The 69,049-nt window shown below is 35.8% G+C and overlaps 9 protein-coding genes and 1 long non-coding RNA gene across 19 annotated transcripts; 6 read left to right on the top strand and 4 right to left on the bottom strand.

Moving 5' to 3' along the window:
• Nucleotides 1-7,076: 7,076 nt before the first annotated feature.
• On the top strand, nucleotides 7,077-10,228 carry LOC122288974 (pentatricopeptide repeat-containing protein At1g71420). Its single transcript, XM_043095818.1, has one exon. It carries the CDS (start codon nucleotides 7,367-7,369, stop codon nucleotides 9,629-9,631), a length of 2,265 nt encoding a protein of 754 aa, XP_042951752.1. The 5' UTR covers nucleotides 7,077-7,366; the 3' UTR covers nucleotides 9,632-10,228.
• Nucleotides 10,229-10,668: 440 nt separating this feature from the next.
• Nucleotides 10,669-13,710, top strand: LOC122288821. Its single transcript, XR_006236029.1, has 2 exons — nucleotides 10,669-11,138; nucleotides 13,258-13,710. It is a non-coding gene; the product is annotated as an uncharacterized LOC122288821 (long non-coding RNA).
• Nucleotides 13,711-17,234: 3,524 nt separating this feature from the next.
• Nucleotides 17,235-18,968, top strand: LOC122290225 (F-box/kelch-repeat protein SKIP25-like). The gene has a single exon (XM_043097819.1). The coding sequence runs from the start codon at nucleotides 17,666-17,668 to the stop codon at nucleotides 18,863-18,865; it is 1,200 nt and encodes a 399-aa protein (XP_042953753.1). The 5' UTR covers nucleotides 17,235-17,665; the 3' UTR covers nucleotides 18,866-18,968.
• A 1,489-nt stretch (nucleotides 18,969-20,457) lies between these two features.
• LOC122290224 (phytochrome-interacting ankyrin-repeat protein 2-like) lies at nucleotides 20,458-23,961 on the bottom strand. Its single transcript, XM_043097818.1, has 3 exons — nucleotides 23,235-23,961; nucleotides 21,057-21,228; nucleotides 20,458-20,922 (listed from the first exon to the last, which is right to left on the bottom strand). The coding sequence occupies exons 1-3, from the start codon at nucleotides 23,364-23,366 to the stop codon at nucleotides 20,708-20,710; spliced, it is 519 nt and encodes a 172-aa protein (XP_042953752.1). The 5' UTR covers nucleotides 23,367-23,961; the 3' UTR covers nucleotides 20,458-20,707.
• Nucleotides 23,962-27,673: 3,712 nt separating this feature from the next.
• On the bottom strand, nucleotides 27,674-35,412 carry LOC122290222 (pentatricopeptide repeat-containing protein At5g65560-like). 7 transcript variants are annotated; one of them, XM_043097811.1, is made up of 8 exons: nucleotides 35,109-35,412; nucleotides 34,572-34,808; nucleotides 34,265-34,351; nucleotides 33,971-34,063; nucleotides 31,052-33,881; nucleotides 30,833-30,948; nucleotides 28,877-28,955; nucleotides 27,674-28,098 (listed from the first exon to the last, which is right to left on the bottom strand). In XM_043097811.1, the coding sequence occupies exons 1-5, from the start codon at nucleotides 35,217-35,219 to the stop codon at nucleotides 31,119-31,121; spliced, it is 3,291 nt and encodes a 1,096-aa protein (XP_042953745.1). In that variant the 5' UTR covers nucleotides 35,220-35,412; the 3' UTR covers nucleotides 27,674-28,098; nucleotides 28,877-28,955; nucleotides 30,833-30,948; nucleotides 31,052-31,118. The 7 variants fall into 7 exon arrangements, with proteins under 7 accessions (XP_042953745.1, XP_042953746.1, XP_042953748.1 ...); XM_043097812.1 differs by having other exon boundaries at nucleotides 30,833-30,925; XM_043097814.1 differs by having other exon boundaries at nucleotides 30,833-30,918.
• A 7,082-nt stretch (nucleotides 35,413-42,494) lies between these two features.
• LOC122288971 lies at nucleotides 42,495-45,640 on the top strand. 2 transcript variants are annotated; one of them, XM_043095814.1, is made up of 4 exons: nucleotides 42,495-43,662; nucleotides 44,319-44,374; nucleotides 44,478-44,667; nucleotides 45,190-45,640. In XM_043095814.1, the coding sequence occupies exons 1-4, from the start codon at nucleotides 43,009-43,011 to the stop codon at nucleotides 45,541-45,543; spliced, it is 1,254 nt and encodes a 417-aa protein (XP_042951748.1). In that variant the 5' UTR covers nucleotides 42,495-43,008; the 3' UTR covers nucleotides 45,544-45,640. The 2 variants fall into 2 exon arrangements, with proteins under 2 accessions (XP_042951748.1, XP_042951747.1); XM_043095813.1 differs by having other exon boundaries at nucleotides 42,497-43,662; nucleotides 44,475-44,667.
• A 1,479-nt stretch (nucleotides 45,641-47,119) lies between these two features.
• LOC122290155 (acyl-CoA-binding domain-containing protein 1-like) lies at nucleotides 47,120-48,631 on the bottom strand. Its single transcript, XM_043097721.1, has 4 exons — nucleotides 48,481-48,631; nucleotides 47,609-47,726; nucleotides 47,458-47,520; nucleotides 47,120-47,373 (listed from the first exon to the last, which is right to left on the bottom strand). The coding sequence occupies exons 1-4, from the start codon at nucleotides 48,628-48,630 to the stop codon at nucleotides 47,294-47,296; spliced, it is 411 nt and encodes a 136-aa protein (XP_042953655.1). The 5' UTR covers nucleotide 48,631; the 3' UTR covers nucleotides 47,120-47,293.
• A 1,188-nt stretch (nucleotides 48,632-49,819) lies between these two features.
• On the bottom strand, nucleotides 49,820-52,743 carry LOC122290026 (26S proteasome non-ATPase regulatory subunit 11 homolog). Of its 2 annotated transcripts, none has more exons than XM_043097538.1 (2): nucleotides 52,589-52,743; nucleotides 49,820-51,278 (listed from the first exon to the last, which is right to left on the bottom strand). In XM_043097538.1, the coding sequence occupies exon 2, from the start codon at nucleotides 51,252-51,254 to the stop codon at nucleotides 49,986-49,988; it is 1,269 nt and encodes a 422-aa protein (XP_042953472.1). In that variant the 5' UTR covers nucleotides 51,255-51,278; nucleotides 52,589-52,743; the 3' UTR covers nucleotides 49,820-49,985. The 2 variants fall into 2 exon arrangements, with proteins under 2 accessions (XP_042953472.1, XP_042953471.1); XM_043097537.1 differs by lacking the exon at nucleotides 52,589-52,743 and adding an exon at nucleotides 51,638-52,483.
• A 1,044-nt stretch (nucleotides 52,744-53,787) lies between these two features.
• Nucleotides 53,788-56,393, top strand: LOC122290130 (ankyrin-1). The gene is made up of 2 exons (XM_043097682.1): nucleotides 53,788-53,987; nucleotides 55,483-56,393. The coding sequence occupies exons 1-2, from the start codon at nucleotides 53,851-53,853 to the stop codon at nucleotides 56,099-56,101; spliced, it is 756 nt and encodes a 251-aa protein (XP_042953616.1). The 5' UTR covers nucleotides 53,788-53,850; the 3' UTR covers nucleotides 56,102-56,393.
• A 1,854-nt stretch (nucleotides 56,394-58,247) lies between these two features.
• Nucleotides 58,248-61,818, top strand: LOC122290275 (ATP-dependent Clp protease proteolytic subunit 4, chloroplastic-like). Of its 2 annotated transcripts, XR_006236343.1 has the most exons (3): nucleotides 58,248-58,782; nucleotides 60,152-60,720; nucleotides 61,661-61,818. XR_006236343.1 is itself a non-coding variant. In XM_043097903.1 (2 exons), exons 1-2 carry the CDS (start codon nucleotides 58,325-58,327, stop codon nucleotides 60,633-60,635), a joined length of 942 nt encoding a protein of 313 aa, XP_042953837.1. In that variant the 5' UTR covers nucleotides 58,248-58,324; the 3' UTR covers nucleotides 60,636-60,889. The 2 variants fall into 2 exon arrangements, 1 of the variants encoding a protein (XP_042953837.1); XM_043097903.1 differs by lacking the exon at nucleotides 61,661-61,818 and having other exon boundaries at nucleotides 60,152-60,889.
• The last annotated feature ends 7,231 nt before the right edge of the window (nucleotides 61,819-69,049 follow it).

Genomic DNA, 69,049 nt, shown 5'->3' with positions numbered 1-69,049 from the left:
CCAAACAAATTCAACCTGACATCTTTCACGTTATTAATGTCAATACAAATAATGAAGCCTGCTAACTAGTCAAAGAAAGAAAACTATAGCAGGTTCATAATTCATAGATCCATATTATTATTTTTGTCTTCACATGTTTAGTAGGTGTCCATTAGGTTGATAAGATGAGCCGACCAACTATTTTTACAATAAAATAAAATAAATATAATAGGTTGGTGGGTGAATTTTTTGGCCCTATGATGGTTGCTGCCCGTCTACACTCCTGCAGCCTGCTACTACTGATCAACAAGGAAGAGGGGCTGTGAGGAATCATTCAGTACGCTGCGTGTGTATGGTTCTAATGATTATAAAGTTATTGATCTTCAACTTTAAGTAAGTTTTTAATATATTATTTACAATTGCTGAGGTGAATATTAATAATTATATGCATTATTATTACTTGATAAATTCTATATTTATTCACATAATTTATATACAAGTTTTATTTATTCTTTTTGTACTTGTTATGAATTATTGATGATATAATTTATCTTAGAATGGAAATGGAGCATCCCTGAAGGATCGCTCTAAATCAATAATTTTATTGAGTACCTCATAGTTTAAATGAGTGATACGTGTACCAAAAACTCATTATGATTTATGCACCTGAAGTTGCATAATTGAAATTGTGGAAAGAATATATATTTAAATGAACGTCTCGAATATGCTCCTGAAGTAGCAATATCGAGTATGCTCCTGCAATATGAAATGCAAACGTTCACAATATATTCTAAATTAAAATCTGATCTTTCAGTGACTGAGCAAAATAATGAGTTTTTTGATAAAAATCATTAGTCACGTCTTACTAGATTTACATCATTCCCTGAAGTGAATGATAATGAATTTATATCATTCTATTCCCTAAAATGAAAAGAATGATGCGTTTCATTCAAAGAAACTAAGAGATTGGACGTGATAATGAATATGTTTTCGGGCTAGAAACTCGTATTGGAAAAGTTATAAGCTTTCTCTTTGAGATTAAATTATACAATTATTGAATCAAATATTATGATGCATCAAAAGATGATATGATTCAAAATATTTGTATCTTTTCATAGTTATCTTGATCATCCAAAATTAATTACGATAAGTCGAATGATTTTCATATGGACGTCCATAAAAGAACTAGAAGATTCTTTTACTATAAAGTCTTACCACCAGAAGTGGAAAGAAAAATTTGCTTGAAGCAAATAAGATGAAATTATTCGACGTTATCTTGATTATCATATGTGAACCAGAAGTTCAGATGATAATTAAATTTTGGATGTAATAAGATAAAAATGTCTCATATTCTAGCTGCTAAAATCCCAGCGAGGATTGAAGTCCCTGTAGGACAATTAAGAAATTCAGCAGTCTAAAGACATGTCTAAAGGCATGTGAGATGTATTGATACAAAAGATAGAGCATCTCAAAAAAGAAAGGCACAAATAATTTGGTGCTCCTGAAGAGGCCATACCCACAAAACAAGCAATAAAGTTCATCCAAATTCTCTGTATAAAATTCTCCTATATAAACTCTTGAAGAGTGCCTCCTGAAGAGATTTTTCATGAAAATGTCTTCCCTTGAAAAGGGACAGGTACCTGAAAATAACGAGATCTCGATACATTTCATGAATAATGGAAAAATTATGGATAGAAATAAAATTTTTGTCGACAACGTATTTCCATATGAGATGGCAATTGACATTACCAGAAATAATGATGAAAGTAAATCAAGAATCGTCGAAAAATACGACGTAAAATATTGGCCCAATTTGAAAGAAACAATTCCTGCTGAATTGATTCACTAGTAAAATATGATGCATCGGGACTTATAGTCCAAACACCTAAAGAGGTGATGCTTGTTGAATGTCAGTAGGTATTTATAAAAAGGAAATAAAAATGTGATATATAAATCACGAGTCAGTTTCTCAATTCCTGCAGAATTGATATCACAAAATAAAATGTGATAAATATGGACTTGAAGTCCAAATACCTAAAGAGGTGATTTTTGTTAAATATCAGTGGACATTTATATACATGATATAAAAATGCTAAAACTTTTAATATGAAAATGTGATATAGAAATCAGAAGTTAGTTTCTCGAAAAAACAATATTGATATGATTTTAAAGTGGTTGAAATCATATTGAGATTTTTATTAGCTTGAAAGTTATCGAGAGTTTGGATATGCATGATTAACTGCATATTTATATGGATCATTGGATCATGATATATATATATATGAAAATCCCTGAAGGATAGAAAATGTCTGAAACTTATAAAATGAATACATCTGGAAATATGTATTCTATCAAGTTTCAGAGATCCTTATATGATCTAAAAGCAATCCAAACGCAAATGGAAACAAGCTATTATTGCAGTTTATATATATGATTTAAATGTCATTTAGGCTCCAGAAGAGCTCATGAAAACTGCACATATTTGAAATATAAATCTGAAACCCTTGCGGCTTTAAAGGGAAGATGGATGATGTTATTAGTCATGAAATGTCATCTTTTAATACAATTAGTATTTCAGATTCATATTATGGGTTTGATATGAAGTGTGCATTATTAAAGAAGAAATAAAAGGGAGCACACAGAACATCTACCAAAAGATAGAAACACAAATATGAATATTTGTGAAATATTATTTTATTATCTTGAAGTAAAAATTACAGAAATTTGAGGCACTTTGCCTCATTCTTCAAATGCTCTTGTTCTTCAAGAATCTGCATGGCATCCCTATCTAAAGGGGTGGGCAATCGAAAAGAAGATTTAAGCAAGGATTTTAAATTCCTATTCTCTTTCTTTATTGATTCTATCTTCATGTTGGACTCCAGAAGAAGTCGCTGAAGTATAGCAATATTCTCGTGGAGATTGTCAACTCCACAAGTTCTGGATTACAGTCGCTGAGAAAATGCGACAATGGATGATGAGTATTGGGTACGGAGACTCACAAGCTCATAGATAGCTTCATTATCTGACCTACGAGTCAGATCATTATATTGCATGATAGCACCTGTGGTAGAAGCAGGAACAGCTGATGAACGAGGTGCAGAATACCTCATATATTGACCTTGAGAAGATTGCTGAGCCATTGCAGAGAGAGATTGCAGGATAAGAATGCAGAAAGAGATTGCAGAGTAAAAATGTAGTATGATTATAGAAAAGTAAAGAAAATGAGATGCGAATGAAGATGAGCTGAATATCTCTTTTATAGAGAAAATTATGATACAGCATCTCTCGTGAAGCAAGAGAAAAGAGATGGAATATAGCTTCATAGCTCTGCGGCGTCTGACAGCACGCTTGACAGCTGCGGTGCCTGACAGCACGCCTGACACCTACATAAGAGTTGAAAATCCGTGGTGCTTGTCTGATCTTAAAAGGCTGGCCACCGTTTTTTTTTAATGAGGTTAGCGGTTTAATGTTGATGAATTCTCCACTAACTGTGTTATTTATAAGAACTCCAGAAGAGTACAACTACAGAAGAGTAGTGATGAGCAGAAAGATCCGGTTGTGATTATTTTATCAACATGGATCAAGTTCACAGTTAGTTGGATGTACAGATGCAAGTTATCTTTCAGATACACACAAGAAGATCATTGCAATTCATGAGAAGAAAATTGAAATTGATATCAAGAAAGTACGGTCAAGTGAAAATCTGGCAGATTTATTCACTAAAGCATTACCAATTGCAACATTTAAGAAGATTATGCAGAACATTGGAATGCGGAGGTTTGAAGACCTGTTATCATACACTTTTCAGGGGAAGTAATGTCTTGAAGACTTGTGCTGATTGTATTCTTTTTCCTTCGCTAAGGTTTTATCCCACTGGGTTTTCCTTTACAAGGTTTTAATGAGGCAATCCTAAAGCACTCGGCGATACATATGAATACTGTACTTTTTTTCCTTCGCCATTGGTTTTTTTTTTCCCACAGAGTTTTTTCTTGGCAAGGTTTTAACGAGGCATATTCTTTAAATATGGTCATCCAAAGGGGAAGTGTTATAAACTATCTTGAATTGTATGACCACATTTATCTAGTCGTCAAATGCATAGTACATAGTACTAGCATAGTGAGTTGGCCGACATATGCATAGTGCATAGTGCTAGCATAGTGAGCTAGCATAGTCCCCTTTGTACGCCTATATATATAGTTGAATTCTTTAAGAAATATATAAGTTTGATAACAGATAAATAAGAGAATCTCTTCTCTCGTTCTCTCTCAATCTCTTGAAACTCTCTCTCTCTCATTTTTCATTGAGTTTATAACACTTTAGCTTTTACAAGGTACTAATGAAGATGGCCAAATTTCTGAGGACGTCAAGCTTTTACCAAATTTCTGAGGACGTCAAGCTTTTAGCAATTTGCTTGCAGGTCTCATCCATTTCACATTGCAAGCTAATCCTGCCAAAATGCATTAACTGGCATTGACATGTTACACGATTACATGGAAGAGGAATTGACGTTGGAACAATTCTTATTTTTATGTTTTTAAGCCATAAATAAATTTCACAAAATTAAATTTATAAATAGATATTGTTTGATAAGTTACGTCATAATATAAAATTATTTTTATTATAAAATATATATAAAATATTACAAAATTACATCAATTTATAAAAATATTTTTGTGACTGACAATTTTCATTTTTAAAATAATATTACAGGAGTATAGGCTCCCGAACTTTTTTTTTTTCTCTCTACTTAAGACCTAGCTATCATAGCTTCTCCTCCATTCCTCCCTCCCTCTGTTAGGCCAACTCTAGAAATGTACATCAATTTTTTCTTTTTTGGTTATTTCTTAATTTTTCGTCTATAGCACCAAGATGTGTTAATCTGTTGCTTACCAGCCTCCTACAACCGCCACACACCCCACCATCAAATTTTCCAATTGTCAATCTATTGAACGGTAGAATAAAACTGACTAAATGAGCGGCGTGTGCATCTCAAGTGTGCGTGAGCCTTACACGTCGCCGTGTCACAAAGAGCCTACGAAATTGACAGCCTTTGACTCGCTCATTGGAGTAAGCAGCTTCAAATATCTTAGATCCAACTTTTATCCTTTTGTCTAAAAGTGGCGCGTGTAGCACACGCACCTCCACCGCTAATAACAGTCCTATGTTGGCGTATCGACGTCCTATATTTCAATTGCTATTTCTCTATGTTTTTGTTTTATCTAACTAAATATCAAGATTAAATAGTTGTGAAAATCTCATTCAATCAGTCTAAACTATCAAAATGCAGCACACAACAATCCATTACGACTTTTAGTCGTAACTTTATAATCTATTTATAAAGTTATAAATCACTTCTAGTGACTTCTCCTTAGTAAAAAATGGGTGTGAGTCAAATTTTTTACTCTAGATCCTTCTTTTTTACTTCTCTTGTGTTGCATTTGCTTGTTTTATAATAATTATTTGGGACTTTTACTCCTTTAAATTTAGTATCTTGTAACCGCTTAGTTTATTTATGAAATGAAAGAAAAATAATAATAATATGGCTGGAAAACTTGTCAACCGGCGCTAAGTACTCAAAATGTTGTTGCACTGAAATCGGATAGCCATCCAAAGAAAATAACATTGGTTCTAACATCTTCCTATCAGCAATGCTTTCCCAACGCAGGAGCCAAGAATTACATGACAGCAGATGCCCAAAGTCTTGGCAGCCGAACTGAACCGCTTGCAATGATACACCAAAGATGCGGACTTTAATCAAAAGTCTTCTCTTTGAAGAACACTTTCTGATTTTTTTGGCATCTATTTTTAGAAAGAATAACTTGGTTTGATGTACGTAGCTCCATTGATAGCTCCTCTCTCGAGTTCTCTAGCCTGCTCAAATGGACGTGCTGTCATGTAAAGAAAAGTGAGGTGCATGCATGACAGAGCAGCCTCGGAATGATGGGGTCAAAAGCAACAACTTTGGCTTCAAAATATTATTAATTTCTCTAGGACTCATTTGTAGGACAAAATGATAAGTACAAGCTGCTCCTACTCTCCATGCGAGCTTTTTCACGCACCGTAACTCATTTATTCATCCTCCTAAATGAGCTCTGGAATCTTGATAAATCATAAATTATATTTATCATATTCACGTATCACACATTACATTTATTTTTATTTTTTTATTTTATTAAATATATGATAGATAAATAATAAGTAAAAAAATCTGATTAATTTAACAAAAATAAAATTAAAAATAATAAAAATAAGTATAATGTGTAGAAATAATGAGTAACAAAACTCATCATCCAATTCATATCACCTTTCACGCAATCAACAAGATAAACAATAGTCAATCTATTTTATACATGTGAAATTATCACTTGTTCCAAAAGCTTAAATCGATAGAAATATATAAAATTTTATTATTTAATTTATATTTTAACATTCTTGTGTGATTCAGACTTATTCTCAATGAGTGGATCCAAGTTATCCAACGTGAAACATTTAATTAAATGAGATAGAGTATTGAGTTAAGATTTGAATTCAAAACCTCTGCTTTGATATCATGTAAAATTATCACTTGTCTTAAAAGATTAAACTAATGAAAAGAGATAAATTTTATTATTTAATTAATATCTTAACAATATAGATTAGCACCACCATTTTTTTTTTTGGTAATGCTAGTGTATAAAATCCATGAATTTCATTTGATAAAAAAATTGAGACCAACTAATAAGAATATCATTTTTTTTTTACGTAGATCTCATATTTATTTTTATTTTTAAAAATATATATACAAAATTTTTACCCTTAAAATCTTAAAATCGCAACTGCAAGTATCATTTATTTAATTTTTTGTTGGGTGACCTAATTTAAATATTTAAATCTAAACTATCTTATCTCATATAATCATTATAATTTTTATAAATTTATATATAAAATATAATAAATAATTTAACTTTTTAAATCTTAAAATAAAATTAATATTAAAAAATTATAATATAATAATATTTTATTTAACTTCTAATAAAAAATCTATATTATCTCATCTTTAACTGTTTGCCAAATTAAATCGTTTACCTTTTTGAGTTTTTATAAGCGGTATTAGCTCCATGACTTCAGCGAAATTTATAAGCTCTCATTAAACGTGGAAAATCCATGGCACTTGACAGCCTTTGACTCGCTCGACCTTTGTCGACACTCCATGATCTGTTCCATGGCAACTCCATAATCCATTCAGATTCTCATATAATCTACAGCAACTCTCAACTTAGTGCCGGTAATGCAGAAGTAAATTTCGAATTCATTTTTTCCCGAGGTTTCTAAGCAACCAAGCAAAGCGATATGCCAATTAACAAGTGCTCTGCAATCGAAGACAGAATCGTTGTAGTGAGATTCCGTGATGCCACGTCCGACCATTCGCGGTTGGTATGTTTCCTTCCGACACTTCGGATCGGCCCATATTACCCCAATGCATGGTCTTGAGGCAGGAGCCAACAATCTGCTCGAGAAGGTGCGTGTGCTCGACACACGAAGCCACCTCTTAGAAGCTCTCTCACTGTTCTACACCCTAGCACCGCCCCACTCCCACCAAGTCTATGCCACTCTCTTCCACGCATGTTCTCGCTACCAATGCCTCGAAGAAGGAATATCTTTGCACCGCCACTTGCTATTCTACAGTCCCGTCAACCCGCCTGATCTCTTCGTCACCAACCATCTCATCAACATGTATTCTAAATGTGGCTACTTGAATTATGCTCACTGTCTATTTGATGAAATGCCCAGGAGAAACCTTATTTCTTGGACTGCTCTCATTTCTGGGTACGCGCAATATGGGCGAACCGACGAGTGTTTTCGTCTATTTGCAGGAATGTTGGGGGACTGCCGCCCGAATGAGTTTGCGGTGGCAAGTGTACTTAGTTCCTGTGGGGAGCGGGATAAAGGCCGTGGTGGGCAGGTACATGCACTTGCGTTGAAAATGTCTTTGGATGCTTGTGTTTACGTTTCGAATGCTCTTGTTACCATGTATTGCAAGAGTTGTGGTCGCAGTGGTGTTTATATTTATGATAGGGACGAGGCTTGGAATGTGTTCCAGACCATAGAGTTCCGGAATCTTATTTCTTGGAATTCAATGATTGCAGGATTTCAGTTTCGCGGGCTTGGAGCCCAAGCTATCTGTCTTTTTATGCGAATGCGCAGTGAGGGAATGGGGTTTGATCGTGCCACGCTTCTCAGTGTCTTTTCTTCCTTGTGTGGTAGCACTGGGAATGACGTTGATACGAGTCTCATATTTTGTTTTCAGTTGCATTCTCTCGTGATCAAGACTGGGTTTATCTTAGAAATTGAAGTAAAAACTGCATTGGTTAAATCTTACACGGATCTCCAAGGAGATATTATCGACAGTTATAGGCTGTTCATGGAGACTAGTTGTAGTCGAGATATTGTTTCATGGACTGGTATTATAACGGCATTTGCAGAACGGAACCCAGAAGAAGCTCTGTTCCTGTTCTGTCAGTTGCGACGAGAGGACTTAGCTCCAGATCGGTATACTTTCTCAATTGTCTTGAAAGCTTGTGCGGGCCTTGTGACTGAGCGACATGCCTTAACAGTTCATTCACAATTCATTAAAGCTGGGTTTGAAGGTGACACTATACTTGCAAATGCCTTGATCCATGCGTATGCTAGGTGTGGCTCCATTGCTTTGTCTGAGAAAGCTTTCAGTGAAATTGGGTCTCGTGATTTGGTTTCTTGGAACTCAATGCTAAAGGCATATGCCTTGCATGGGAAAGCTAGAGAAGCATTGCAACTCTTTTCACAAATGAATGTCAAACCTGATCCTACTACCTTTGTTACTCTGCTCTCAGCTTGCAGCCATGCTGAACTCATAGACGAAGGAATCAAAATATTTGACACTATGTTTGAGAATTTTGGCATTGTTCCTCAACTTGATCACTATGCTTGCATGGTAGACATTTTTGGACGAGCTGGGAGAGTTCTTGAGGCTCAAAGACTTATAAATAGAATGCCGATGGAGCCTGATTCTGTAGTTTGGAGTGCACTTCTTGGATCATGTAGGAAACATGGCGAGACAAGGTTAGCCAAGTTAGCAGCAGATAAACTGAAGGAATTGGAGCCTGGAAATTCAATAAGCTATGTGCAAATGTCGAACATACATTCCTCTGGCAGCAATTTCGATAAGGCCGGCCAAATTAGAAATGAAATGAAAGGCTTTGGTGTGAGAAAGGAGCCCGGATTAAGCTGGGTTGAGATTGGGAATCGGGTGCACGAATTTGCCTCTGGAGGCCGATCTCATCCAGAAAGGGAGGTGATATTCAGGCAGCTTGAAGGATTGATTGGGCAGTTAAAGGCAATGGGTTATGTGCCAGAGACAAGCTTGGCACTGCATGACATAGAAGAGGAGCACAAAGAGGAGCAATTGTACCATCACAGTGAGAAGCTAGCTTTGGCCTTTGCCATAATGAATGAAGGCAGTTTGTGTTGTGGTGGAAAAGTAATAAGAATAAACAAGAACATCAGAATTTGTGTTGATTGCCATAATTTCATGAAGTTAGCGTCAGATCTACTCCAAAAGGAGATTGTTCTCAGAGACTCAAACCGCTTTCATCATTTTAAACATGGATTGTGCTCATGCCGCGACTACTGGTAGCCGCGACTAGCCTTGCAGACCCAAATCTATGTGGTTTTCACTTGTTTATGCCTGCATGGTTCATCGATTCCATAGGCATTAATGGAAAATAGTCATGTTGTGACTTCATCGATGATAAACTTTGGTTCTTCGAGTGATTAGTCCAAACTAGGACATGATTGCCGTATCAGTTCCATTCTCAGTCCATGAAGTAGCAGAAATCATGACTGACCATGAGTTCTTGCTGAAGGTTGTTTGTGAAGCATGGTCCTGCTCTCATCCAGATTGCACAACTGTTAGCAATGATCTTGAGTCTAAAAGTAGCTAATTCTTTGGAGGTGATTTTGGGGAACATTCTTCGCTATGACAGAATTACTTATACAAGACGACATGCTGCTGCAACATTATATTTGGTACTTCATCTTGATTATTGTTATTTTTAAACAATGTGACATAGTTTAAGTGATGTCACGTGCCATTCAAACATCACATAATAGATGTGATTAGTGATGATTAAATTTATTAGGAAGAACATCATCTTACAAGCCCACCTTTATAACATTGCATACAAAAGCATAAAATAAAAAGGTCGCACAAGACTTGATTGCCCATGGGCCAGAGTTTGGAGTGCCATTTGTTCCCGGGCCCTTGAGATTTTCATATGATAGGAATCCAGTGATCACCGTAGAAAAGGTGAGATACCAAAAAAGGAATTTAATAGAGAATTAATACTTAAACGTATTTTCTTCTCTCATGATTTGCTATAGTGAATGATTGTTAAAGGAAATAATTTATATCGTTTTAGAGCATGTAAGCTTTTTGTTCTCTCTTTAAAAAAAGTAAGAGAAATTTTAAAAATGATGGATTCTATCATTTTCAAATAGAGCGTGAAGAATTTGGATACTTTAAAATTATATATAATATAATGTTATATATAATTATGAAATGTACAAGTAAAAGAACGATATCTATTATTAAAAAGTATTTTTTTATATAAATTTTATATTTATTTATTTTTTTAAAAATAATTATATAACGTTTAAATATTTATTACTGTAACTGTCATTTCTCATTTATATAACACTCTAAATCTTTTATTAAAATTTTTAGAATCTTTCTTCAAATATCTATTGATAAATTCCACCTCAAAATTACGGTATGTTTTTCTGCCGCCAAAGAGAAAACGATGAACTTGTGGTCATCAAGATTCCAAAGTACACACCACAAAAAATTCCATATAAACAAAAGCACAGCGTGTAAAAGCGGTGCACGTGGCAAAACTGCGTAGGACTGTGGGTCCCAACGCCATACGGAAAAACATGTCTTTTTTCCGGTCATCTAATTCTCGATCAGAGTGATTGATAGATAGAGAGAGACGAAGGAGGGGGAGGAGGACGAGAAGGAGATGACGAGGGGAAAGCAGAAAATCGAAGCGCAGAAACGAAATGCGGAGAAGAATCAGAAGGCAAAGGGATCTCAGCTTGAAGCCAGAGCCGTTGCCCTTAAAGTCACCTGCCCAATCTGTAAGGTATCTTTGGTTCATTCTTATATGTGGAAGTAGAACTTGGTGGATTCGGGAAGAAAATCTGATTTGATTGTTATGGGTTGGCTTACATTAATTTCATTCAGAGATTGATTTTTTTTTTTTTTTAATTACGAAAAAAGGGATTTCTCCATTTGGCTTTCTAGACAAGGAGAAGATTTTGCTGAAAAGAAAAAAAATTAATGTTTGACCTTGTGATTTCGCTTGTACTCTTGTCACCATGTCTTGGGGCCTGCCTCAAATGTTTGTACGGGCATGAAATATGTAAGCTTGAATGGTGAAGTAATGGACCATAAAAGGCGGTAATTAAGACGAAAATTATGTTCGGGCAGTCAAACTTGCAATATTTTGCAGTTCATTTTATCAATGTCTTCGTAGAAGTATTCCATTATTATTATTGATTTGCGATACGACCAAGTCAGATCGATGAAATTCCTTACGAAGAAACAGCTCTTTTTAAAAGCTTTTATCCTGGAAATAAGAAAATGTAAAGTTTTTTCTTTTTTGATCTATCAATTTTTTTTTTTTTTTTCATTTTCTTATGATTCCAGGATAAAAGCTACTGGAGCAACTGTAGCCCTTTTTCATATGTAAATGAAGTTTTATTGAATCATGTAACCAGGCGTAGCCCAAGTACACAGGAAATATACAAAAGATAACACCTAATTACAAGTTAGGAACAATAAATGGATATAAGAAAGTCATGAAAACTAGTTAAACTGTGGCCTTACCAACTTGATTTAGGAAAATGAGATTTTCAGATGACAGGAAAATGGAACTCATTGATTCTTGATGATGGAATATTGTGGGTCATTAGGTTAGGGCAGGATATCTATTTTTGATGTACAGCTTTTCATTATTAGTCTTTTTTCTTTTTTTATTGTTTCCTGCCCTGTCTAAAAATCTAAATGGGCACTGGGGATTATTGTGCTCTTCCTTCTGGAAAGTTGTTTAATATGGCATTATCAAAACTGGGCATCTTTCTTACTCATCATAACATATATGGGATAAGGAGTTCACTTGTTTCTCATTTTATTAATTTCGTCTCAGATGTCCTGGACTCAATTCTACACTAGGAGTTCCCCTGGATTATCTTATTCATGGTTTAGGCGGGTGGGGTCGTAAATCTGGGGTTTGCTCCCTAGGTTTGGGTCCGAAGGGCCCTATCTTGATGAGATTCCACTTCATTCAAAAAATAAGTGCATATTTCATTAATTTCATTGACATTTATACATATCTGTTATAAGCAAGAAAGTCCTACACAGCACACAAAGTTGAAAAATGAAAATGTATCTCTAAAGTTTTCAGAAGTTCCTAAATGTTCTTATTAAAGACAAGCATTTTCTAGAAAGTTTTCGTATGATACATTTCTAACTGATGAAGCAACTTGCGATGTGGAGACTGAAAGTGAGTGGAAACTAACAAGTGTGACTCACTTTGAAAGAAAATGGAACATTAACAAGTGCCATATCATCTTCTTACCATGGTGATTTATCTCAGGAATAAGATAGATTTATAAGAAATTGGTCAAACTCGCTACTCTCACGAAACCAGGCCTACAATATCTGTACCTTGGATCACACTGTCATTGTCATTGCCCTGCAAAAATGCATCGTTGATCTTGGCTACTAGCAGAAAGTTTAAGCTTGTTTTCTTTTCTGAAGCTTTTTTTCCTAAATATTTTGGGTTCTTCTCAATTTAAGGCTGTTGGTGTTTGATCACTGGGAAGATTAGGCATACCATTAAATTTTTGCCACTTGTACTTAAGGAGTACGATATGTAATGTCCTTAATTTCACTTTAACCATAGTTTTGATTTTTAGTGAAAAGCCACCTTTGCATCAAACCAGATATTCTTTTCTTGATGAAACAGGAAATGTTGGTATTTTCTTAGAAATGGTGATTTGTTTATGGAATGGTAGGTGTTGCTACAGTATTAGGGAAATGTGATCTTATGGTGTAATCATATGCATCCACTCCCTCAGTGCTTGTGGGAGTAGCATTATGCTTATAATATATTTATGCAAGTAACATGCACGTATATTTGGAGTTCTTGTTAGTGCTGTTATGATAAGCTATGCTTTTGTGGTGAATTGTGTTTTCAGGTGCAACTAGCAAATCAGAACCAACTTGGTGACCACTATGCCTCCAAACATCCAAAGGAAAAGCCTCCAAGTGATTCAAGTTGATTGTATCTTTTGTTGCAGAAAATAGGGCAAAGGTACAAAACTGAAAGAACAAATCAATAAAAGATGCTCTCCATGTGTGCTTCCAGAACTTGTGTGTTAAATGAACCAAAAGCATGAAAGTATTTTAGCATATGTTTTCGTAGTGTGGATGTTGACTACGAAATGCCTGAAGTATGATTAGTGCATGTTTCCAGTATCCAGTAGATGCTATTGAATAATATAGACTATAAGCTTGTTCAATCTAGTTAACTCCACACTGAATATTAATAAGCAACTCTACAGCACTGTAGTCTAATATTATTTTCAGCGGAATGTTGTATCTACACTAAAGCATCCATGTAACTCTGATCAATGCATTGAAATTGGATCCGCACAGTCCATCTATGTTATTATAAGAGACTGACAATAGGCGGTAATTCTATACATTTAGGTGAAGAGCAAAGGAAACCATGTTGTCTTGATTGAAAAGCTTTGGCAATATTTTGAGTTGCAGTTACTCAAAGATTTATAGGTTGAAGTAAGAATGTGGTGTTAGTTCATGAGAAATAAGTTTCAACATAAAATGAAAAAGGGCAAAGTAGGGGAAGTCCATTTATGTCATACAACAATGGAGACTAGCTCATGAAGTCCACCAATGGTTGTTATCGCTTGCTATGACTCAAGGAAATTTAGAGAACGTCAACTCCACACTTTCATGGTAGCAATGATCAGATTCCTAGGATCTTCCTGCATTTGGTGGAATCAAACATTGGCATGAATGATAAAATAGGTATTTAACGAGTATTGCATCTAGAGTAGATGGCACTCGTATACATATTAATTCCCTGTCTTATCAACTGCGAGTTGCTGAAACATATTCTTGACACAACTAGAACATCCCTCTTTCTTTTCTTTTCTTTTCTTTTCTTTTTTTTTTTCCTTTTTTTGGCACCGAGTGTCCAGGAACAATGTCCAGATCAATCTCGGGGGTGCACAGGCTCTCGACAAAGAATTTCCTACAAGTGCACCTTAGGTAATTTAAGGCGGGGGTGCACAGGCTCTCGGCAAAGAATTTCCTACAAGTGCATCTTAGGTAATTTAAGGAGAAAATTTCTCAGTCCGATGGTCCATAGAAATTGTTTAAACTCATAAGGGATTTGAACCTTAGACATGGGGGAGCATATCTCCAAGTTCAAGACCTTTACCACTTGAGCCAATTCCTAGGAATTGACATCACTCTTACGAATGCTCTCTTGTTACTTAAGAGTGAAATTCTAGAAAGAGCTAGCGTCTCTCTCCTCTCTGCCTACTTTCGAACCCTCACCATTGGAGCAACACTATGATACAAGGGATGTTAGTTTGAAAGGGCTAGCCTAGTAAATATAAAATGTCTTTCTACGTCTACGAGTATTGTGTGTATTTAGTCGGGAATTTGTTCTGAAAACTCAGTTGTCAATAAAAAAAAAACAAATAATAAAGGGGAAAATGGTATGTATATATTATATACTTATCTTACTCTTATCTTACTACTGTTGACATGAAATTTTCTATCAACCCTTGGGCCTTGATTAAAAAAAATTATAACGAGAGTGAATCCAAATTGATAGGCAGTTATATAGCATTGGAGTTAAATCTAACCATATACAAAAAAAAGTAATGTTATATATAATTGTAGAGTGTGCGATTTTTTTTTTTAAAAGTAGAGTTTATTATTAAAAAATTAATTTTTTTTAATGATTTACAGTGATAAGGTTAACAAAAGGACAACTGTCGACATCCCTTTGCCCTCCCACTTTAATATTTTCCGACAAGGGTAGAGGTTCAAAACAAAAATAAGGAGCAAGTTGGAACAATCCAAAATTGAAAAGAGGGATCTACTAGTCGGGACTAAAGCTAAGATAAAAACAGTGTGCTCCATCATTTTCCGTTTGGGAATCAATCCCACTTCCAGTAATAAAAATTTTATATATAGTTATTTTTATGTATTTTTTTAATCTATTTTATTAATGTGAGTAGTTATATATTAAAAAAATTAATATAACTAATCATATCAATAAAATGTATAAAAAATACATAAAAATAATTATATATTACATTACTCTCATCTAAGCCCAGGTAGCAGAAAGAGAACTTGTAATTCGAAGAGGCTCAATTCGGAGAGGCCCAATTTGATAGAAGAAAGCAATTAAATGAAAGAAAGTATAAAGCATCTTTAATTGATAAATAAAATAAAAAAGGGATGATTATAAGGGCATGGAAATCTAGCGCTGTGTGCACCGATCATGAGGGTATCTACGAAAATTTGAGAAAATGGAGGACTCAAGAGGTGAAGGGATCATAAAGCACCATGCATGCAATTACTGAATTACTTATAAGAAGACTCCGTACGTTGGGGCTCTTTTAACTTAGGTCGGTTTGGATATAAAATATCGTCTCATTTTATTATTATAATTTTTTAAAATTTTTATATAAAATATAATAAACAATTCACTAATTTTAAATTTTAAAATAATAATAATGTTAAAAAATAAATATAAGTATATTTTATTTAATTTTTAACTTTTATCTCAACTCACTATCCAAACAGCACCTTAATTGACATCACTATCAGCTATATGTATATAGAAAAATTATATTCTCAATTCGATATATAAAACACATTTATTAAAATAGATAAATTTTATAAATCAAATTTTAGTATTTAAATAATATGGATGTTCTACTTTGTCTTAATAATATAATAACTCTCTCCTAATTATTGGCATCTGGGGATGGGTTTTTCAATCTCACATTTTTTAAAACTTTTTTGTATTTTTTTCTTATTAATTATATAATAAATAGAACTCAGTTCGTGGTGACTCAAAAAAAAAAAAAGTAGGATCATTGGATGAAGATCTGACAGAAATGTTGAAAGAAAATACTTATAAACAGATGGGTGGGCTTAAAATTCATTAATTTGACCTTTACTTATTTATTTTTCTCTTATAATAATGTGACTCTTGGGATGGTTGGGGGAACATAAGAACATCCTGCATAAAGTAAAGTAAAATACAGACCAAGAGGCAACTTTTGAATGACCTATTTAAAAGCTCTTTATTGTCAACTGCCAAAGTACCCAACAACGCACCAGCTACCACCTGTTCCAACTTTTCTCATTTATTCTTCTTCTCTCTCTCTCTCTCTCTCTCTCTCTCTCACATTCATTGCCAAAGTCCAACCCAAGCTTTGTCTTGTGATATTTTAATGTCAGTGCCTTAGCCACAGTATTTTTGTGATCCTGAACATGCACCTTCCCTGCAGCACACGTATGCCACAAAAAGCTCGAGCCTGTCCGTTTCCTATCGGTATTAACTATTAAGAATCTAAGACAGACAGCTTTTTGAAGTAGAGTAAAAAGCAGTGGTCACCGACTCAAGCATGCATGCATCCTCTAGAGTTGTAATAACTCAAAAAAGTTCTATTTCTTTCACTCTGCAACGTACTGGGATCGAAGGTCGCAATATTCTGCAATCAATAAGGCAAACAAACACTAATAATTCTAAGAATTTCTTGCATGCAGGAAAGATGAAGAGAACAGGGTAGTGATCAAGAATATAGTGACAAGAAAACAGACATGAACAAAAGATTGATTTGTTGCAAATTATATGTGATTTTATATGGGAAAGCAAGAAAACAATATGTCATAACCTATGAACAACTGGACAATTTAAGCACATGAGTGTGCTAAGCATTTCTTAGTGCAAAGATTGTCAGAAGTTTCTTTGCAATAAATATTATTATCAAAAATTTTATGTGCAGTCATTTTTGTGCACTCTTTTGTGCACTCCAGTAATATGATTGGTTGGATATTAAAAAAAAATTAATCCAGCCAATTATATCATTGAAGTGTACAGAAAATACGCAAAAGTGACTGTACGTAGTATTGCTCTATTATTATAGATATGTCTTGTATTATTCTTATTTTATATTAATCCTATAAAGTATAAACAAACAAGGAAGCACGTGAATCTAAATTACCTTATTTTCCTGATAATTTGGTTAGGTTACAATAAATGTTTCCATCAATGGAAATAAAAGGCAAACGCTTATCTGGTTGTACTATGTGTAGTGTATGGCGTGATGATGATGAATAGAAATTCCTATTTACCATCCTGACATTGTAACAAATTCCTATTCTCCTCCAAAAACCAGAGATTTCCATTTTTCACGGCTACCTGCAAGTTTAAAGCTTGCCTCTTTTAAAAGGTAAAGGGCTCCAGTACTAGTAATGTTCCAATTTCCAAAAGCCCTCCTCTAACACAAAACCCCTGCAGCCACCTCACCCAGCCCGGCTTGTTTAGCATCCATGGCCGACGCCATCACCAGTACTACTCCAAGCACTGACACTGAGACGACCCTCGCATTGGATCGCAGCCACCGCCATGATCTGCCTCATCATGATCAGCCGCTGCTACCGGGACTTCCCGATCATATTTCACAACTCTGCCTCTCCCTCGTCCACCCTTCTTCGCTCTACTCTGTCTGCCGCTCATGGCGCAGCCTAATCTATTCCCCTTCCTTCCCTCCTTTCCTCTCTTTGTATGCGCTTCTATCTTCTTCATCAACAGCGTCTCAAAATCATTTGAATGCCATTGATTTCTTCACCTTCGACCCGATCTCATCGTGTTGGCATCTTCTCCCTCCTCCACCTCCTGACCCACCCCTCCGTGTCCTCCTTCACCACCCATCTTTCATATCCCGAAACTTTCCCATTCAATCCGTAGCCGTCTCCGGTAACCTTATCCTGCTCGCTGCCACCACCCATAATTTTTTCCCAGCACTTTCTCACCCTCTCGTCTTCAATCCACTGTCTAAAGCATGGACCTTTGGCCCTCCACTTGCCGCACCGCGCCGCTGGTGTGCAGCGGGTTCAGTTCGCGGCGCGGTGTATGTGGCCAGTGGGATGGGATTCCACTACTCCACGGATACCGCTCGGTCGGTGGAGAAGTGGGATTTGCACATACAAGATAAGAGCGACAGATACCACCTCGGATATTTCGGATGGGAGTGGAAAAGAAAGAGCTGGCTTAAAGACGGGCGATTTTGCAGAGAAGCAATCGATGCGGTCGGATGGAGAGGGAAGCTTTGTATGGTGAACGTGAGAAGCGATGCCGCAAAAGGAGTGGTTTACGACGTGGAGAAGGACACATGGGAGGAGATGCCGGAAGGCATGCTTGCCGGGTGGAGAGGGCCGGTGGCAGCCATGAACGAGGAGGTCATGTACGCGTTGGATGAGGGTAAAGGAGCTCTCAGAAAGTATGTGCCGGAGAGGGATGTGTGGGAGAAGATATTGGAGTCAGAGAGGCTCAGAGGTGCCCAGCAGATTGCCGCCGGAGGTGGGCGAGTGTGCGTCGTTTGCCGTGGGGGTCTTGGGATCATTGTGGTGGACGTGGTTTCACCACTTGGAAGATTTTGGGTGTTGGATGCGCCGGCGGGATTCGAAGCGGTGGCCGTTCATATCCTGCCGAGGATGAACCGGCTGGATACATCCATGGAAATAAGATGATTTTTCAATATTTATTTATTAAAGTCATTTTCTTTGGAGAATTTTGGACGAGACTGGTCCACATGATGTTTTATTATTATTATTTAATTATTCTCTGAGATTTTCGTGGCTTTCTGGAAACTTTAAAAGTGAAAATTTGTCCGTTTCCTCGACAGTATATCGTACGTTCGTGGAGGTTTTTTAATTAATTTATATGAAAATAATAATTAATTTTTTAATAATAAATCTTATTCCTTTTTAACATTTTATCACTATGCATAACATTAAAAGTCGAAAATAATACATTGAACAATAATATATATGAAGTTTAAAGAGGAAACCTACCTCACTTTTCTACCCCATTTTTTCACCAAAATTTTTTTTCCTAATAATTAAGAAAATATTTTATAATAATTTTATTATTATTTTTAAATATTTATAATGATTAAAAGAATGTGTAAAAAAGAATGAAAAATGTAAAAAAATGATTTACACTATTCGGTACCATTTGGTACCGAATTTTCAGTGGGAGTAATACCGCTCAAGTTTTAAATATACAATTTTTGTATAGATATTTTATAGAAAGTAGATCACACTTACTCAAAATTCTAGAACTACAGACAAGTTTGCCTACATTTCACCACTATTGACATGGCAGGACAATTATATATATATATATATATATATATATATAAAATAAAAGGAAAATGGGTAAACACGTATAAACTAGAAGAAGCTTTCATCTCCCTCCCCCTCATCATCCACGAAAAAGCTATCGTCTTTGTTGACACCATCTCCACACAAGCATGTCTCTGCACGCACCGTCGCACCCACTGCCTGCACATCTTCGTTGGACTCTCCCGCCACCGCCACTACATCGGAAAAACTTTCGCACTCACGTCTCTCAAATAGAAAAATCGTTGGTTTCCTCCGCCGCCATTCCTCGTTGTCCGTATTTGGTTGGTTCTAAATTTTCTACTTTCGAGTCTTCAATTTTATTATAATTCTATGGTTTTTGTGCACATACGATTATTGTTAAAAATGATGTATTTTTTCCTATTTTTCATGATTTTCTGATGAAAATATGAGAATAGGGATGAATGAATACATTTCTCAAAGAATCTGAAAAAAGTGAAAATTAATTTAAAGAGATGAACCACCACCACTTAGATTATTCACTCTTTATAATTGGGGTTCAGACAAATCCCAAAAAGGGAACTTGAAATAGTTCTCTCTCTAGCTAACCAGATTGTCGAGATATGCTCTCTTCCTTTTTTGAGGTGGAAATTGTTTGTTTTATAGATAATGCATCTCATCTTTGCTGCCATTGTTTTTATTCATAGTTTGCGCAATGGTTATCATCGAAATGGTCTATCACTTAAAGGGTTATTCAGCTGGGATATGAAACGCGGGTCAGGGTTGGGGAAGGGGGTATTCAGCGGGGAGGTTACAGAAGACAACAAAAGAAATGATCAAATCGCCCCATTTCTGATAAGTGGCGGGTATGCCAGGTCATAAGGTGTGCGCAAGGGATGCGCAAGATGAACTTCATTTAGATTTTTCCCTAAAAATTTATGTGTCTAGTATAATAATGCGGAACAGAGACTCGAATGTTATCCAAAGCAGTTATTTTATGTTAAAAAAAAGTGACATAACCAATCACACATTACAACTTATTTTACATTCAAGGAAGTCTGTGTAGTGAGCATCATAACATTTCAAACGTCAAAAGTTGGCAACCAACAAATAAAGCACGTTAACACCAGGGGCAAACCTAACACAAAGCAGGAATTTCAAGTAAATGCGATAAACACCAAGTCAAAACAAAAGTAACAGTACGAGGCCATGGCAATGAGGGCATTTTCAGCTCTCTGAGCTGGAGGAAGTCTCACCAGCTGATGAGTTCTCTTGCCTAAAGCGCACCATCTCATCATAAGCCCACTCAAGACCAGTGCAGTAATGGAGGGGTGGATTAAATCTGCCGTCATTGATGTCAGCGGCCAAGAATGCACCATTCTCTATCAGGAATTTCACTGCTTCCTTCCTCCTTTCTTTAGCTGCATTGTGAAGTGGTGTCCCTGGGTTTAACCAAAAACAAAGAAAAATAAATATCGTCCATCTGAATTCAAAATCATTTATTCATTTGGAGAAAATGGAAGAAAAGACAGGAGGGGTACTGAAACCGCTTTATCTATGAGATGAATTGACTTACAACCACAAGCACCCAAAGTTCTAGCATCAATGTTAGCACCACGTTCTAGCAATTCATCCATAACCTCAAGGTGACCACCCTCGGCAGCAAGGTGGAGGGGGGTCACTCCTTTTGATTTGGAGCCCCAGGCAGCCAAATTCGCATCCATCCCTTCATCAAGAAGTCGTTTCACCTGTTTCAAATAAAATTAACTCAACTACTCAGAAAAATATAAATTAACTTAAATTAAATCGACTTCTCTTTAGCCAGATTAAAATTGCAAATTTATTAGGATAGCAACACAGTTTAACTGTTACTAGCTTTCAGGTTAAAAACACCAATCAGTAATGTGTGCACAAATGTTCCAAAGTTCCTCCAAAGTGCGCTCCTTATCATTGAAATACCAATCATTCCTTTCCATCCAGATACACCACATAAGACACAAGGGAACCATCTTCCAAGCTGCATCCACTTGAGAGCAACCATGAAGCCCGTTCCAACACACAAGAAGATCTACCACTCTCCCAAGCCAAACCAATTCTACAAAAAATTCCATCCCATAACGCCCTTACCACCTCACAATGCAAAAGTAACTGATCCATTGATTCCCCATGCTTCTTACACATGAAATACCAGTCCATAACAATAAACCACACTTCCTCAAATTGTCCGTCGTCAAAATTTTCCCAAGAGAAGCAGTCCATGTGAAAAAAGCAACTTTGGAAGGTATGTGAGACCTCCAAATACAGTTCAAAGGAAACGGAGAACTATTATGAAATGTCTACAGCTTATAATATCATCAAACTGTGAACTTTTTGCTCCCCTTGGAGCTCCACAGCATACCATCCCATCAGTACCACTAAGCCTCAAAGAGTATAAAAAACTGAAAAAAGCTGAAACTTTATCAATTTCCCAATCCTGTACAGCTCTAGCAAAACAAACATCCCACTGAAAAGAACCATTAGAACGAACTAACACAGATCTGAAACAGAGGCATGCCGATCAGAAACCAGGCGAAAGATGACTGGAAACACCCCATTGAGAGCTTGTTCACCACACCAAATATCAAACCAAAAACAGATCCTAGATCCCTCTCCAATCGCATAACTAACATGGCTTACACCATATGAACTTCCTCAAGCCATCTATTTTCTCTCTATTCTTATTCAATAATGTTTCCACCCACCAAATTGATAACCCATTCTCAAAGCTTCACACTTACAGAAAGATTGGCATTATCTGTGTCCTTTTGTTGTTGTAGATTCCATTGTCTTGTCAACAATCAAAGATGAAATGGGTTTGGATTACGGTTTAGGAAATATAAATAATAAAATGAAGATGTTCAGCTGGCTGATTACCGTGAAAAAGAAACTCAAGTTTTATAATAATGTTTTATGGAAGACTTTCTACACAAATTTGTCTTTATATATATATATATATATATAAGTAGAGTAAAAAGAAGAGTTATTGATATAATTACATATCCTGAGTTATTGTACGATAGTAATGAAATTCCTAACACAAGCACCCGGTAGTTCTAATACCAATGGCCTCTCCATCCTCCCTGATCTAAAGCTCATTTGCCCGGAATATAGATTCCTGCTATTGATGATACCTTTGTCTCTCACTAAAACCATCATATTCTACGCAGGTTTTCAGAATATTCTTCAGCACATAAAAAAGTTTCTAAAAATGAGTTTTTGCTCCCCTCATTGTTGTTGATAAGTAGAAACTAAATTATCCGAACAAAGGAAGGGATTTTATTTTGGATAAGTACAAGAAAAAAAAATAAAGGACATAAAGCACAGTCCATTAGCGGTAACAGTTCACAAAGCATCATTAAGTCTTCTATGTACAATATTCTTATCTCTTAAGCGTTATAACAGTGAACATCATAATCGGAAGTCTCTCACCACATGCTCCCAAAAAAAAAAAAAAACTTCAAAACCTTATAGCTAAAGCTCTCGTAAGATGAGTGTATTATATAACTTGAAAACGTGCAAAAGGAGTTCACAAGGATTGAGTTACCCTCATATCAGGTCCTGTATTAAATCCAAACAAGTTACGTATCAATAGAAAAAGCAAACATACAAAACCTTTAATATGCATTTAAAAAAAAAAAATCAATCCCAAAGGCTCAATTCAGGTCACAGAATTATCCTAGAGTTTAAGAAAGTGAAGCAAAGAAAGAAATCTTACCTCCTTGACATCACCTTTACGAGCACCAATATGGAGCAGAGTCCATCCTCTATCATCCCTATTTACACCAGATCTCAACGACCTCCTCCTCGAAAAGCTCCGACGAGCAGAACCCACCTGCTCCTGTGGCATACTTCCCAGGAAAAAAGCACCAAAGTAATCTCCTCAAAGCCAATATGTACGTATATATGGGAACAATCGTAAGATTTTCAAACAGTACAAGGCCCGCGATCAAGAAACTCCCAGATCAATTTTTTGCAATTTTCAGTTCGGTAATATCCTCAAGACCGAGAAGACAGCAAATTCCATACGCTTTTTGGGAAAACTTAGTTGCAAAAACAAGAAAAGTAGGTGGGGAGAGCAGACTTAGCGAGAGGCGGAGAGGAAGGAATGATTGGCGATGCAGTAAGGTGTGATAGGATTCAAACCAGGACCCAATACGCGAAGATTCTGAAGGACAACGATGGAGGTCACGCAGGGCGAAGAAATTTTAATCATTATATAGGTGATGCGAGGGGGACGGGAAATCTGGGAACAGAGCAGTAGAGGAAGAGAAGGATATACAAAAAAATACAGTCGATGAATCCTGGTTTGATTCGGAGAATCGGAACAAATCCTAGGGGTGATACGCAGAAGGAGGGCGACGGAGAGGCGACTGAAAGTCTGAAAGAGAGGGTCGAAACTTCGCAAGGCCTGGCTTCGAATAACAAAGGTTATTCTGAGTCCTGACGATCTCTTTGGTCTTTTTAAGTTTTAAGTGAGCCTGTGAACAGTGAAAGGGTCGGGTAATCGGACTCTCTCAGGCCCAAGGTATGAGTCTTCACATTTTTTTTTTTAAAAAAAAAAAAATATATATATATATATATATTTCAAACGTTGAATGTGTAACTTCTCAGCATTGCATAATTTATTTTTAAAAAATAAATAAATAAAGTACCCGTATTAGGGTTGTACAAGAATCGTCGAAATCGACTAACAATCGATCTGACCAGCCACTGGAGCACAGAACCAATAAGGAACCGATCGGCAGGCGAGAGAATAATTGAGAAAACCGATATCGGCAATCGGTGCTGGTTTGAACTCTTGGAAAATCACTGAACCGGTCAATCCTATTTAATTTATTTATTTTGGAATATATGTATATAGAACGGCACCGTTTCATTTAAATAAATAAAATTTAAGTGAAACGACATTGTTTTGGAATCTGGAGGTTAAAAAAAGAAACACATATAGTACGTCGTCTTGAAATAGTTTTAATAAACTATTTCATAGAAACGCCGACAACAAACCAAAGATCGTGCAAATGCACGTAGAGATCGATTTCCCTCCCACAGTCAATCGATTTCGACCAGTTCTAAACAGCTTTCTCCCATATCGGATCTCATTTTTGCACCGAAACCAATGCTAATACGTTAGTGTACAATCCTAACCTGTATGAATGATAATAATAAATCTCATTTTTTTTCAAAATTATTATAAAATGTTTGCGCATTTTATGATTATAGTATTATTCTTCTTTAAAATGTCTTGGGATTAAAAAAATAACACACATTCTGCTTTATCTAAAGAAAACTAATATTTTTAATTATTTTAGTCATCATTATTTTATTATCTCTTATTGAAAAATTTATTTTCTAATTCTCACTTATCCATCAAATTTTTAATGTCAACTTCAAATATGAATTGAATATGATTAGAAGAATAAATAATAATAATATTATTATTTTTTAATTAATACTCGAAGTAGGTTCCTTATTATGTACTGATGCTCTAATGGCATGATTGAGCTCGTTTGGACATTTGTAATATCTTAAAATATTTATAAATAATAATGAAATAATTTATGAATAATAGTAAAATTGTTTGATTTGAGTTAAAATATTTTATTGAATTTTTTTAGAAAAAAAAAAAGTTGAATAAAAATATTATAAAATTTTAAAATAATTGTTATGTTGAAATTTAAAAAAATTATATTATTTTTTGTGTTTTATTTAAAATATAGGTGGGCGGTAGGGCACTAGCAGTGGGGGTGGAAGGTGGTTTGGCCCAAGCCTAACCCCCTCCTCATCTCGAGTTGGACTTTAAGCCTAGCTCAATTATGTAAATATATATATATATATATATATATATATTTAAATTTGCTACCAATACTATGTCGTTTTGCTAACAAATTTAGTTTTTTATTTTATCTTATTTAAACAGAGGATGAAACATTATTATTTTGGGGTGAGGTTAAACCTAAGGAAAATTCTTCTTATCATTCTCACACTTCACACACCACACTTATTTTAATTTTTTTTTATTTTTTCTATAATAAATATGTAGTGTGTAGATGATAAATAGAATAATTTAATTAGTTTAATAAGAATAAAATGAAATAAAAAATAAAAATAAAAATAAAAAATATTATTTTAATATATAAAATGTGTGGTGTGAGATGATGTGTAGCATTTCCCTAAACCTAAATCCCCCGCCCCGCCGCAATCTTCTCTCTCTCCCTGATGGATTGTTTTATTGTTTGGTAAGGATTTTAAATAGTAGTTTAAGATAGTTTTTGTTGTGAAATGTAAATTTGTATTTCAGTTAGGATTTTTTTTGGGTTTTAAATGGTAGTCTAAGATAGTTTTTGTTATAAAATGTAAATTTGTATTTCGGTTTGGATTTTTTTTTTTGGATCTTGACTTTTTATTGTGAATTTGTATTTTTTTTCTCTCCCCACAATCATCAGTGGGTGGTGCCGTGATGGACGGGGGGCCTGCCCTTGATGTGGGCATATCTCGGGGGCAAACACAACCCTCCACACATGCGGGAGTGGGGTGCGGGAAGGGGGTAATCCCGTCATCCTACATAATATCCTTAGTTTGGAAGTTTGAAAAAGTTGATTTTGTGTTTGGATAAATAATAAAGTAATGATTAAAAGAAAAAATTGAAAATTATATTGTGAATGAGTGATGTTTGACAAAAAAATATTTGAAAATACCTTGTTATACAAACAAGACCTCATTTTCTAGAGAGAGATGTGAGCAAACCTCGTTTTCTAGGCCTGCCGTAAATGGGACTTGCATTTGAGTATTTAACAATTACATTTAAATTATGTCCTAATTAGGTACTATTTGATTTGTCCCTAATGTAGGAAGAAGCTGTTCCCGACTTTGACCACAAAACCATAAATTTTGTGATCATTTAGGCTCGGTTTTTCTACTTTTTTCTAGTGCTGCATGCAGCTGCTAACTTTTACGTCGATTGAGTCACCAGAGCTCTGCCAAAGAATCGAATTTAGCCACCCATCATTCATCATCACCGTTGGGATTGTGGGCATCGAGGGAGGTCGGGGGTTCAAGCTCGAATGATGGGGCGTGAAAGCCGGCAGATTGGGCAGTGATAGGAAGGTCGAGGTTCTTCATTCTGCTAAAGAAGACCCATATAACATCGAAGAGAATAACACCTTCCATTTTGAGGTAAAAATTCACAAATAATATTTCTTTTCCAACTATTTTGTTGGTAGCCAATGCCATCCCAACCTACCTTCTCTTTTCGGAGATAAAGAAAGAAGGGAAGGGAAGGGAAATAATGAATAAAGAATAAATAAATAAAGAACAGAGAAAAAACCCCCTGGGGGGAATGAAACTCAACTGTGGGAGCAATCAAGATCACCTGTCCTAACTTAATATTTACCAGGTTAGAAACATACGTGAGAGTGTAATCCCCACTTTGATTTACTCATCCACGTATGAGACCGATAGCCTTCTTGGTAGCTCTATGTTGACTTCCCCGTTCTTCATTCACTTGATTGGTCAGAACGGAATTGGAGTACTTCTCAACTTGTTCAAAGAATTCTGCTTCTTTACTTCTTCGCCTTCAATTTCCCAATGATTTTCTCCAACTGCAAAAAATATAGTTCAGGTTGATGGGTTGTTCAGGAATGACAAGCAATTGCAGCAACGGAATGAGCAATTGAGTTGCTAAGCTCTAGAGATTAAAATTGCTACAGGTTCCTAGTAGTAAGTATAATTCTCATTTTAATTCGTTCGTTTCAGAAATATTACCCAAACCTTAATTCCCGCCTTTCTCACATCACCATCATCATATTTGAACTTAATTTTCACATTCAAGGGTGGACAATGGACATCAAAGTTTAAAATCAGAACAAAAATTCATGAAAATAGCATTATTTTTCGTATACAAAAGATTTACCCTTGGCATTGCTTATTAAAATCCCCTTCCACCCCACCCCTTGTCTCTATCCTCTACCCCTTTTGGCCTTTTCTTTAGTTTAGGGTCGGCAAATGAATATGTTATCTGTGGTTTTCCTTACTTTGAGACAACTATTTTAGATGCAAGAGCTACAAGCTCAACAGATCAAAACATTATTGAAACAAATAGAGGATTGGTACAAAAAGTTAACTCAACTACTGAGTACTTATGATAAAACTTGCCTGTTTTATTGAATTTGGCTTCTGAGCACTTGTGATGCTGATTTGTTGAGTATAGAAGACAATTCAACCCCTAGGTGTTGGCTCAAGTGGTAAAGGACTTAGGCTTGAGGGTATGCTCCCCCCAGGTCTAAGGTTCAAATCTCCTTGGGTGCAAACAATTTCTAGGAACCATTGGACTGAGAGATTTTCCCCTTGAATTACCCGAGGTGCACTTGCGGGAAACTCCTCGCCGAGGGCCTGTGCACTCCCGAGATTAGTCGGGACACTGTTCTTGAACACCCAGTGCCAATAAAAATAAATAAAATTCTTTTCGCAGCTCATCCAAAGCTCAAATGCGAAAACAGAGGACGATAGGCTGCATTTGGCTGATTTTAAACCAGCCATATTCTTCTCTCCACTAGAAATTTAAAGCTTCACACTTTTCCTTCCTGCATGCAATATGCAAAAAGAACAGTAGGAATAATTTCCATTATAGCATAACTAGCGAGTAAAAAATGCCTAATTGGGGCCTCAGAAGGATTAACTTTTCTTTTTAAAGTTTTTTATAGAAGTTTCTGGGACAAGTTTTGAATGGTGGATGAACAGAGAAAAGTTAGTAATGCACAACAGTGGGGGTCCAATTGAGCTCACTAGGACTCTAGTAACAAACGGCAAGATAAATAACCAGGTTAAATGTGTTTCATTTTAAGGGAATATGAACATGATCAGGTGAGATAGTTAGCACACCTGTCTAACATGGGTAATTATTCAATCAAGTGTCTATCCTTATAAAAAAAAAAAAAAAAACATGTACAAGGAATCATGTTAAGAACGTAAATATCTCAATCTGGCACTCTTATGACTTGAAGCATTAGAAATCCAGCTTTCTTTGTTGAACATCATACATAGGTAGTTTGGAAAGTCCAGCCGATTTCAAATATTGAGAGAGAGAGAGAGAGAGAGAGAGAGAGAGAGAGAGAGTAGCAGTAGCACATGGGCTACACAATGAAAACAGATTCTAACAGAAAAATGGCTAAAACCCAAGGTTTCACAAAGTCAGCAGCCTTGCCTTATGTATACAGTGTGTTGAGCTTCGACCTACCGTTTGCAAATAATTCCAGTAAACGTCAAGAAAAGGAGTGGAAGTAACAGCAGCCAATGACACAAGCAATTCTAACAATTTTAAGTGTCTATAAGCTGGCATGTTCTCTGAAAGAGCACCCTTACCTTGTAATAATTGCTTGGAAATGGCCCTACTGTTACATAAGCATTTGTTTGCCCAAGCTGTGTGCTAAAACTCTTCTCTCTGCATCAAGAAGAGATTGGTTGGAAGTGTTAAAAGAGAGTATTTACAACATTGCAGCATCATGAACAAGGTCATGGCAAAACATTTGTTTTTCTGAACATGTTTTAGGAACATATTTCAAATTAGAGATATAAACCATAAAAAACAAGCAATTTTTTTTTCTTCACAATTAATAAGAGAATTTCATTACTAAGAATAGGCAAAACCCAAGTACACAAGAAGTATACAAGAGGAAATACCTACATTCACACTAGAAACATAAAAAGACTAAAGCAAAACAAGAAAATTATCTCCATTCAATACAAGAGCCTTAGCCCAACAACTCAAGGTACTAAAGAAAAACTCCCTAAGTTCTCCCATTTGAGCGTTCTTTATCTTTCTTTCTTTTTTTTATAAGTAGTAATACCCGTCCTACCAAAAATCTCATTCCACAAAGTCTTGGCCACCTCACAATGAAGAAAAAGATGGTTAATAGATTCACCATCTCTCTTGCACATGAAGCACCAATCTACTACACACATTCCATGCTTTCTTAAGTTATCCGTGGTTAGAATTTTACCAAGAGACACCAACAAACAGAAAAACACCACCTTACCAGGTACCTTAACTCTCCAAATGCTTTTCCAGGGGTAATCATAGACACAACGACAAGTTAGTGCCTTACAAAAGGAGCTAACCAAAAATCTACAGAACCATTTTTTTAAAATCAAATCATGCTGAAAAGAGTCTGACTTCTTACCAAGTTGTTCCCTTTCCCCTTTTCAGTTCAGACCCTATTCCATTGGCTCCAAGAAGTACATTAAAGAGTGAAAAGGAATTTTTAAAAATATATTTCCTCCTAAAGAGAGAAAAGGACAAAATGCAAGGATCAAGAAGAAGTGACATGAATTTTTAAAACAGTATAAGAAGAAGCAGTGAGAGAATCAGACGCATGCTTATGATGAACAATAACAAGCATTTTAATCAACTGTTTCCTCTAATTTCCCTTCATTTAACCAGAATACTAGCGTCCTAATAGTATAATGTTATATGGGGGGAAGCATGTGGAGGAGAGTGGGAAGAGAGATCCTTCAGGCTAGAAAGATGTGATTCCCAATGACAGGAAACTTATTGGTCTGGGGTGGCACCTAAGTCTTAGAAGAGCATAAGCAAGTGGGCCTCTCCTCTTCAGCTTTTTACTTGCCTCTCAAATTATCTCCACCTAGAGAGTGAATGTACAATCTTGCATCAGAGGATTGTAGCATCAAAAAGGTGAAATGTAATTGCACAACTAGAAACAATGAAAGAAATTCCCAGTATATTTATGGTTTCTCAATTTCGAATTCAAGTTCAAATGTGGAAGCTTTAATAAATCATGGTGTAATTACAACTTGAATTCCCAAAGGCTGTTTGTGGGGAAATGCCCCTTAGGAAGCTTTATAGGTCTGTGACTTTGTCAGAAACCACATAAGGAGCTGTGATATCAATAATATGAACTGCAGTAATTTAGTCAAGCATATCTTCAAAAGCTCTCATTAAATAATCCATAAAATTTCATGATCGTGGGTAACAGTTTATGGTATGGCCTAATTGGCTTTCAAAAGGACCAAAACTTTTCTTTTGACCTCAGATTGCCTAGCTAGGTTGTATGTGGAATGTGACCAGCAAGCAGTAATATACACATGCCAATATGTCTTAGCAAACAGTCCAAGAAGGCTATAATCAATAACAAAAGGACCAAAACTTTGCTTTCCTGGCAAGACAAATGAACCAAAACAATAATGATAAGACGATCCTAAGAAAACTAGAACAGAACAAGAAAATTACTTGAAAGACATGGTGAAAGCAATAATAAATCTCTGAATGTGAACTTTAGCTAAACGTGACTGTAAGGCTACCTTTAGAACCATATTTGTCTACGCTAAGCCTTCTGAGTTAATCTGAGTCAGAAATTCTTTAAATAGTATGCCAGACGCACGATCATCTGTCATCTTCTTGCAATTAAGAAATCATACTTGAAAATCAAAAGATCAGAAAATCAAATTATTGACATATTAAAAAAAAAAAAAATGAAGGAAACAGAAAAAGTAAGAAGACTTAGAAGCACGTCTGCTTACCCACTGTATGATGGCAAAGATTGAAAGGCATTACTGGTCCCATTTAACAGACATTCATACTTCATCGTCAATCTATGTCCTTTTTAACTTGGTCAGATATTTCATATGTTTCAATGGATTTGTCTAATTTAGACAGCTCTCTGGCCAAGATTAAATATGTATGAGAATTGAGAATGCAATTTCTGGCCTCCATAATGTGCAGAAGCGACATGCATGGATCTACTTGCCCTTGCTTCAGCAATCCATCAACCAATACTGTCCAAACAATCTCATCATTATTCCATTCTTTCTCAAGCATGCTCTTGAAGAAATTTTGAGCCTCTTCTACCCGACTTGCACTGCAGAGAGCACAAATAAGTGCTTTGTAGATTGATAAGCGAGGCTCCAAGACTCTAATTGTCATTTTGTTGAAGATATTCAGAGCATGGTCCAGTTCTAAGTTCTTGCAATGAGAAACCAGCATAGAGTCGTAAATTTCTTGATTAGGACACAAGCCTCTCTCCTTCATGTTTTCCATCAATTGACTTGCCTCCCAAGATCTGCCTTCTCTACACAAGCCTGTCACCAGAGTACTGTAGGTATCAACAGTAGGGTCACATCCATTCTCTGACAATCTAGTTAAGAAATTACATAAAACTTCAAAATTGGTACATCTCTCATCTGAGCTGCAATTGTACACAGCTTCATGTTGTGCTGCAGCCTTTTCTGTGAGCAACTTACTCTCCCTTTGCAACCCTTTCAACAACACACACAATGTTCTGTAGTTGGGTTTGCAGCCCATGTTAATCATTCGCCGAAGAAGTAAGAACGCATGATCTAGCCTATCGTGCATAACAAAACCGTCAATAAGTGATGTATATGTCACCTCATCCGGAACCAATCCTTTCCCCTCCATTTCTTCAAGTAACCCCTCCGCATCATCAGCTTTTCCCTCTAGACATAACCCATAAATAAGTAAACTATATGTGTACAGATTTGGTGAGCAATTTCTTTTTTCCATTTCATGAAATATCTTGAATGCAAGCTCGGTCCTACCATTTCTACATAGTCCATCAATCAAAGATGTGTAGGTAATGACATTTGGCTGTAAGCCTTGCTCTGCCATCTTGATACAAGTCTTTTCAGCTTCAGAAAAGCGATTATCTTTGGACAACCCACTTAAAATGGCATTGTAGGTTTCAACACTTGGATGGCAACCACTTTCCTCCATCTTCTCAAACAATGTTAGGGCAATATCTAACTTACCCGCTGTACAGTATCCACTTATCATAGCAGTGTAACAGACCTGATTTGGACTAATACCTCTTTTCTCCATTTCATAGAAAAGACTAGATGCAAGATCCAACTTGCCACCCTCACAACACCCCGAGATAAGTTTGCTGTAGGTCCACTCATCTGGTTCACAACCACTCTCCTTCATCAACTCCAATAGTCTAATAGAATTGTTCTTGTTTCCCAATTTAAGGTACCCATTGATGAGTGTGTTGTATGTAACCACAGTTGGAGGGGGACCAGCTTTGAGCATTTTGTTGAAAAGGACCATTGCCTTCTCAACATCACCCAGCAGGCAAAATCCTTTTATAATCTCATTGTATGTTTGAACATTCAATGACATACCACGGCCTTCCATCCAATAAAAAATCTTCAAAGCAACACCAAATCTTCCTCCAGCACAAAACTCATTTATCAAAGCATTAAATGTTACTGTGCTTGGAACCAAACCATTCCTCAACATCTTGTGGTATATCCCAATTGCAATCTCAAGTTTCCCAGCTCGAGACAACCCACTAATCAATGCTGTATGTGTGTGAACATTGAGAATACATCCCCTCTTCCTCATACTCCCCACCAGCTCAATCGCCTCATTCACACGCCCAGCTTCACATAAGGAAGTAATTGGAACCGTGTAAGTATACACGGTTGGCTCAATCCCTTTCTCAATCATTGCTTCAATCATGTCCAACGCCTCGTCCACCCGCCCATCATTGCATAGGCCATTAATAAGGGTTGAGTATGTAACAGAATTTGGGTCACACCCCTCCATCACCATTCTATCAAAAACCTTAAAAGCTGCACTTAAATTACCATTCCTACAATGTCCAAGAATCAAAGATGTATGTGTAAACACATCTGGGCACATATCATACTGAAAAACCTTACTCAAAACCAACTCTGCCTCTTGCACCCTACCCTTCTTACATAATATATTAATCATAGTGTTGAATGTCAGCAAACTTGGCCTAATCCTGCTGTTCAACATCTTATAATATACATCTTGTGCTACAAAAACCATATCAAATTTTCCCAACTGAATTAAAAGCGTATTGAAGCTATACAGAGTAAATTCAAAACCAGTTCCACTTATCTCGTTGAAATATGACATAGCCTGCTTGAGCTCGTCCTCATTCCGACAAGCTTTGATCATAAGGATCCTCACGTGGTCTGCTTTCGCAAATTGGTGGTCCTGCACAAGCCTATTGAGCATCGATATAAAACAGCCCATATCACGTACGTAGAAATGTCGGTTAGAGACCCAATAGAAGAAGCGCAAGGCTGAGTCCGTGTTGTTATGGATTTCAAGAATCTTGGATACATGGTAGGGTTTGAGTTTGGGGCTCAAGGTTTTGAGTTGCGGGTTCTTTTCCCATTGGGGACCAGAGAGGATGCTACAAATTTTGGAGACTAGATTAGGGGGAGGGTCTTCAAAGGGTGTGAATGAAAAGTTGGGTTTGGATGAGAATCCGCGAAAATGGTGGGAACCCGATTGAGAGAGGAGGCTTCGAAGGTGAATAGAAGATGAGGTTTTGATGGGTTTTCTCATAATTTGTACCTTCAGGAAGGCATAGAAACAAAAATTAGTATGATATAACTAACAATTTTTCAACCCCGTAAAAAGGTTAAAAAGATAATGCTGCTTACAATTTGACTCTCCGCAAGAATATCACGCGGGACATTAAGTGGAAGGTTCGTTGAGGCCACAGCACCTTTCACAAAGCTTAGATATTGCTGGAACTATTCAAGAAAAAATGAAAACAATTATTTCACCACAAGTTTTTTGACAAGTGAAAAACAATTAGCACCACAACTTGACATTAAATTTTTACTTATGTTATTAAATTGCATTCCTCTTTTGTCCAAACTTTAGCAATATTTTTTTTATCACTTTCCTTCTAAGTTACCAGAAACGAGCTGCTGTTTTTCATAAAGCCTTACATGTTTGGTCTTGGGATTGATTATGTCCTCCTTTCTTGTGGAAGCGATGGCTGGCGCATAGAGTACAGATTGAAACACTACTTCACCCTGCAATTCAGCTCAGAAAGAGAGGCACCATGATGAAATAATAGATGCTAAAAAAATCGCATACATCAGGAGTAAAGCCTACACTTAGCTGTAGTTTCCTCATTTAACTATAGCTAATTGGGCGCCCATTTTAGAAGGAACTAATATTTTGAAAAACACGTCAATAGAGAACAACAAACATTTCCAAATCATTACCATACAAAGGTATAATGCTTATTACCTCTGTTATAAAGCATGAAGATGGTAATGAATCCAAGTATTCATCAAAGTTTCTCTTATAGAATTCAAATTTCTCAGCTGGTAAGGCAGACACACAGGGTGCTGCAGCAGTGGACTCATATTGATTGCCCGGAAACGAGGTGCCCTTCAAGTTTACGTGAGTTGAATATTTGATGAAATGACTCCTTCCAGCACTTAACACAGAGTACCAACGACTCCTGGACTCACTCTCTCCCACCTACTACGCATCAGAAACATCAAGATATCATGCCCAAAGAACATGGCAATCGACTCACAAATAGAAACACGCAAAAGGGCATTACCACGCATAAAAAGAGAAACCGCAAATCTACATTTCGACAATATTTCACTCAAAACGTCTTAAAACTGGAATTCCCGACCAAAATTTAAATGTGTATATATATATATATATATATATATATTCGTTTCTTTTAAACAGTTTTTAAGAACTTTTTTGTAAGAAAATCCAATGGCTAATGATTACAAAGTTTATCGATCAGAGAACTGAAAAGCATACGGAATCAAAAAGTCGTGAGGAGCAGGAAATCGGAGCGGCGGCGTTCCCGTAACGTGCGCCATCGCCGGTCCGCATGATACCGGAGAGAGAGCTTCGTGAGAGCCCGTGCATATGGAAGAAGCTATTGAAACAACCAGAGAGAAAGAGACGGCCCCGGGAGGGTTTTGGGAAGATCCTGAAGATTGGGCTAATAGCCTAATACTCCCAGCTCCAGCCTTCTTCACGTTTTCAGAACTCGCCTCTTATTCCTGGCGTTTTGGTTTTGGGTCCCAAATGAAAGGAAAAAAATGGTGTACATTTGGTAGACGTGTCACTTTTAGGTCTCCATGTACCTCTTAACTCTGAAGTGTAATTTGTTTGATGAGACAATTACTCGATTACAGTTTTATCCTTACGATTTGTTTTGGACGGTATATTTATGTTGTGATTGTTTGTCTTCTGTCTGGTTTTTTGGTCTTTTGGTCAGTTAAGTTAGGATGCGCCTAGCTGCCTTTAGAAGAGCATCCACATTAGTTTGGCCAAACGAGGTGTTTGGCTAAATTTTACATAAGAAAAAATATGGTTGTAAGTATAATTGTGTACTAATCTGTATACCAATATAATGTGATTGGTCAAAAAGTAGATTTTATTGAAAACAATGTTAATTTAAATTTTAAGTATGAATAAATCAGTATTGGTACACAGATTAGTACATGACTATGCTTGTATATAGCAAAACTCTTTACATAATTTGGCTAAAAAATCCTTCACATTGGATTGGACAAATTTAAAATAATTTAGACTTTTGCTACAGTGGTTGGCTAAAGATAGAAGACTATTATTCATTCATCAAACATTAAAATATTAATTTCTCATTCCAAACAAATAAATTAAATTAATTAGAATATAATTAACATTTAACATTTAGAATATAATTATTATTAAAATTTAATAATATTTTTTAATATTAATTTAATATAATATAATTATTATTAACATTTAACAATACTTTTTTTAATATTAATTTAATTAGAATATAATTACTATTAGCATTTAATAATACTTTTTTAATATTAATTTAATTATAATATAATTATTATTAACATTTAATAATACTTTTTTAAATATTAATTTAATTAGAATATAATTATTATTAACATTTAATAATAATTTTTTAATATTAATTTAATTGTAATATAATAATATTAATGTAATATAATATAATTATTATTATTATTATTAACATTTAATAATACTTTTTTTAATATTAATCTAATTAAAATATAATTATTATTAACATTTAATTGGTAGAATTACAAAATGTGGGAAAATAAATTAAATAAAAAATTTATTAATTTAATAATATTTTATTATTATATAGAGAATGAATGGCTAATCCAATGTGAAAATTAAATTTTGATAGAATAAACAAATGTAAAAATGTGTTGATATTGATTAAATTTAAAGATGAATTTAACCAAACCAATGCCAATACTCTAAAAGCAATAGCATTGGAATACGTAACACAAATTTAAAATTTGGCTAATATCATATATTACGGTATTACCTTTTGTCTATTTCATTTAAAACCTATTCTAATTTTAAATTATTTATTTATTAGTTAAAATAATAATAAATATTATTTAATTAATATTTTTATTGATTTTTATCTAATTTATTTTTTTCATATTTTACAATTATATCGATCAAATTATAATTAAATTATTATTCAAACAATCATAAATGGTCATATTTAATACTAATAACTACAAAATTTGTATAATAGTATTTCATTTGGGGATGCGGTAGTAAATGCTAGGGTTTGGGGTGAAAAATACTTCTCAGTAATTTGATAGGTTGCTAAGCGGTGAAATCGGTTTGGTCTGGTTGGGATAATTTCAGTCTATCAATTTTTTCAAATTGAACCGGACCGAACATCCAGTCAGTCTGCTATCGGTCGGTTCGTTCGGTCCGGTCTAATTATTATTTTTTTCTTATTTTCTTCCCTAAATAAGTTAATAAAAAAATTACTTAAATTACTAAATTAGAATTAAATGAGTTATTAATATAGATTATGTAATTAATTCATTAAAAAAATATTTTATATAGTCAATTATAATAATTTAGATGAAAATTACATCATTATTTTATATAATTACTATATAAAAATAATATTATAAATTATTAAATGGTGAGTTGGTGATATGTTAGTTAATTGATATCATATATTAGTTAATTAAAATTTACATTAATAATCATTGCTTTATATTTACTTACAAGTTACAACTTAGGTATAAAAAAATCATCTAATAACTTTAATTAGATCATAGATGTAGACATCAGTAATTACTAATTATTTAATGGTGAATTGATAATATACATTAGTTAATTAATTGAATATTAATTTGTAATTAAATATATTGTTAATGTATTAATAGTTTAGATGAAAATTAAATAATTAATTATACAATTATTATATAAAATAATGTTTTTAATATATTTAAAATTTGAAAAAATACATTTTCCTATTTAGTCGGTCCAATCCGGGAAAACCTCACCCTATGATCGGACCTAAACTTGAAAATACATAGAATCTTGGACCAAGACAAACCGGTCTCATGGTCGATGCAGTCCGATCTTAACCGAAACAGTTTGTCCAATCGATTTCTCTGGTCCAGACCGACCATTCTTCACCTGTAGTCAAAACAATTATTGATGCTAACAATGTCTTCAGCAATCAGCAAGGTATTCCTCCAATATCTCAGTTCGGTTTCAAAGCTGAAAAAAACTCGAGGGAAAGAGAGGTTTTATGCGTTGGCAGTAGTGGAACTAACAATAATATTGAGATGGATCAACTTTTTTACTGTGTGACATATTTATATAAAGAGTAATGCTAGATATAGTTTTAGGATATGTAAGATCCATGCACTTCATTTGAAAAAAAAAAAGGAGTCCACTATTAAAAAATAATTTTTTTTTCATATAAGTCATAAATTTATTTATTTTTTCAAAGAAAGTGGGCGAGACTTGCATATCTTAAGATTGCAAACATTATTTCTCTTATGTAAATTAAAAAGAAATTGAAAAATCATAAAAATATAACTACAAACTATTTTTCTTATAGATCATCAATCTTAAATAATCTTTCTTATATTTTTAGTTTAGATTCTATATTAAGAAACACAATATTATATAATAAAAAACTTTAAAATTAATATTAATAAGTTTATTATTTATCCTAAACTTAGTTTTAATTTTAATTTTTGAGAAGCCACATCCTTAAAAATAGATAATATATAGAAATAAAACAAAACTTTGGGACTATATAAAAAATTGAAGAAAAATATTTCTAAGTATATTAAAAAATTTTAGGAGGACTATTTTCTAAATTTATAGAATTATATATAAAATATAAGAGAGTAATTTCTATTTTCATATAGTTTTGGAGGGGCCATGGCCCTATCTAAGGACAATGTGTTTCTGCCACTGTGGCCCTATGAAAAATAAGAATAAAATAACTTTTGATGGAGCTTCTATCCCAAGAAAGAACAAAGGGCCTCTGTGGAGAGAGAGAGAGAGAATATGAGTGGGAGGAGAGATAAGTTACTTATAAATTATTCAATAGATAGGAAATATTAACCGTACAAATATGTAGAATTTTTGTAGCTTGTAAGTAAAAAATTTACATTTGTCTATTTCAATATAGACAATTTAGTGGAGTTGTTAGCCTAATTTTGTTTTGCATTTAAATTTGGCAACACCAATATTAATGCTCTAGAGACTGCATTGTCATGCTAAACACTAAAGTTCTTTTACTTGAAAGTCGATGTGTAAATTACACACTCCATTTTATTGACATGGGAAGACTTGATTAGTGAGAGATTTTAATTTTAAAATTTTCTAATAAATAAATTTTTGTCATGTCAATTAAATAGAATGTGTGCTTTATATATTGGCACAGCCTTTTAAATATAAATTTTCAATACTAAAATCATGTCATATTAAGATGGCATTCGTCATTGATTTTTTTTTTTTTTTTATTATCCTGAGCTTGCTAAATAGATTAATATCACTGTTATTCTTTAGTCTTATTTTTTATATAATCCTCTTGAGAAGATGTCGAATTTCTAAAATATTGCCAAGAAACCAAAAGCAAGATCTTCAACATTTGTTATTAGGATGACAGGGTTTAAAATGAGAAGAAGAAATATTTGTATATTTTAGGAATGAGCAATGGTACTCTTCATGTAATCCTACTTGTTCTAAAGCGTGCTTCCGTTTCTGGATTGTTGAGTTCAACCAGTGATGCTTCTTTCTCAATTGTGTGATTTCTAGATTGGAAGATGTGGATGAGTATTGTATCACTTCAAATATATCATGTTAATGCTTAAAACTAACACGTTAGGCTGAAAGGGGAGAAAAAGTCATTACTAGTCCGCTGAGACTATTTGGGCCTTGATTGGTGTGGTTTAGAGTCCCCAATAGTGGTTCGATATGACTATATAGTGTCTGTGCATACATCTATGGTAGTGAACAATAAATAAATATAGAAAAAATAAAAGAGGCGAAGATATATAAATTTATGTAATTCAGCATAATGTCTACATTTGTAGGGGCTTGAGGAGGAGAAAATATACTATAATATGGTTTTTTTATAGTCTTTTATAATCTTTTATCATCACTATATAATTGAGATCAAATGTCAATCTTCTCAAAAAAATGCTGTTGTTAGAATCCTTATCATGAAGTTAAAAAAACTCCAAAAGCCGTAGTCTAGTCAAAAAGTCATCTGGAAGGTTCCCTTTCATTTTTAGTCTCTCATTCTTTCATGTCACATTAACTCTCATTTATGTCATTTATCTTATTTTTCTATGAGACTCTATCCTTCCTCAACCTTTGTTCCATCTTTATCTCTTTTTCTCTGTCCTTATGTTATCTTCTAGTGGAGCCCTCCATCTTAGGTTGGGCTAGAAACCCATTATGGACCTGAGACATTTTATTGCCTCCATATCGCATCACCAAATTTAATTAGAAATAATAAGAATTAGGATTAAAAAGGTATTTATCTTTTAGGGAAACGTGGTCCTCTAGGACAGATTGATGTGGTCTTCGCATGTTTATGGTGTAATCAAAAGAGCTGTTTTGGTTCATCATCGAATGGTTAGTACCCTAATCTAGTTGAAGTACTGATGTTGATCCCACCAAATTTCTCACAAATTAGAACAAAAATGTATATGAATCAGGCACAATTTGAGCAATATAGTGCTGAACCGACTCCATCTTTGAAGGAAAAATGCAGATAAAAAGTTATGAATCCCAACTGTTATTTAATAAAATACTGTATTAATCTCTCTTCAATTACACCATTTAATTTGAGCAGGCAGACGGAGAAGGTATCAATGTCTAGCTCTGTAAGATGGTCGGCTAAATAGGATAGATGTTTGATATTTTGCAGGCGTCGACAAGTATTTTAAGCCAAACAATTATACAGTCGATCGCATTCTCAACTATGCTGTATTCTCTCTCTATCTGAAAAAAAATGTAAGAACTTGATTCAAGCAGACCTTTTTCATCTTTGACAATCGCAGCCAAGATCAACCTGAACTGCAGACCATAATGGGTAACCTGAAACAATTACTCGCCATTTTGCTTTTTCAAATAAAAACTCAGAAAACAGAGACGATGCTCTGAATGATGGAGGAGATTTAAAAATCACAAATAAGCCCAGGGCTGAGCAGCGCTTGGTAAAATGATTTGACGAATCATATTCTGGGATGAACTTCTTAAGGTTGAGTTTTTTAAAGGCAGGAGAGCTTAGTCAATTCCGGCGGAATCCTAATGCAGAAATGCAACAATGGAATAGGATCATTGCGGATTTCTGCATCATAATTGACATGCATATAGCCATGCGATGGGGCCGATAATTTCTGCCGTGGGAGCCTCTGTTGGGAGTCTTTTGAGTCCTGCATAGTGTTGGCGACCGAGTTTGGAAACAATTTGTATGGGGTTTGGGATTGGGTCCCAATGGACATCTATGTTTTGGGTTAAATCCATATAACATCAAAGATTAGAACTGCAATGACACGAAAAAGCATGTGGTTGTGCAGAAAGCATCCAAGATTACAAGGGCCATAGGCAGCTGAACTTTGATGACAGATCCAAGCAATCCTATCTGAGCCCAAGCCATCTTGGTCGTGAAGACAATACTAAATCCAAGCAATTCAGTAGCTGGTACGAGAGGGAGACAAGATGGAAAAGGTGGATGGTCATTTCACTCTCAAAAAGAGCCGAAATTTGAACAATCTTTTTCCGGGTGTCCTTTACTATTGAGTTTTTCCAGACAAGCAGTTACAAAACATAAATTTGCCGGGTCAGCTCCACGACATCACAGAATCATAGTTCCGTGGGACACGTGTTTTTTTAGGTAATCCGGTAGATCCAACCTTTTATCAAGTTCCCCAAGTTGATTCATTGATTGTCGTGCCTTCTGCACACTGCACATGCTCTCTCTCTCTCTCTCTGTGTCTCTCTGTGGCAGTGATTGTTCTGGTAATGGTTTGATCTACTCGTTTATCTAGCTCAAAATATATAAAATAAAAGAAGAAAAACATTTGATTAAAACATTGATTCAGTAGATCCAACCTTTTATCAAGTTCCCCAAGTTGATTCATCGACGATTCATCGATTGTTGCACCTTCTGCACAGTGCACATGCTCTCTCTCAATCTTCTTTCTCTGGCAGAGATTGTTCTGGTATGATTTACTCGTTTCACTAGCTCAAAATATATAAAATAAAAGAGAGAAAAATAAACATTTGATTCCAAACATTGACTAAAAACTTCGAATTTTTATTTATCTCCTTTTCATAATCTGGAAATTGAAATGCAGCCAAACGATCAAAGGATGTTAAGAACAATAAAGTCCCAACCAGCTTGGTAACTAATAAATGAATCTTCTTTTTCTTTACAATAGTTATGGAGAGAACTGTCAAAGGTATCAAATCCTAAGCATCATATCCATTGAGATTCACATTCATAATCTACATTAATCAAACCCCACCAATATAAATCTCTTATTATTATTAAGGCAAACACCCTCAATTTTAAATGAATCAAAGCAGAGATATGCTTTCATATCAAAAGGTTTGTATACTGTCCAACAAAATCTTGACAGTCCAATGAAGGGTTTTTTGGGTAGAAGAGAGAGACAGATATGGGTGTTCCAAGGCTCCCACTTTAACTTGCTATTGCCCATTGGACAATAAAAGTCAACCAAAGTGGAGAAATAGACAAAACAAAAAGCTGTTAAAGAACCTCTTCGTTAATACAGCTTAAAGGAAAAAGAAAAAAAGAAAAAGAAAGAAAGAAAAGGAGAAAGCCTTGCTTACCCTTCCTCATTTTTAAAGTCTGCAACCACACGCTCAGACTGGGACAAACGGTGAGAAATATGAAGATGGAAGGAAGGCTTGGCAATGCCATTGATATTTTTTTCTTATGATGTTTAGAAACAAACTATACCAGAAATCATAGCAGAGAATTGAATCTGAAGTTCTGAACAGCTAAATATGGACAGCATGAGTTTAATTGTCCTAAACGGCGTCGTGAATATATAAAGGCAGAATCTTTAAGGTTGATATACAGCTGATCTGCTGATATTTTGATGGTATGAATCAAGGTCTGAAATGAAAATATATTCCTTGAGATTGCAGTGATATTTTATGAGGGATTGGTTAAACACAACCTTCGTTAATTCCATCCCTGCAAGACCCATTTTCGTAAATTCATAATCGGAAAGCAACCTTCGACTCAGAGGGAGATATTCCCCATAAAAAGCAAAGAAAGCCGCTTTCTTGTGGACTCAAAGGTCTTTTTTTTTCTCGGCTTCGGAGTCGAAGGTCTTGCAACTCGGAGTCGAAGGAAGTAATGGCAGAAAAAGGAGGAGGAGAACTGGGTACCGTACTAGAGGAGGACGCGGGAGAAGACAGAGATGAAGAACAAGAAGAGGAAGTGAAAAAGCTTGTGCGAACTTACCTGGGGCTCAGCTTCTCAGTGTCGCTGGCATTGATTCCCAATAAGGCAATGTCCCTGGTACCGGCCCTAGAAAACCAAGTCCGGGAACTCTCTTTGAGACTCCTGCAAGCGGAGGAGCAGCTGAGGCAGATGAAGTCCCGGAGAAAGGAGGACTCCAAGGCCAATGCCCGGGTGGTGGAGATCTTTGCGAGCCACCGGAACGCGTGGCAGGCGGAGGAGAGGCGGCTTCTTCAGGGGATCGAGGAGCTGAGGGAGAGGGTGGCGGAGCTGGAGAAGAGGGAGGCAGAGTACAAGGCGCGGGTGGAGGAGCTGGAGAAGGAGGTGGGCGAGAGGGATGAAATAATTAGCTTCATGTCCAGGACTAGCAGGGTTGATCATCACGAGTTTGGGGAGGAAGAGGAAGACAGTTCGGTTGAAGTGAACTTTGTTTATGAGCGTCCGGAACCACATCCGCAGCTTAATCATCATCAGAAGAATGTATTTGATTCTGAGTTGTTGGCGTCCTCTGCTTCCAAGTTTTGGGCGGAAAGAGCTGGCCTCTGTCAGGTATTAACTTTCTTTTCCAATGCCTTTGAATCCCCTAGTTTTCTAATTGAATATAATTGAACAACGAACAAAAAAAGATTAGCCTTTGGAAGAGGCCTATATGTTGAAAAAATATTTGAATCTACTGCATGAGTGGACAACATGATGGAGAATAATTCAGATTCAGCACACTTGCAAGAAAGTAGCCACGATCTTTATTGAGTAGTAGATGAGAGAAAGCTGTATAAGATAGTTAGGGTTTGTTTGATGAAAACTGATGGATGGGATTGGATGAAGAATTAGCTTGTTCAAGAGAAGAGCACCCAATAGATAAAGAGAAGACCTAACATAAGTTCCAATTGTCTGATGGAGGATGCATCTGTAGATAGCGCTAAATGGCCAAAAAGGGCAAAAAGAGTTTACTTTATATTAACTATATGGCACATGCATACACATCTGAAAAAGAAAAAAAGAGTTTGCTGGATATATGTCAACTAATTATCATTAGCAGCATAATACTACTTTAATCTCTCATTGGGATTTCAGGTCTAATATTGATAGTGTAGAATTCTTAAGTTATTTTGATATTCTAATAGCAATGATGCTTAAATTCTATATTTGTGAAGAGAATGAAGGCATTTCTTATGGACCTGAAGTTTGAGTGTCTCATCTTGCAGGACCTACCGTATGAATCTCACGAATCATTGTATCATATGAAGCATTTTGTACCAAGGTATATGGAAACTGTCTATCACTGATAATTTCTGAAGAATGTATTGGTATTGCTAACACCCTACAACTAACAAAAGGGAAAACATTTTTTGCTTGCCTAGAAGGGAATCCCCTTGGAAGGTAGACGGTGAATCAACTGGAGTTGCCTCTAAACTAAAGTTACTTGAACGGGAACTCATGAATTTGGTAAGCGTGGGTAACAGTGATCTATCAAAAGTACCAACACTAATCAGGAAGCAAGCAAAGAGATGTCAAGCTCTTGCAGGGAAGATTGATGATCTTTGCAGAAGCATGGTAATGCTCAACTGCTTCCGGTTTATTGCTTCTTTGCTCGTACACATCATGACTAGTCTCGATCATCATTTGATGCTTTTAGACACATCATCACTTGAATGAATCAGCTACATGTTAAATCTATGCATGAGAGAGGTCCCGCTTGTAATGGTGACCAACTGGAACTAAAAGGCTGTTCCCTTTGCCCTTGTGAAGTAATTAAACGAAAAATCCTACATGATGCATCTACAAAGCTATTTTAAGACTATCTTGCTGTGGAAGAGTATGTCAAACATTTGTTGTTGAGACCCAAAAAGATGATAAATGTAACACAGATGTCCCCTGCCCACAATTCTCCTTTCTCTTTTCCCTATTTTAGCACTTCCTGGTTTACCCTGATTATTGGTGAAAGATTAATGTTAGGATACAAGTCACCCCTCTGCCTGCTGCTACAAATTGTTGTGATTTTTATTTCCATTGTTGGTATTTGCTAATGTCACATCAAAAAAATTGTTACTAAAGTTGCTTTCCTCGTTTCTACAGCAGGCTAGTGATCCCAGTGAACCGACCCTTACTCCAGAGTTTCGAACGCAAAGGCAAACAGAGTTTTTACTCGAGGCATTTAGACTTCAGCAGCGTGCATCAGAAACTGGACAGAAGCTCATGGCATTACGAACTGAAGTTGGGAAGAGTTACCATGGAGATGAGGTGGGGAGCCAGGCCAAACTGACAACAAGGAGATCTCTAGACTCGATCATAAACAACTTGAAAGAAATCCAGAGGAATTTGGAGATATGGCTGGCCAGAATTATAGGAGATCTTGAAGGGATTCTGGCAAGAGATGGCGCTTCTCGTGTAAGGGATTATTATATGTCAAGGTATCCTTTTGTTCAATAGAATATTCAAGCCATCTTGATCCACAAAAAATATATGCATATGCTCTTTTGGTATCATACTTTCTAAGCAATAAAATGGCAGTTAGATGTCTCCTGTATATGAAAGTTCCGCTTTGTTAATAATAGCATCTTAACGTAACATTACATCTTTAAAATGTAGTCGACATAGATCTGAAACATTAGGGACAGAGACAAGCTGCAACTTTTATCATCATCTGCAATTGCAAAGCAAAGTGGAAAACATACTTTAACATCTATCCCAAGACAACAGGATCACCTTGAGAACCATGCTCTATGTTGCTCCAGCAGAACTTTTCTATGAATCTAAAATGTATATCAACTTTTTTTTTTCTTTTTAATAACAACATGGAAAATTAGAAATAGTGTGGAGTTTATGAGAAATAGTGTGGAGTTTATGTCTGAGTAAAAATATCCGTAAATAGTCATAGAGATTGGCTTAGCCTTACCTTACTAAAGACATGAATCAAAGATGATAAATGATAATTGTAGTCGTAAGTGTACAAGTACAGTGTAATCATTTTGAAAAAAGTGAAAAAACATGAGATTTATAGGGAAAAAATAATTTTTTAATAATGAATTCTACTATTTTTTAAAATGACTATATGACGTTTACGTACTTCATAACTGCATATAGTGTATTACTCATAACTGTATGTAACATTACTCAAAAAGCGAGAGTGTGGGACACGTCATTGATTAAAACTAGAAAATAGAGCATCGACCTAATAAATTGGTTGCCACCAATCACGTAATAAGTTGAGATGCGATACAAATTTGCCATTTTGGACGGCCGATAAAGATGCTTGTTTCCTCTTCTTCCTATTTCTCGACAAGGAAATATAAAACTGTTTCGAAGAAATATAGGGCGGCATGTGGGTCACATGCTGATGGGTTTGTTGGTCTCTTCGGTGATTGAGCAAAGTTAGTCAAAGATATTTCATTTATGGCAGTTTTTAACCTTTCTTTTTCAAGATTATTGGCATTTTGAAGTTCACGTTGTCCACTTGGTACTACACCCAACTGGGCAGTACTAAGTTTACAACCCAAGACTACATAGAAAAGTAATAAAGCAAACCTAACTCTCAACTACATGGAACTCTTCTTTGTTTGGTAAGCTGAAATTCACCAATGACAGAGCTTAAATGGTAATCTAGGCGATGGTATCAAAATGACAACAGGTAAATGGTTCAGGTTCTGACGCTATTTTTCGTACCATTTTTTTAGAGGATTGAGCTGGATTTGAACTCCATAGAGTTATTGACCGGACTTTAAGGCCTAGAGTGAGATAGATAGACACATAAAGTAAATTTCACAACATTTATAGCTATTTGAGCAAATTTTTTTAGAAAGCATCAAATGCTCAATAAATGCTATGAGACCTATTTTAGGTGTTTATTTTTCTCCCACTCTAGGCCTTAGAGTTCAATAAAAAACTCCAGGAAATCTCAATTCAATTAAGCTCCCTAAGCCGAACTGCCACACCCATATATTTGAGCATAAATATTAAATAAGCAGCTTAGCCTAATTTTTTAAGCTAAGTTAAAGCAGGCACTGTATTGGGTTCAAGAATTTTGGCCAACTCAAATTAACAAACACAAAAAAAAGAACATATTTGAGGAATCAAGACAACACATTTCCAGTTTGAAAACTGCAGATGCTTGTTTTAGTTATTACAATGTAGTTTCCAAAAAACAGGGAATAAAGAGGAATTATGCATGAACAAGACAACATCAGGCAGATGCCACAGCTTCTTCCTGCAACTGTTTCACTTTGGTTATGTAATCACTCATTGCTTCCTCCTTGGATTTTCCTGGAAAAGAAAAGGTTCGATACTTCTCACAACAGAGTTAACTAAACTATTCATCACCCTTTTAACAGATCAGAATACCATTACCTTCAATAGCCTTCCATGCATCCCACTTTGCTCTCTCCTTCATGCTGAAAATTCCAGGACGGCCTGAAAATTAGATACAAAAAAGGCACAAGGGGTGAAAATTCATTTTCTCAAAAAGAAGCTTTTAGTTAAAAAATCAACAGATGCTTACCGGTGTTCACCGGTCCAACGGTGGCCTGCTTGTACAGCCCATAGAGAATAAGCTTGCTTTCGTTTGAGGTATTCTCCGGCAGGGTCTTGGCTTTCTCAGCATACTCCTCAAACTCCTCCTGCATTAATTAACGCCAGCACATTCTTACTGTTAACACATTTACATGCATGTAAAAAGCCAAAAGAACTATAAGTTATTGAAGCATAAGTTCGTCCTTTTAAGGAAAGCTCTGCTACGAATGGGTTTTATTCTCAAGCCAAGATAAAAGCAGAAAGGAGTCATTCAAATCAGAAAACTGAAGTTTGAACCCATTAATGATGCCAAGAATATAGGACCTGAAATTCCAATACCGAATACCTATTCATCATGCCTAAACTAGATCAAGATGGTTCTCTTTGATAATAATGATAATAAACCAGTACGTGCATCCAAAATGTTATCTAATTTCCTAGATAATCTAAAAGCAAATTTACAAAAAAAATGATGGTAAATTCAATTAAAGGGAAGAACTTCCTGAAACCAAAAAGTTCCCCCTCTCCTTTCTTGTATTGATCTCCTGAAACAGGTATAATATCCAGCTCTGAACTGATTCCTACCACAATAATTTCCATAACTGAAAGAACCAAATTGAGTCTAATACAAAAAATGTAAACAAAGGATCAGCAATCTCTTTAGAATCATTAAAAATAAAAGAACAATGTGGATACTACTCGATGGTGATGCATGTTTATGGGTTCTGCCATTCATAAAAAGAAAAACAATATGGATTCTACTTCGAAGAAATAATTTCTAACGAAAGAAAATATGTCAGCCGAAAAAAAAAAAAAAGCCAGATTTCTAAGAAGGTTTGAAAAGAGAGTATTATGGCAGACCTTCAAACCCATATTGCTATCTCCCGCCTTAACTCCGATGCCTGATTTGCTTCGCACTTCTCGCGTGGTGTTATATAGTGAACAATGTGTGTGTATGGAGAAAGATATTCCCTTGAAACTATCACTCAGGGTCGAGGCTCTCAATGGCATATCCTTTTCCTTTTATATATGAATATATATATTATATAACCGTTATATATAGTCGTAGAGTACGTAAACGTCGTACATTCAATTTGAAAAAAAAGTAGAGTTTATTGTTAAAAAATTAATTTCTTTTCATATGAATTTTGTATTTATTTATTTTTTTAAAAATAATTATACAATATTTACGCAATTACGACTACAACTATCATTTCTTATATATATATATATATATATATAATATATTCTTGCAATTTATAAACCAATGCATTAGCACACCACTTATAATACGATCTATTATAAATTTAAGTAAATAAAAAAAAATTATTTTTAGCATAACAATATGTTGGGTGTATAAAAAATAAGGATTCTAAATAGGTTTTCTAATATTTATATGAAATGATTTGTATAATTTTAAATTTTGAAGGTAAGATCCACACATTATTTTTAAAATATTAGATAAATTTGGGATTCAAATGAAAAAAAAAAAAAAAATCCACTTTTTAACATGGGGTCACACTTTTTTTTAAAAAAATATGCGAGAATTATATATTATAAAATTTTATCTAATATTACTCTATATTTAATATAATTTATATACACCTATACATACGTGAATACATAATTACATTCGTGCATGTGACTTGAATTTAGCATTTCTAGGGACGTGGACCCAAATATTTTAAAAAATAAAAAGAAAAAGACAACAAAACACTTTTTATTAATATTTCTTGAGAGATGGAAATGTGAGGTCATATAATATTTATAATTTAATATATTAATAATAATTCACAGAAAATAATTGAACCCTAGCCTGATGGTATCCTGACACTGATCGAGTGGTTTGGTTTGGGCCTCTTTGGGCCTTTTTCAGCCGAAAACAAAATTTCTATCAGTAACATCGGACCAAAATTTATTATTATTGTAACGACGATAATAACAATAAAAAAAATCTACTCGTTATCTTCACACATCACTCTTATTCTTTTTTCCCTTTTTTTTAATCAAATCTTCACACATCACTCTTCTTCTTTTTTCCCTTTTTTTTAATCAAATATTTGATATATGAATGATGAGTATAAAAATTCAATTAATTTAAAAAGAATACAAATTTTTTTTTAAAAAAAATGGTGCGTGGAGATGAATAGAATTTTTCTTGCTGAAATGGTGATCCTGAAAAGACAGTGAGACAAGAGAATGTGAAAATTTTCCCTCAGAGAACATGTAGATCTCGGAAATCAACCCAGAAAAAGAGTTTAGGCTAAACAACAACGCATTAATCTTTCTAGGAAGCATCTCAGGTGAGAAAACACAGTAATTGTTTTGAAATAGAAACAGGAAAGACAGGTAATAACTCCAGAACTTCATGCCATTATCTTGGCAGACCTAACATAGAGGCTATCCACGACCTTGCCAACATTTGAAATGGTGTCCAGTGTTGCCAGATATATTGCATCTATCTTGGGATCGTCAAAAATGACGAGGCATCCAGCACCCTGATCCAGAGTACCCGCAAACTTCTTATCCAAAATCATCTGAGATAATTTCTTCTCCACATGATCAACCGGTAGCTCAATCAGCTCAGCAATATGTGTAATCTCAACCCTGGAGAAAGGTTCAATCAACCTGCAGAGATTTTGCTCCAATAACGTGTCATACAGAGAAGAGAGGTGCCTGTGGACAATAGGATCTTCCTCTAGCTGAGCCTTGAAATCCCTGAGGGCAGTCTCAAAAAGCTTCAAAGAGCGTTTTGAATGGGCATCAGCCACAGCCTTCATTGCATCCAGCTCAGGCCCCACATATTGCAGCCCAGCTTTGGATGATATTACTCCTGCCACGTCATCAGCCTGGCTCACCATGATTTTGCATAACAGCATATACTTGAGGCTAAATACTGCCCTCGGATCTTCAAGAGCATTGAAAGCTTCAAAAGCTTCAAAGAAATAGCTATAAGCAGTTTTGTAGTCCTTTTCTTCTGCATGAAGGATCCCACTCTGCAAATCTATAGTACCCTGTTGAGCTGGGGGCACATATATGGCATTGGCAGCAGTTCTAGCAGCTGTCAGAGAAGCCTTGGCTTTGGGGAGATTCTTTAAAGAGAAATGGAGTTTGCTCTCCAACAAGTCTATGTCCACAAGCAGCAGCTTATCATCTAGCCTTCTCACTTCCTTTATTAAGCTAGAAAGGAGAACTAAAGCTTGTGAGTACTCTTTGTTTTCCATCAAAAGAGATGCGAGCCTTGCCTCCACTCTTTGCCGTAGGAAAGTTCGCTTTTCAGCACGGGTCCACTGCACCATTTCTTGGCAGAGGGAAATCTGGAGTTCAGACGTGCCTGGTATTTTAGCTACTGCATCAATTATCCCACGAACAATTTTTGCAGTCTTTGCCTTGGGAATCAGGTTGAAAAAGGGCCTCAATTGGGTCAAAAGGTTTCGGAGATCCTCTGCTCGATTCTCTTGCCTTAGAAGATCTGAAAGCTTTGTGATTGCCTGTTCCTTGATCCTTAAGGCTTCAGCAGAAGATGATGGGTTTTCAAGCACACGGTAAAGAATAGAGATGGCCTCAGCTGGGGTCTTGGCTTCTAAAGCCTGAGCAATAGAATCAGTGGTTGCTGGGAGATATGAAGAAGACATAGTTGATTGTTTGGAAACTGAATCCTGAAAAATGAAAACAATCCAACAACTTAACTTCATAGACATCAAACATCGGATAGAGCAAAATAACTGTGCCCTAAGATATAAAGTAACTCATGCTCAAAATAGTTCCGAGCTTCCTATAAATAGCAAAACCGTCAGTAGAACCAGCTGAAACATTTGTTTCTTTTTTATAAGTAAACAAAAAACATTTGTTAACTTTCTTCTCCTGTTTGGGCCATTAACCCAAAAGGAAAAACTATAATACCTCTTATTATGGCAGTGTGCCAACTGAAAGTATTATCAAAACCTAATAGGTATCACTTTCATGACAAAATAAAGGAGCACAATTGCGTATTAGAATCATAGAAGGGTTAGTCAACCTTCATCCTACTGTTGTCCCCAGCCACAGCCACTAAATATGCAGCAGTACCATCAGTGAAAAAATGATTCAGATGATTCATATCAGGCATCTGCAACCCACAAATTCACTATAGATGTCCCAATTGAACGGGCAAACTATTGGCCCCGAGCCCATAAAGGATAAGAACAAACTAAGCAAGGAGGTCATTGGCCATACATAGTGATGGGTGAAGGGAGTCAACCTCTTTATCAAAGAACACTCTAGATGGTTTTTATCCCCTCAAAAATCACTCTGGCTCACTTGCTGTTTTTGGCCCACTAGTCCCCATTTCACGCGAGGCAGATAAACTCTCAGCAATCTGTGTTATATGTTTGTAGTCCACTTCTAAGAAGCTGTGTGTTAATAAGTAAGCCAGAGCGAATTTCAAGAGGAACAGAAAAATCTACCGTTATTGTAAATTTTTTTCAAAATATCTCTTGAACAAGGGAATATATATAATCTAATTCAAACACACCAGTTCTAGTTGCTCATTCATAGTAAATTAGTAATGTGTGAAACAAAAAAAGCAGTGACAGAAGGTCACCTTCTCTAATTAGCTCATAACTGTTAATATGCCGTATGGTTCGGAACCAGGGAATTCAAAGAATACCATAACCCGCGGAAGGAGACAATCCCAAAGAATGTTTCAACTTTTACAAATATCCATATTCGATTCAGTTTCTGAAACACTAATATGAATATGATGCTGTAACTTGGGATTATCAGCTATTACTGGCATTAACATTCGAAAATCTGTTTCGTGCTCGATTAAATAACATAAAACCCACTTCAAAACAAACTGCTCCAAATTACACAAACCCCAAAGTAAAAGAACAGACCAGCATATGTGCAATCAAGTAAGACCATGAAAACTATGATAATTGAAGAAATCAACCACATCTGATCTGAGACCCAGAGACGAATTGCATACCTCGTGGCTGATTAGCGTGGAGTTTCTCGTTCTAGGAATTTTTTTTTTCTTTTTAAGGTAAGTCGTTCTAGGGATTTAGAGGACTCCCCCGCCCGGATCTCATACATTGGACGGATGAGATTAAATCATCTTTGGACGGAGTTGGCAACGGTTCAGATTAGATCATCTTTTGGACCGAATTGGGGTAGTTATGTAATTGTGAGCTTCGCAATAGTAAATTCTTTGCGGCTGATAATTGAATCCCAGGCCCAACCAATTGGCCCGTGATTGTGTAGGCAATGAATATTTTTGACCAAATTAGATTATTCATTTTTAAATAAAAAAAAGATTATTCAATTTAGAAAGAGATAAAGAAATACAATTTAAAGGTGGCGTAAAACAAACAGTAAATTCTCTTTTAAAAAAAAGAGACTGTAACAGTTATGAATAATATTATATATAATTATGGAGTATGTAAATATTGTACAGTTACTTTAAAAAATAATTAAAAAATTAATTTTTTTATATAAATTTTTTATTTATTTATTTTTTAAAAATAATTATACGGCACTTGTATATTTATGAATATAATTATCATTTTTCATTTAAAAAATAATATATCTTATTTCTTTTCTGAAATAATTGTTATGGAGGATGTGTCACTATAATTTTAACTTTTTTGTAACTGCTTATTATATTCCTTGATTATTATTTAAAGTTTTATTTTTTATAACCCATAGGTTTTAGCTCAAAGTGGTAAAAGTCTTGATTTTGGTAATTAGTGGTATGCTTCTTCTAAGGTCTAACACTTCGAGGTTTGAATTCCATAACCATTAGATTGAGAGGTTTTTTTCTTAAATTATCTAAGGTATACTTACAAAATATTCATTTTCGATTTCTTGTGCATCATCGAGATTATTTGCAAAGTTGTTTCTGGATGCTCGATATCTTCTATTTTTTTAATATATAAAGAGAGAAATTTATAAATTAAGTCGGTTTTATTGTATAAAATTTGCAGATAATATAGAAATTATTTAAATATTTAATGTTGTGTCTATTTTTTTCATATTTTAAAAGAAATGTGGTAAAACTAAAAATAAAAAATAAAAACAAAATAATACGATTGGGTCAAGTGCCGAACAAAGCCCAGCTTTTGAGTGGGTGGGCCTACAATACCCACGGGGGGCGGGGAGGGGGGGGGGGGGGGGGCTTAAGTGCGTTTTGCCCGAGAAACTCGAGAGAAATATCACTGTTGCTTCCTGTGAGCGGCGACAAGGGGGAAAATGGGGAATCCTCAGAAATCGGGCACGGGCGGAGATCTTCACAACGCGGCTCGGTCCGGGGACCTGAATGCGGTGCAATTAATATTGAGCACAAACCCTTTGGCAGTCAATTCCAGGGATAAGCACTCTAGAACTCCGTATCCTCTTCTCCACCCTTTTTTTGGTTGCTTTAGTTGGATTCTTATTTGTGTCTTGTTTGGTTCCCGAGAAAACCTAATGGTGGAAGAGATATACTTTCTGGAGTCTTCAAGTTACTTTTAGATAAATAAAATTACGAAGTTTATCTGCCTCGTTAGTATTGTTATTTCTATTATGAGTGACCATGAGGTGAGCGATAGAAAACTCGATATTACCCAGTTCGTAATTTTCTTTCTACTGGATAATAAAATTGTTTGCAGCCTTTAGTTCACTTTAAAACACGAGTTTGGGGGCTGCTATCATAGTTTTTCTGCTTTCATAAATCTCTAGTTTACGTTTACACAGTGATCATAACTTACGGAGGGGCGGGATAACAGATGATAGGAGAAGGTGAAGCTGCCGAGTTCTCACTCATTAATGAGGGACTTGACTGCAGCTTCTTCCGGGTATTTTGTGTTACAACAGCAATGTTTGGAAAAATAAAGAATTTCGTACTGAATTTTGTCGGGTCTTTCTGTTTAATCTCCCCATGCATCTTTGAATTGTGTTTTTGGGATTTGGTAATTGGAATGGCTTGCTCATGCTTTATTGGAGAATCTACTTAGACATGGCTGTCGCTTTGAGACCTATTTGTGCATTTGTAGATCGTAGATGGTCACTCTAATAAAAACATTAGTTTTCAAAAACTTACTTTTCTGGCGATATATATCTATGAAATTAAATTACTTTGTAAGGGTGAGAAGGCCCTATAGACTTGTCAAGGTTATTTATGTCTCTGTTGTGTTCTTAAGTGTCATTTCTTGTTATTTGGGGAACTTGTCGATGCCATCATGTTTGTTGATATTCAATGTTTTATGGATTCCCATCGGACCTCCAAATAGCAACGCGGGGGTGTTTAAAGACCACAAGAAAATAAAATTGTCTCCTTACAAAATCCAGACTTCCAAATCTCTTCCTTTTTTATGTTCTCATTGCCTCTCATCTTAAATCTTTTATCACAACAACAAAAAGAGAGGAATTTGGCTGGTAAAAAGAAGAGGATTGGAAGATGGATTTGATACCGGCTATGGTGATAGATAAAAAAAATACTTACACAACACCGGTGAAAGTAGTTGTGCCATATGAGATGAACTCTTTGAGGTGTTTTTTTTTTTTTCTAATTTTATTCTTAGGGAGAACCTGGACAGTCAAATTCAAGTGCAGGGGGTCCCATTATCTCTCAAAATACATGGTATTATTAAGATGCTAAGTTCGTCATGTACTCTATATGTTAATCTTGGCTTGATGTACTCTTTACTCCAGTATCTTCCACTGGCCATTAATTTGTTTCCCTGTCAGCTTTGCAACTTATAAATAACATAGAGCTGCTACTGTTAGAGTACTGGGAAGAATTCACTTACTAATGGGCAGAGACTTATTTGTGAAACTTTTATCCATCATTTAGCATTCTAGCAATCAGGTTTTGTTTCCTTGACACAGCAACCTTAATCATAGACTACATTTAGCTGCATGGTCTGGCCAAGCAGAGGTGGTGAGTTATCTTTGCAAGAATAAGGCTGATGTCGGTGCCGCCGCCATGGATGACATGGGTGCAATTCACTTTGCTGCCCAAAAGGGTCATTTAGAAGTTGTACGAACTCTACTTTCGTCAGGTGCCTCTGCTAAAGCTTCTACTCGCAAGGGCCTGACTCCATTACACTATGCTGTCCAAGGATCCCACTCAGAACTTGTCAAGTACTTGGTAAGGAAAGGTGCAAGTCTTAGCATCAAGACAAAATCAGGGAAGACTCCCATTGATCTTGCCAACAATGAAGAAATTCGCTCCTTACTCGAGGAGCGCGAAAGGTTGCCCATTAAAGGAGATCTGAATGGTAGAAAGAAGGATGAAGAATCTGACCTGAAGCCATCTGTGCAAGAAAAAGAAGAAAATCCTGATGATGGAGCTCCTTCCGTTGTAGATGATGACAACGATGAACTGGATGGTGAAGGGGTGAAGCGGAAGGGTGATCAAGATGATAGAAATGAAGCCTCATCCGAACCAAAAAAGGCACGAGTTGCACTCAATCACCTTTCGAGTGCAGATGATGCACAAGAAGATGAAGAAAACTTGTGATGCCTTGATCGAAGTATGGTAGAGTGACTACTTGCCTAGCATCCTGACTGCTTTGGGGTTGTACGACCTTTTGTGCTATACGATGCCATAAACGCATCTTTGTAAGACTTTCTTAAGAGTTTTTTATTTTTCCTTTTAAGTTTCAATGTCGTGATTTTACATTGTAATTTCCTGCTAATCTCCTGGTATTTTATAATTTATATTGTAATTGTAAACGCTATTTTTGGGCTAACTGTCATGAAACAGGTACATAGAGACATGCAAGAGCGACATCTTGTGATTTCTTCTTGTATGAATGGTGTGTTTTTTTTTTTTTTTTTTTTTTTATATGTATATATTTTAAATATCACGAATGAAAACTCACTTATAACAAAATCTAGAGAAAATTATGAAGGAAGAGGAAGAAGATAGCGATTACAAAGAAATTCGATTCGGTAGAGAGTTTTGGTGGAGCGGCCGTGAGGCGGGGTGGTCGTGTTGCAAGTAAACGAGAGGGAAAGCTTTACCCAATTAGGATCTAAACATAATGTCACAACATTTCGGGTGTGGTGTACTCAAAATAATATATATATTAAAAAGTCTATCTACAACCGGGCTGTCAGGCTGTGTCCCCATTGTGGCAACTTGTCCTATGTGACACATTACAAAACAACGTCGTTTGTATTTTAATTCCCAGATGAAGAAGACGCAATGGATTCGAAACTTAACTTGAAGAACAACATCCCGTGAGTTTTTCCCTTGCTTATTACAAACTTGTTCATCTGATTCATTGCACTGCAGCTCTTATTTCTGCATATCATGTTGAATTCGAGTGGGTTCGTGGCTTTGGTTTGTGGGTTCGAGGAGAAGACGAAGAGTGACTTGCTCACTGGGCCTGTATGTGACCATAGTGGTCGGCAGGGAGAAGAGGGGTTCTTGGTGGATCAGAGGAAAACCCATTTCGGGTATTGATCGAGATGTGAAGAATGATGATCAGGAGGAGACTTTTGATAGGGAAAGCATCAAGAAATGGGTGATTTTTTTGAATGTGAATACCATATTGTTTGAGCACATGCTTTAGTTGAAAGTTAAACACGGTTTAGAGTTAAACTTTGTGTATAGAAGGAAACTGAGGAGTTCATTTTTTGGACCATAAATTTTGAGTATTGAAGGGAAACAATGCAGCCAAGTGGCTCTGGAGATTTTGATTAGATTCCTAAAGAAAAGTTAAGAGTTCTCATGAAGTTTTTTGAAAAGCAAATAGTTAATGAATGTTTTGGTTGAGCATTGAGAAAAGGGAGAGAGGATATGAGTGAATTGTTGACTCAAAAAGTCTGGTATGAAGATTGAGTTATATTCCTTAAATTGTTCAAGTGAAGAGTGGGTTGGTAGCAGAATATTTTCTAGAAGGCATCAGGACCTCATTCTTTCATCCTTTCAGCAGGCTCTCCAGTCTCCATATTCATGTTTGCAAGTTTAGTAAGGAAAAATCAAATGGCAAGTGGAGCATTCCTAAAAAAGAATGAAATGGGTATACACTAGCAGAGTTCTCTGGATTAGGAAGGAGGAGGGACGTTGGGTGAGCTCTTTGATTTGTTTACTGTAGGTTTTCTAGGTAGGAAAATTTTTTGAATGTTTTGTTTCTCTTTTCACCATGTGTTAAAACTTTTCTTGAAATTTTTTTAGAATATATATGTGTAAAATGGGTCACATAATTTTTGGCAAGCTTTCGATTTTCCTACGTTTTTTATACTTTGTTTGCTTCTTTTTTTTTTTTTTAAAATAAGCCGATGCCGCCATGGGAACCTAAGCTGGTTGTCCATAGAATTATTGTATATATATAAATATAAAAAAAAAAATGATAGTGATAGTCGTTAGCATGCACCATGTAATCATTTTTAAAAAAATAAGTATAAGATTTATGAAAAGAAATTAATCTTTTAATAGTAGATTATATATATATTTTTAAAACGATTATACGGTACTTAAATATTTAATAATTATACGTAACATTACTCCTTTAAATAGTAAATGGTATTGCAGTAGTTTTAATAATTTATGTCAGATAATGATAAGGTTATTACTTCTTATAATTTATTTATTATTCTTTTTATTTTCGCAACTTGTTTTAATAATTTTTATCTTTTGCAAAAATAAATTTTTTAAAACTGTAATTTCGTTTCTCGGCGAGGTCCATCACTTCTCAGTTACACGGCGTTTCACTCCCATACCTAAGAGACCGCCATGGATTTGCTTTCGGTCTCATCCTCTTCTCCGTCGTCTTCCCTACTATGCTCTCACTTCCTCTCTCGCCCAAAATCCTCCCTCCACTACTCCTCATTCAAGCCCCTAATTCCCTTCACTCCCTCGCGCCATCCCAGAAGCTCCATTCACAATTCCCCCCACACCTACGCTCCCGAACCACCCAAATCCACAGCCCTCGAAGCTCAGCTACGGTCCCGAGATGGGAGCCATGCTAGTTTCGAACTCTCGGGTGCTCCTCCGCAGACCCCGGCGACCGCCATGAGAGGCGCCGAAGCCGACGCCATGGGGCTCTTGCTCAGGGAGAGGATTGTATTCTTGGGGAGCAGCATCGATGACTTCGTGGCCGACGCCATTATCAGTCAGCTACTTCTGTTGGACGCTCAGGACCACACTAAGGATATCCGCCTCTTTATCAATTCCCCTGGCGGCGCTTTGAGGTCAAATTTTTTTTCTGTCATTTTCCTTTTGGTTGACGAAGTAGATAAGAGGAAAGGGATAACTACACTTTACCTGATTAGTTTGATAGGTTGAGCAGATGAAAAGGGTTAATTCAACTGAGCCGATTAGTCCTATTTGACTTCCGTGAAAACTGAGAAGTGGCATTCGACGTTAGTAGAGAAAAGGTAGATTGATTCACAGGGACTTCTACGAGCTAAAGATGCTCTTGTATTTCTAGTACACCCAGAATTTGGGCAAATTACCTTGGCATGAATGTGTAAGGGTAGTTTTCAGGGTATCTCCACACACACAATCACCATTCTACATTCTATATTGTTACTGAAGCCGGCATTCAAGTGTTGAATATGTCCATTTTCAAATTTATTTAACCGTTGATTGAGTGCTTGATACTATCCTTATTAATGTCATGACATGTTGACGTGGTTTTACACAATGTGAATTGGGTCTGGGAAAGCCCAAGTATAAAGTGATCATTTTTTGCCTTTGTAACTTTCTGGTGCTACGTGATTGTAGTGAGGCTGCCGGAGCTGTGATTTAATAACGGTGTCTAGAATTCGTCTAGAATGGTTATTATTCATTTATTGCCCATACGGCCAGAGTAGCCTCAGTCTCAGTTCAGTGAATCATACTGCCATGATTGGTTCCATCCCATTGGTCAGCTTGTATTGGAAGCCACCATCCATTCACAAAGTGCGAGGACAATCTGTTGTACAGGAATCGCGTTTGCTCCATCCAAACTATCTTGGCATCTGAAACTGTTACTCCTTCGGTTTCACCTATCTGAAACACACTGGCGCAGTCCTCGTCAACCACTTCCGCCATGGGGCCATTCACTTCTCTTCACTCTCGTCCCAACCCACCACCCTCCAATTCACTACACCACCATCATTTTTGCAACTGCCATATCATTCAATGAGTTCCCTCTGCCTCTGCCCAACTTTCCTTCCTCATTTGTCGCATCTGCAATGATTTTTTTTTTTTTCACTTAAACCAATTAATGATTTGGTCTTTATTATTGTTTAAATTAGTTCTAATATTTTTCTATTGTGGTGGGAAAGTATATCTGATGATATGGGACTCACAATAGGTGTCAATAGCACTGTTAAAAATGAGGGGTGGTCAATACTCTTACAATCTATGGTACAGTGTATGTCACCACAAACTCGATCAATTATTATTATCTTTTATCAGTCTCAAATTCAACCAACTCTAACCTAGGAAAGTATGTTTCCTTGATGGAATTTCCACTTTTGCTGCATCTTGTTTGATAATAACTTGGTTTCTTGGCTATCCCACTTCATTTTTTTATACTGGCTCATTTTATTTTGCTGTTATTATCTGCACCAGTGCTACAATGGCCATTTATGATGTTGTACAGCTTGTGAGGGCCGATGTTTCCACAGTCGCCCTTGGCTTTGCTGCATCTACAGCTTCTATAATCCTTGGAGGTGGCACTAAAGGCAAGCGTCTGGCAATGCCCAATACAAGGATTATGATCCATCAACCTCTTGGAGGTGCTAGCGGCCAAGCAATAGATGTGGAAATTCAAGCTCGAGAAGTCATGCATAATAAAAATAATGTCACAAGAATTATTTCAGAATCCACCAATCGCTCATTTGAACAAGTCCAAAAAGACATTGATAGGGATCGTTACATGTCCCCTATAGAAGCAGTTGAATATGGAATAATTGATGGAGTTATTGATAGGGATAGCATTATTCCTCTAATGCCTGTGCCAGAAAGGGTGAAAGCCAGACTGAATTACGAGGAAATTAGTAAAGATCCAAGGAAGTTCTTGACTCCCGATGTTCCAGATGATGAGATATACTAGCTTTGGGTGTGTGCTACCGGTCAAATACTCTTGTCAGCTACTATTTCCTTTACGTACTTTCGTCTTGAACTTCATGCAAGCTGAGGTAACTTACATTTACGGGATTCTGCAATTGTAGCGAGGAAAGTCTTGTCAAATTTCAAACTTTTTTTTGAGTGGTTTCTTTAGTTTTTGACCATGGAAGAAAGCTTCAGAACTTAAGGTTGTTTTGATTCCTTGTCATTTTTGGCAAATATCGTGTTCAGACTCTTAAATTTCTATGCTTTACTGTGAATTACTTTGATTAACCCATCCCACCACCTCCCAACCCTTCACCCCCCCAAAAAAATAGAAGAAAAAACAGGACATATCCAACAAAGCTCAAAGCAGACGTATATAAGAGGTCTCCATGTTGCCTAGAGTACATACATGTGAGACTTGAAACTAGGAAAACTAACCCAAATACGATAAATAGAACAATCTGCAAAATACAGACACTAGACAGACACCAGAGAGGTCGAACAGAACTGCACCACCAAAGGGCAAGCAGAAATATGACAGTAATAAAGTGTAACTTTCGAAGATCATGTTTCATTCAATTATGGATACCATATGATGCCCAGAAAGGTAAAGTATGGATGCTATCTGACATGAGATTTGTTTCATATGGTGTTTCGATTGGAGTTATCAATGACTGAAGAAGAGAAGAGGTGGGCAGAGAGAGGTTCTGACTTTTGGGCTCTTCAGAGACTAGAAATTAATAAGTTGACTGAAAATAAAAAAGGGACGAGCATAAAAGACCTCACACTTGAAAGATTCTGTCACTGCATAGTTGGACTCAAGTTAGGCAATTTGGGTGTGATCCAGACAGAGGTGGAAGAGGGAATCTTACTCCGGCATTTAAGATGCACATTAACTCTCACAGTCTCACCTACCAAATGCACATCCATCCCACAACCCTTTTGTTTATGTTTCTTTATCATTCTACTGATATATCTTAAACCAATTCAGAAAGTTAATGTTCCATTTGTTGTTATGCATTACAGAGATCTTTGATTCTGCTGAATCTGCTGCTGCTGGATGGCATTTGCATGTCAGTTTGACCGAGGAGTACAAGATTTAGGATGAAAAATAGCATTTTGTTTGTTTGTTAAGATACAGACCCCCTGGATCTCTTGACATGAGAAATAAAACATAGAAAGAAGATAGGCATATCGTAATTCATTTGAAAGAACAAAAAAATAAAATAAAAAAAGTCATATTGTAATTCAAAGTGAGATGCTACAGAAGTCAGTACTGTTGAGTAGGTCAGAATTTGTCCCAATCTAAAAGACAGACGATGCCGGCTCCATAAAACAAATAATCAGACCATAAAAATAATGAAAGTGAAGTCAGATTTATGAAGGATCTGTGATTATTCCATGGGATCAATCCACTTCATCGTTTTACTCTCGAATGAGTCAACTGTATATCGTGGCAGTTGATGTTTGGCAACATGCGGACACCATTTTAATAAATGTGTATGGCCTTTCTTAAATAATTGCCATCGAAGTGGAAGGCTTCAATATTAGTCGGATCCCAAAAACAATATTACTTTCAAATAGGGCTGTACAGAAAAACTGACAAACCGGTCGGAACCGATCAGACCGGCCGCCGCCGCACGGAACCGGCCGAAACCGTCAGAGAACCGGTCGGCCGGCGGTAGGATTTAAGCCAAACCGACGTCAGCCGGTTCGGTTCGCGGTTCGCCCAGGGAAAAACCGCTGAACCGGCCGACTATATTATTTATATTTTTTTTGAAAATATTACTTATCTAAATGGCGCCGTTTCACTCATTTAAGTGGAACGGCGTCGTTTAAATCCTGTGCATTAAAAACATCACATATGGAACGGCGCCGTTTAACTTAAACTTAAGTGAAACGGCGTCGTTTTAGGACTCAGTAGTTGAAAAAAATAATAAAAGGAACGGCGCCGTTTAACCCTAGGGTTAACACAGCGCCGTTCCTCTTCCCTTCGTCTTCTTCTTCTTCTTCTTCTTCGTATCTCTCTCTCTCTCTCTCTCTCTCTCTCTCTCTCTCTCTCTCTCTCTCTCTCTCTCTCTCTCTCTCCTTCGTCTTCTTCTTCTTCGTATCTCTCTCTCTCACCAGCCGCCGCTCCTCTCTCTCTCTCTTTCTCTCTCCCTTCGTCTTCTTCTTCTTCTTCTTCGTATCTCTCTCTCTCTCTCGCCAGCCACGCAGTCACCGTGGTCTCTCGCTCTCTCTCACGGCGCACACAGCCACCGACGACGCCGACGAACCGACCGGAGTTACGCCGAGACCGAAGACGACGGTTTCCTCCCCTTCTCCGGCCGGTTTCGGTCGAGATTTTCAGATGTTTCACCTCATCGGTTCGGTCTCGGTTTTTGTCCAAAACCGAAACCGATATGTCGGTTTTCAACCCTACTTTCAAATATGAATAAATAATCATATAAAACAAAGCAGTTTACCCATTTATGCTTAATTTTTAAAGGAGTTGTTCTATTCTTCGAGTTGGTATGGAAGGTAAAGTTTTGAATATCGTTTCGATTACCGTTTCAGTTAAGGTACTGAAATTAAATATTTCAATATCCATATCATTTCGAGATAATCTATATATAAATAAATTAATTATATATGTATAAATTATATTTCAAAATAATATAAATACAAGTCTTAAAAAGTTAAAATACATATTTATAAAACCCAATAATACTTTGTTGCCCAGATGACTAACACAAGAGGGGGGGTGAATTGAGTTGTATAAAAAAAATAACAATTATAAATCAAATATATAATATAAAATATAAACAAAATATGAAATAACAATAAATATAAAGATTAAGGGTAAGAGAGAAGCAAACTCAGTATGTTAACGAGGTTCGGCCCCACTGCCTACGTCCTCGCCTTAAGCTACCCCTTGAGGATTCCCAAATTCACTATTCAACCTCCTTCAGGTGGAGATAGAAACCTATTACACCTTTGAACAATACCGCTACAAAGGATCCGTGTAGAACACCCTCTACACTTGCAATCACCTTACACGTGGTGATTCAACTATTCCCTGTGTAGAATACTTTCTACACACACAAGGGTTATACACACCATTTTTCTGATACAAGAGCTGATAGTGGGTAGGTTATCAGAAAACACTCCTCAATGAGTGAAATAAGAACAATACAGCGCAAACTATATCTCTCAAAATGAACAAGGATTAAGGCTCAATGCTTAGAGAAGAGAGAATGAAAGCTTTGAATGAATGTTGTATGCTCTTGGTGTTGTGAATGTGAAACTCTCAATTGATCTATTTATAGGCATATGAGACTTCATATTCAAATTTAAAAAGATTCACATGTCAAAGACAACATCATTCACTTTTTCAAAAAATTCAAATAAAATGTTCTTCTTTTTCAATTGTCAAAGACAACATCATTCACTTTTTCAAAGAATTCAAATAAAAGGTTCTTCTTTTTCAATTGTCAAAGACAACATCATTCACTTTTTCAAAAAAAATCAAACCTAATCTTTTACTTTTGGCATATGACAAAATGAGCACACTTTCATTTTCAAAAAAATTCAAACCTAATCTTTTACTTTTTGTATAAGTCTAAAAAAGCATCAATCACTTTTGAAAATATTCAAATAAAACATGCACATGTGAAAGATGACAATCAATCATCTTTAATATTTTCAAAGTTCAACCCTTTAATCAAGGCATGCACATGCAAAAGATGACAATCAATCATCTTTTAAAATTTTCAAATTTAATTTTCAAAAATATTCATGCACATGTGAAAAATGTATTTTAATGCTTTATGATAAAATATTAATTTTGAGCATTAATCCTAATTTCAAATTTTGAAGAGATTTACAACATTACTCTAGAATTTTAATGTGAACTTGTTCCCTTCTTGCTCATGCTTGTTTCCTTGATGTGCTTGACTCCATTGTGTAGACAACTTGAGCTTGAGACTTCTTTATTCTTTGAATTCATTTGTTATCATCAAAATCCATGTGTAGATTTATAATCACATGAAACTTGAAACCTTGAGTTCAACAATCTCTCCCTTTTTGATGATGACAAATATTTGATAGAACTTGAAATCTGTATTAATACTTAAGCTCCCCCTGAAAATATGCGTTAGTTTTTCAAGCAAAAGTATAAATATAATTCCAAGCATATATAACAAGTTTAGCAATTTAAACAATGTTAATATTCTAGTCTAAAACTTCTCCCCCTTTTGGCATCATTAAAAAGGATCGGCAGCAAATAAATGGACTAAAGAAAACGATGCGTTTAATAGTCACTGTAGATAGTTGAAAAATGGAGCCGTCCGTGACCCGACAAGTGCTGCAAAGCCTCGAGGCCTAACTCTATGAATTTAATACGGCTGAAGATTTAAACAATCGCCTGATGTTGTTGACAAACGGGATTGAAGGCTCCGCATTTCTATAAAAAAATGATCATTTTCATCTATCGGATGCCAAAAAAATAATCGCTTCTTGACCTGAGTTCTGTTTTTCCACAACGATAGAATGGCTGAGCAATTCTCTTCCACTAATGTTCCAGACTTGAATCAAGAACCCTTGACGCATCAATCATCAATCTTCTCTCCTGAGGCCGTCAATACCATGATAGGAGCAGTGAACCGTTTTTCTAATAAGACTGATTCTGAGATTATTGCAGAATCAAGAATGCTCAGTAGTCAATATGCTGCCTCTGTTACGATCTTGTCTCGAAGGTTAATGGCGAGGGTGAGTGAGATTGATCATCTTAACATGCAAATATCTGAGTTACGACAGAAGCTTGCTAATAAGGATAGTGAGAATAAAAGGCTAAAGCAAGAAAACCAAGAGTTGAAAAAATTTACAGATTGGTATGCTCATGATCTGCAACCACGAATAGAGGAGCTGGAATGAGAAAGGGTTCAGATACAAGGTCAACATCGGCAGATAACAGCAGAGGTTCACCGTTTACTAGAAAAATAGGGACAATCTACTGTTAATCTCGCTGGGTTAGTAAGAAAACTTTTGACAATGTGTGTCCAGCATATCTTGTATTTCTTTTGACTAAATAAGATTTGAAGAGAAAATAGTTTGTCTTATTCTTTATGCTATCTCTATAAAATCAGTCCTGAAGTTCATCTAATCCGCATCAAGTTTTCATCTCATCTCTATAACTCATCTGCATTCTTTCAGCATTCTCGTTTTAAACCTTCTATTTTTTTTCTCAATGGCTCATTCTTCTAACATTTCTCTAGATCCATCCATCAGGCATTCTGCATCTCAACCTCCTGTCCTTTCTGCAGCTGCCATTGGTGCCATGTTGCAGCAAGAAAATAATAATCTGACTAATAAGTCAGATTCTGATGCTATTTATGACTTGGTGAGTCTTGGGACTCGCTACTCTTCCTCTATTGTTGCTTTTTCTCAGCGGCTACAAGCTAAAAATCATGAAGTTGAAAGGTTCAAAGAACAAATTGTTGTACTTCAACGAATTGTTCAAGAGTCTCATACAAGGGAAGGAATCATTCGGCAGAAGAATATACAGTTAAAATCTTTATTAGATTCTTCATTCCGCTTGTCGGTTCCCATGAATAAGAATGACATGATATTGTATGAAGAGAATGAGCGTCTCAAACATGAGGCTAAGAATCTCAAGTTTATGTAAAAGTATTTAAAAAATCTATCTCTATTTTTATTGACTCTGGTCTATCTTTTAAGAGATATTCATAACATGCATCATACCTATTTATCTTCTGATCATACATAATCTATCTTCTGGTAAAGGTTTTGTGAAAATATCTGCTAACTGATCGTGTGTGTTTGTGAACTCTAATATTATATCGTCTTTTTGCACATGATCTCGAAGAAAATGATACCTTATTTCAATATGCTTAGTTCTAGAATGTTGTATTGGGTTCTTTGAAAGATTTATAGCACTTGTATTATCACATTTGATTGGAATGTGATTATACTTGAGTTTAAAATCTTCAAGTTGTTGCTTCATGTAGAGAACTTGAGCACAACAACTACCCGCAGCAACATATTCTGCCTCAGCAGTAGATAGTGCAACAGAATTTTGTTTTTTACCAAACCAGGAAACTAATGCATGACCTAAGAAATGGCATGCTCCACTAGTGCTTTTTCGATCTATTTTACAGCCAGCATAATCTGCATCTGTGTAGCTGATTAGATCAAAAGATGTGTGCTTAGGATACCATAACCCTAGGTTAATTGTACCACTAAGATATCTAAGAATGCGCTTAACTGCAATTAAATGTGATTCTTTTGGAGATGATTGAAAACGTGCACATAAGCACACACTAAACATAATATCTGGTCTACTGGCTGTTAAATATAATAAGCTACCAATCATACCTCGATATATCTTTGAGTCAACTGGCTTACCGGATTCATCTTTATCAAGTTTAGTTGATGGGCTCATTGGTGTTCCAATTTCCTTAGCATTTTCCATTCCAAACTTCTTCAGTAATTCCTTAATATATTTTGATTGATTGATGAATGTCCCACTTTTTGCTTGCTTAATTTGCAATCCGAGAAAGAATGTAAGTTCACCCATCATGCTCATCTCAAATTCTTCCTGCATAGTCTTAGCAAAAACTTGACACATATTTTCATTAGTAGCACCAAATATTATATCATCAACATAAATCTGAATCAAAAGAATATCATCATTTTCATATTTAATGAAAAGAGTTGTGTCGATTTTTCCTCTTGAAAAATCTTTTTTAATCAAGAAACCACTGAGTCTCTCGTACCAAGCTCTAGGAGCTTGTTTAAGTCCATATAGTGCTTTTGTGAGTTTGAAAACATGATTTGGGGAAATATGATTTTCAAAACCTGGAGGTTGCTCAACATATACCTCTTCATTTATAAAACCATTTAAGAAAGCACTTTTAACATCCATTTGAAAAAGTTTGAAATCTTTATAACAAGCATATGCAAGTAGCATTCGAATAACTTCTAATCTTGCGACAAGTGCATATGTCTCATCATAATCGATTCCTTCTTCTTGATTAAAGCCTTGGACTACAAGTCGAGCATAATTTCTAGTAATGACTCCAGACTCATCTTTCTTGTTTCTAAAAACTCATTTTGTTCCAATAATAGTATATTTTTGGGTCTAGGAACAAGTGTCCAAACATCATTTTTTTCAAATTGATTCAACTCTTCTTGCATAACTAGAATCCAAGATTCATCAAGAAGTGCGTCATTAATATTTTTTGGTTCAATTTGAGATAGAAAAACAGTATGATTACAAATATTTCTAAAAGATGATCGAGTACCTACACCTTGTGAAGGTTCTCCCAAAATTTGTTCCACTGGATGATCTTTCACAAATTTTCACTGTTTGGTTGCATCTTGTATTAAATTTTGATGATCTTTCCTGATGGCTCCATGTTGAACTTCCTCTATTGCTTTCTCTTTGTTGAGATTGCGACTTTCTGTGTTATTTATACCTTCTGTTTCTTCATCAATAGATTTCTTGGAGAGTGGAAAATTAGATTCATCAAATACTACATGCATAGATTCTTGTACAGTCAAAGTCTTTTTGTTGAATACTCTATAAGCTTTACTATTAGTAGAATACCCGAGAAAGATACCTTCATCAGATTTTGCATCAAACTTGCCTAAATTATCTCTGTCATTCAAAATAAAACATTTGCATCCAAATACATGAAAGTAACCAATGTTGGGCTTTTTCTCATTCCAAAGCTCATAGGGGGTTTTATCTAACTTAGACCTTAACATAACTCTATTTATAACATAACATGTAGTACTTACCGCTTCGGCCCAAAAATAACTAGGCAAGTTATTCTCATTGAGCATCGTTCTTGCCATTTCTTGAAGAGATCTATTTTTCCTCTCTACTACCCCATTTTGTTGAGGAGTTCGAGAAGCAGAAAAATTATGTACAAAACCGTTTTCATCACAAAATATTTCAATATTTTTATTAACAAACTCTTTTCCCCTATCACTTCGGATACTTGAAATAGTATAACTCTTTTCATTTTGAATTCTCTTGCATAACTTGGTAAAGGCATTATGTGCCTCATCTTTATGAGCAAAAAAGATGACCCAAGTATATCTAGAGAAATCATCAATAATAACAAATGCATAATATTTTCCTCCTAGACTTGCAACTCTATTTGGTCCAAAAAGATCCATGTGTATCAGTTGCAATGGTCTAGTAGTGGAAATATGTTTCTTAGTTTTAAAAGAAGTTTTTGTTTGTTTACCAAATTGACATGCATCACAAATTTTGTCTTTAAGAAAATATGTTTTTGGTAAACCTCTCACAAGATCATTTTTTGAAAGTTTGGAAATAAGTTCCATGTTGGCATGACCTAATCTTCTATGCCATAACCAACTAGTTTCATTTTGAGCTGACAGGCA

This window comes from Carya illinoinensis, chromosome 12 (genome assembly GCF_018687715.1).
Source record: "Carya illinoinensis cultivar Pawnee chromosome 12, C.illinoinensisPawnee_v1, whole genome shotgun sequence".
Lineage (NCBI taxonomy): Eukaryota > Viridiplantae > Streptophyta > Magnoliopsida > Fagales > Juglandaceae > Carya > Carya illinoinensis.
This window is presented reverse-complemented; position numbering and strand designations above follow the sequence as displayed.

What these genes read in the sequence shown, in the direction of transcription:
- LOC122288974 (XM_043095818.1), top strand. Translation starts at nt 7,367, where the DNA reads ATGCCACGTCCGACCATTCGCGGTTGGTATGTTTCCTTCCGACACTTC.
- LOC122290225 (XM_043097819.1), top strand. Translation starts at nt 17,666, where the DNA reads ATGGCCGACGCCATCACCAGTACTACTCCAAGCACTGACACTGAGACG.
- LOC122290224 (XM_043097818.1), bottom strand. Translation starts at nt 23,366, where the DNA reads ATGCCACAGGAGCAGGTGGGTTCTGCTCGTCGGAGCTTTTCGAGGAGG. An exon ending in GTAAAGGTGATGTCAAGGAG is followed by an intron (nt 21,229 to 23,234) that starts GTAAGATTTCTT and finishes TATTTGAAACAG; the next exon opens with GTGAAACGACTTCTTGATGA. An exon ending in AACTTTGGGTGCTTGTGGTT is followed by an intron (nt 20,923 to 21,056) that starts GTAAGTCAATTC and finishes GGTTAAACCCAG; the next exon opens with GGACACCACTTCACAATGCA.
- LOC122290222 (XM_043097811.1), bottom strand. Translation starts at nt 35,219, where the DNA reads ATGCACGGGCTCTCACGAAGCTCTCTCTCCGGTATCATGCGGACCGGC. An exon ending in TCAATCCCAAGACCAAACAT is followed by an intron (nt 34,064 to 34,264) that starts GTAAGGCTTTAT and finishes TTTCTTGAATAG; the next exon opens with TTCCAGCAATATCTAAGCTT. An exon ending in TTCTTGCGGAGAGTCAAATT is followed by an intron (nt 33,882 to 33,970) that starts GTAAGCAGCATT and finishes GCCTTCCTGAAG; the next exon opens with GTACAAATTATGAGAAAACC.
- LOC122288971 (XM_043095813.1), top strand. Translation starts at nt 43,009, where the DNA reads ATGGCAGAAAAAGGAGGAGGAGAACTGGGTACCGTACTAGAGGAGGAC. An exon ending in ATGAAGCATTTTGTACCAAG is followed by an intron (nt 44,375 to 44,474) that starts GTATATGGAAAC and finishes TTGCTTGCCTAG; the next exon opens with AAGGGAATCCCCTTGGAAGG. An exon ending in ATGATCTTTGCAGAAGCATG is followed by an intron (nt 44,668 to 45,189) that starts GTAATGCTCAAC and finishes TCGTTTCTACAG; the next exon opens with CAGGCTAGTGATCCCAGTGA.
- LOC122290155 (XM_043097721.1), bottom strand. Translation starts at nt 48,630, where the DNA reads ATGCCATTGAGAGCCTCGACCCTGAGTGATAGTTTCAAGGGAATATCT. An exon ending in ATAGCAATATGGGTTTGAAG is followed by an intron (nt 47,727 to 48,480) that starts GTCTGCCATAAT and finishes TAATTAATGCAG; the next exon opens with GAGGAGTTTGAGGAGTATGC. An exon ending in TGCATGGAAGGCTATTGAAG is followed by an intron (nt 47,374 to 47,457) that starts GTAATGGTATTC and finishes TTTCTTTTCCAG; the next exon opens with GAAAATCCAAGGAGGAAGCA.
- LOC122290026 (XM_043097537.1), bottom strand. Translation starts at nt 51,727, where the DNA reads ATGCCTGATATGAATCATCTGAATCATTTTTTCACTGATGGTACTGCT. An exon ending in GGGACAACAGTAGGATGAAG is followed by an intron (nt 51,279 to 51,637) that starts GTTGACTAACCC and finishes TTCATTTTTCAG; the next exon opens with GATTCAGTTTCCAAACAATC.
- LOC122290130 (XM_043097682.1), top strand. Translation starts at nt 53,851, where the DNA reads ATGGGGAATCCTCAGAAATCGGGCACGGGCGGAGATCTTCACAACGCG. An exon ending in GATAAGCACTCTAGAACTCC is followed by an intron (nt 53,988 to 55,482) that starts GTATCCTCTTCT and finishes CCTTAATCATAG; the next exon opens with ACTACATTTAGCTGCATGGT.
- LOC122290275 (XM_043097903.1), top strand. Translation starts at nt 58,325, where the DNA reads ATGGATTTGCTTTCGGTCTCATCCTCTTCTCCGTCGTCTTCCCTACTA. An exon ending in TCCCCTGGCGGCGCTTTGAG is followed by an intron (nt 58,783 to 60,151) that starts GTCAAATTTTTT and finishes TATCTGCACCAG; the next exon opens with TGCTACAATGGCCATTTATG.